General features: G+C 40.2%; 1 long non-coding RNA gene across 1 annotated transcript; it reads right to left on the minus strand.

Moving 5' to 3' along the window:
• Positions 1 to 233: 233 nt before the first annotated feature.
• On the minus strand, positions 234 to 38,247 carry LOC116659236. The gene is made up of 3 exons (XR_004314473.1): positions 38,174 to 38,247; positions 1,201 to 1,257; positions 234 to 369 (listed from the first exon to the last, which is right to left on the minus strand). It is a non-coding gene; the product is annotated as an uncharacterized LOC116659236 (long non-coding RNA).
• Between the last annotated feature and the right edge of the window lie 33,842 nt (positions 38,248 to 72,089).

The following is a 72,089-nucleotide window of genomic DNA, read 5'->3' on the forward strand; positions in this document are numbered from 1 at the left end:
TTCTATCTCTTCTGATTAAAGAGAAAAGCTCCACAGCTACAGGCATGTTTTCTCTCAGCCCCCGGAATGACACGGCAACTTCTATTTACGTATTTTTCAGGGCTAAAGACCGAAGTCACTTTAAAAAGCAGACCTTTCAAGTTTTTTTCCCCCTAAATATTTCATAATGCCACCCCCCCAAAAAGTGCAGGCTGTACAAATTTCAATGTTCAAGTCTATTTTTTTATTTGTTAGTCCTCTAAAATGTTAGATACCAGCACCTTTCAGTAATTCAAGAGATGATAACTGAGTCTGAGGATTAACAGGCTCCCATCCGTTTTCTTCCTCCTGCCTCTGCAACACATTGGCTTCTAGAGTTCAAAAGCACTTCTGCTAGAAGAAAAAAGAGAACATTTTAGAAATGACATTTAAATTAGATAACTGTACTACTTCTTAATAATTCTGAAGGATTGTGGGAGGATAAGTAAAGAAAGGGTTAAAGCTACTTGCTTAAAATAATCTGAGAGTCCTAAACATAGCTCTTCTACATAGCAGTTGAATACATGCATTGAATCTCTGCTCCCTTATGTATCTCTGTTAATGTAACAGAATGATTTTTTTTCTTTTTTAAGAAATAAACCCACTAGGAGAAATAAAATGGGGGGAAAAAAGACAAAATTATATTTTGGAATCTGGAAAGCAGATGTCCAAGTAATAACTTACAGCCGATTCAAGAAAACTACATCTTTACCCCAAAGTAAGGAAAACCACAGAAGTAACCTGATTTAAAACTCAGAACCTATGCAGATTCACGACTTGGTGGAACCAGATGCCTCTGGAGGTAGGGTTGAAGGTAGGTCTGAAAAAGGATTGGTAGAAAATCTACTGGAAAGCACAAATCTCCTCCATACGACTGCCCTTCCCCACAAAACCCAGCAGAGGCCTGAAGGCTGATTCTCTAGAGAAGACTTCTGCAAGGGGCATGTGTGAGGTTGAGGGTACAGTAGTGAAAACAGAAGGAACAGGAGATGGATCCTGGGATGAATGCTGAGACCCACCTGCGCTGCCTCCTCACCCCTCCTCCTTCCCCGCTGGGCTCCCAGAGTCCTGGCAGCAGGCAATTGGAAGACTCTTCTCTAGAGCATCTGATCAGCATAAGGGAAAGGACCTAAAGGTGCTGACACGTGGGTTTCCCCCAAAGAAATGTCCCAAGCAGCTCACCTTACAGGGAAGTCCTCCAAGCTCACAGCTTCCACGCGGGGAGCTTACAGTCCCATTCTAGAATGTGAACAGCCAGCCAAGGGTCAGCAGACCTTTGAGGAAATCATTTCAAATGAAGCCAGAGAACAGAAGAACCAGGAGAAAAGCAACCTGGAGGAGGCAGAAACCATAGCAGAGAAAACAAACTCCAAGAAAGCACTAATACCTTCACAGAGATAGGGGAGAGCCATGCAGGATGCTCTAAGAAAGGAACATTCAAAGAACAAAAGAGCGAGGGAGCGATCTTGGAAATTTTTTTAAAAATCTGATGGCAGAAAAATATCAAAGGTGTTAAAAGATGAGACTGAGGCAGAAGATGAAAAATAGCAGAAAAAATTATAAAATTAAAAGAACAGTCCATGAGCTCAACTATAAGAATAATTAGAGTTCAAAAAAAGGGGGTTGGGGGGGAGAACAGAGAAAAATTAAGAGAGAATATAATTAATAAAATAATGGAAGAAAATCTCCCGGGGAAAAAAAGGATGTGATTTTCCAGATTTATAGGAGTCACTGAGTGCTCCCAACAAGAAGTAAAAACAGATACACACCGAAGCATGACGCTGTAAAATTTCAGCACACTGAAGACAAAGAGGACGCCTACAGACTCCCAGAGAGCAAAACCAGGCTCCTTCACGGGCTCAAGCAGCCGGGTGGTATCAGACATCACAGCAATTCTGAAGCCTCGAAAACAGTGGGGCAATATCTTCCAATTTTTGAAGGAAAATTATTCCTAACTTAGAATCTATGTCCAACCAAACTAAGAATTAAGTGTCAAAGTTAAAGATATTTTCAAACAGGTAACACCTCAGTGCATTTATTTCACCTACAGCCTTGTTTAGGTAATTACTGGAGGATATGCTCTACTAGAATGAAGGAGTTAAAAAAAAAAAAAAAGATGACTGGTCTCCAAAACACAGTGTACCCAACATATGAGGCAGCTGGAGGGAAAACCTAAGATGATAAAACAGGAAGAATGCGAGGTAATGCCTGTGCATCTATTCTACAGAACCAGTCCAGACTGAGGCAGATCAGAAGACCCGGGGAAATTTTCCTTCAAGACAATGAGATGAGTACAATATCTGCTATGTTTGAAAATACTGAGTGGATAGTAGTAACATAACTGGGAGGAGAATTGGAGGATGAGTTAGTGATAAGTACATGGAGCACTAAATACATTTTTAGAAAAGACAGTAATAAGAATACGCAAGAGATTGTCCAAGAAAGAATATTAAGCCCAGGGAAATACTTGGAACAGCTGTGAGTTAATTTGCATATTCATAATCATGTAAACACTGAGTGCCGATCCAATCAAAATTATGACTAACTGCATTAGAAGTTTGAAAGGATAAGAAGTATGTGTAGAGTGGGGAGTGAGGGGTAAGGGGAAGTGGGGAAATCCTCATTTCTTATGGTGGGAAATCAATATATATTGCTTTAAACAAAAAGTCCAAAAAGTAGAAATATAAACTTGTTCTATGAATATATGCAGGAAATATCAGAAGTGTCAGTTTCAAGAGTTGAAAACGGTAGCATCCCAGAGGTAAGAAATTGAAAGGATGACTGTGGGTACGTGCAATACTATTGCACCCCTTAAGCTCTGTGCATGCACAACTTTGATCCAAAGGAAAACTAGCAGAAATATCAATAATATTTTGAGCATATCTACTTTTTAACTTCTCCTGGTAAGCTGGCAGGTAAGATTATTTATAATAGGTAACCTACTATACTTCAGGCCACTGATTTAAAAGCTGCATGTTTTTGCCAATTAATGGGTTATGAAATCAATTTAGTAGGTAGCCATCGGCAAGTTTGGAATGAAAGGAAATGGAATAGTAGCAGACACCACTACTTTTTAGCGAGTACTCCTTCACTCTTTATCCTGCTAGAAGTGCATCCTTTCAGCTAGACGTATGACTACAAGCTAGGATAAATTTGCAAGTATTGCCACATGGTCAAATTTGGACCAGTGAGATGTGGGAAGAAGCAATGTGTAGGCAGCTTCCAGGCCATCCCCTAAATATACAACTGTTTGGTCTGGACTTCTCCTTTTTCCTCCCTGTAGGCTAGAACCTTGATGTGCATGTGAACCAAACTCAACCAGTAAGGACGACCCCCTTACTGAGACCAAAGATAGAAGGAACTGTGCCCCTGAATAGCCTTGCCAGGCAAAACCATCTAGCCAGTCCTGAATTACTTATCACTGAGTTATTTCATGAGAAAGAAATAACCTTCTATCTCACCTAAGGCAAGGATTTTGGATTTCTGTGCTACAGCACCTACCATGTACCCAAGATGTGAATAGAAAACAGAAAAGTACACCACTTGTTGTAAGGGTATGTATCGTTCTGTGAAATTTTTGTTTCATTGTATATGGGCTTGATCATATATATCCATACTGAATGGCAGTCAAAAAGCTCTAAAGCCACTGCTTAGGGTATAAATCTCTCATGCTGAATAATGATGGTTAGTTGAACAAAGTAATGGTGTTTTAGAGTGAGGCCGCTGTGCAGAAGGAAATGGAAGCTGTGTGCTCTGGGTGAGTTAACAGGGCAGTTTGAGTCAATGCTGTTTATATCCCATTCAAGTCTAAAATTCTGTTATTCAGTTGACTCCTGATTCAATTCAAAGTTCTTTAACACTGGTAAGTATCCAAACAGCCAGAAAAACTGCAGTTCCTTGTGACTACAGGTCCCAAGCTGGGTTGGAGAGAGGTGTGGAGAAAGTTACATGGTCATGGCTTATCTCTCCTTGGCTCCTATTTGAATAAAGAACCTCTTACTCAGATGCGGAAGATGCAGCAAAATGAAAAGCTGCTCTAGAGGCAGGTGGAAACCTATGCTGGGCAGTCATGACCTAGACTAGACAACGTAACAGGGACAACTGGGCCCAGTTGTTTCCCCAGATTTGGGGAAGTGGGGAGGAATAAGAAAGGAGCCATGCAGATCTAATAAGAATTATGAAAAGTTTGCAAAAGAGCAACCCACAAGGAAGTGGGAATGTGGGCCATTGAATAATTACTTCCCAGGAAGAGCAGGGCCATTCTAAATAGAGAGATGGTCAGCATAGTCTTGATACAGACCAGTGATTTTCAAACTGTTTTTTTAGATTTTTTTTTTTCAGTTGAAGTATAGGTGACCTACAATGTTGTGTTAGTTTCAGGTATACAGCAAAGTGATTCATTTACATATGTTCTTTTTAAGGTTCTTTTCCATTATAGGTTATTACAAAATATTGAATATAGTTCCCTCTTCTATACAGTAGGCCCTTGTTAGTTATCTATTTTGTATGTGTTAATCCCAAACCTAATTAATAAATCCCTCCCTCACTTTCTCCTTTGGTAACCGTAAGTTTGTTTTCTATGTCTTTGAGTCTCTGTTTTGTAAATAAGTTCATTTGTATCATTTTTTTTTTTAGATTCCACATATAAGTGATATCATGTGATATTTGTCTTTGTCTGACTTACTTCATTTAATATGATAATCTCCAGGTCCATCCATGTGGCTGCAACTGGCATTATTTCATTCCTTTTTATGGCTGAGTAGTATTCCATTGTATATATGTATACTACATCTTCTTTATCCATTCATCTGTCAATGGACATTTATGTTGCCTACGTGTCTTGGTTGTTGTTAATAGTGCTGTTATGAACATTGAGGCAAACTTTTTTTTTATTTAGTAGCCAAAGCAGAATCATTTCTCCAAATGAAATTTATGCAGTACCCCCAATATATAAAACAGCAAAAAATCGTTTTTTAATGGTTGAATCATGATGGGGACCCCTTATCTTCCAACCATTTCAAGTACCTTTCCTGGAAATCTAGAATTTAAGAAACTTAATTTTAAAACAAGTCACTTAAATCAGTGCTTTTCAAATATTTTCACCATCATCCACAGGACTATACATCCTCCCAGTAAACGCACACACAGAAAGAAAGTTCCAGAAGGCAGTTTTACAGTTTGTAGTCTATTTTATCCTATTCCATTTTTTTTCTTTAAATGCCAGCCATGATTCACTTAATTGACTTCAACACCCTCTAATGAATATGTTGTGACTCACAGCTGAAAAACAGATTTAGATTGAGAAAAGATAGATGCATATTGGCCCAAAAATTATGTTAAATTTCTTTATCATAAATTTGATTAACTGCAACAGACAATCATAGGTGATTATTGATTTGTCACTTTTGAAATCTTGAGAACAGAAGCAATTCCTTGTCAGGAATAATGAGAGGGATGGTGGGAGTTGCGTGCTTGGCTGTGCCCTGCACTTCTGGAATTCTCTCTGTGGCAATGTCAGCCCGGGGCGGGGGGTGTGGATGGACAGTGGAGACATGGGTGGACAATGATTCCTACTTCTTAAATTGTGTTAATGACAGAAATATTCCATAGAAGGCCCAGTTGATTTGCTGTGTAATTATACAATGAAAGAAAACAAAACTAAAAAAGACATGGTGACTATAACTAATCAGCTTAACCTAGTGGGGAAAAAAATGGTCTTCTCAACAATCCTTTATTCATCAAAAAGCCATTTGGAAAAAATTAAAAAGTCAATAAGAAAGATAAGTCATTTGGAATCTGGGAAAGAAAAGATAACTCTTGCAGGCGATTCACAAACTATTTTGTAATTCGTATGGAAAAAATAAAGAAGTATCAAATGACAACGGAGAAGGAGTCATGAATTCTGGCAAAATCTTAGTTGATATACAAAGAAATTGAAATACTGAAAGAATTGCAATTCTTTTTTCGAACCTCTTTCCCTCTACTTACAGTAGAAGCAGTAAGTGTGCAAAAATCCGTAATAGCAGCTCACTTTTGCGCTGGTAAACCCATGTTTCTGAAATGCTTCAAAGAAAGTTATCTGTCTGCAACTGTAGTAGCTACAACTCTGGCTGCAGGCGGGCCGTGCAGCCCGAACAGCCCTCTGCTGTGGAAGCTGGGGTTGAAGAGGCTCTTGCTTTTACTGAAAAGGAATAGAAACAGCTAAAGAATTTGAAAATCGATGATGAGTGCACTGCCCATCAAACACATGTAAATAGAAGGTCTGTGCAGCCTTTGTAATTAGTTTATCAGCTACATTTCAGAAAGCAACTGTACTGTGTGGCTCAACAACACACAGAACCAAAATAATGGGTGTGTGATAGCCAGAGGAGGGGTTTTATCAGCATGTGAGGGAGGGGGCGTGGGAATCAGCAAAGCCACACTCTACTGAGTCTTTAATATTATTTGTAATTGTATGTATTCAGAGGGTTTTATTTGTCCGAGTGTTTAAGCTGCCTTTTGTAACTTTGCCCTGGTCCACCCCACTGTATTACTTCTTAAATAAGCTCTTTAATATCTTTACAATGTTTCAAACTAAGATCATCACCTCCAGAATAATTGGTGCTCAGTAAATGGTAATTCTTTTTCTTCTTCCCTTCTGAAGTGATGTTTCAGGAAAGGTAGGTAGATGAGATTCTGGGATAATGTCTTTCCCTGGCTACCTACTCTACAACAGAGGAAGAAAAGGTGAACATTTGGTGAACCTGCGGCACCTGCGAAACTCGGGCAGTTGTAGGGGATGGGAAATTGATGGGATAATGAGCTCATTTGTATTCCTGTTTGCTGCCTTCCACCGCCTCACTCTTGGACTGCTTAGCCACATCCTTCTGATAGAATCTGACACAGCCTCTGCAATCTGGAGGTTTCTGTTTTTCTATTAAGGTGATCCCAAGGCCCATTACAATTCACTGTTTCTGCCATATCTGTCCTTGGAGAGACATTAGAAGAAGATGGGGAGCAAGTTCAGAGAAATAAACTTTGGGAGAAACATTAATACTCAAAAGTGGAAAAACTTCCTTAAACTAATTAAGTATGAAGGTCAATCTGAATTACAGTCAATTTTAGGTAGAAAAATTGTTTTATAAAGACTACCTCAAATCTTTCCCGGAATGAAATGAGATATAATTAAGGTTTTAAAAAATATTAATAGTTGCAAGAAACTAATGCAACTATCATTTTCAGATAGAGAATCTGCTTTAATGAACAGCTAAGGCTACTTCATTACATATAGCAATTACGGTATTTGTATGCAGACAATTTAAGGGGCGAAGTCCTCGGGCTCTGTTCTTCGTAGCAATATAAAGCAACAGCAACAATTTTTTTGCAGTGGTTCTTAGCCAGAGCTATTCACCAAAATGACCCAAGGTGGTGTCATCATACAGACACCAAGTCTCGCTCCAAACATCCTCCTTAAAGACACTTGCAAAAGGACAGGAAAAGTATGAGCTTGTACATTTGGGAAAAACCTCCCACGTAGATATGCACGCCCTTAGCCAAACACATGAATTTCTTGAACCCTCGCCGTCTTATAAACAGTTTTGTCTAAGACAATCATACAGATGGAAAATCCTAAGAAGTTCACAGACAGAGTTTGGAATATCCGGTTCCAAACTCAGTACTTTGTCTCTCACACCATGTGTTGGATAAGATGACGTCAAGGAAGCCCAAATGTACCTTCCAGTTAATAAGGCTTAACTCGAAGTTAAGGAATGAATGCTGATCCCAAATAAAAACGTGCTAATCCCTGGATGCTCAGAGAACCATGCGCACACCAAGCTCCCTGCAGCGCGCAGAGCTGGAAGAGCAGATTGTTCCCATAGGAAGAAAAGGCAGTGGCAACGTCAACCAGCTTGCGAGTCTCCCTTCCTACACATGTGGTAGGAATTGTCACCTACCCCAGAGCTGTATTTTATACCTGAACAAGCCTTTGTCCAAACATGTAGTGTTTCCTTGCGAGGACACATCTGGCCTGCTCCTTGAACTGGAGCTCTGAGATGAGCTGGCCAGGTTCCAAGTGAGAAGGCTTTTTATCTTTCTCACGGTGACAGGCAGCATTTGGAAGCCCCGGGGATGAGGTTCAGGAAGGATGTTGATATTATTGTGGATGGTGTCACGGCTGTTATCTGAGGCAATCGTCTTCCTCCAGTGCCGCGGTGTCCATCACATTGTCAGGACCCCTACAGGAGTGTCTTACTGCCTGTCAGTCTCGTCTCAATCTCTCAGCTGTCTCCAAGAGCTCACCAATTTGCCGCCCCGTGTGGCCCCCCTCTTTGGTCATCTCTTTCACCAGACGCATCCTTTCCGGAAACAGCAGCCAGGTTCTTACCCCAGCCCCTGCTCACAATGGACTTCCTTCAGGGAGAGCGTCATCCTGGTGCCCCCCTGTCCCCCATAATCACACAGGAGCCCCGGGAGCAGTTCACGGGAATAGGCAACACACATTTGGGAGGCAGCTTACTGGATTTGCATCCCGCCTCTGGGTAAGGTATCTAACTTCGCAGCATCTCTGTTTTCTTACCTGCAAATGGACATGATCACACCTGTCCTGCCTGCCTACCTTATAGGTCAGCTGTGAAGGTCTAAAGATCTGGCTGTGAAAGTGCTTGAAGGGTTCTGATACCGGGAAAACCGAGTCAGATGAGACCGTAGACTGAGATTGCAGTTCATAGGCTGGAGGTACCATCTTGGTTTTTGTTTTGTTTTGTTTTTTCCATCTTCACTAAATAAACAGGAGGTGATGACTTAGTGCAAGTCATCAGATGGGTTCATTATCCACTCTCCACACTTAGAATCTACCAAATGATTGCACCAAACTGGGAGTCAAGACCCTGACACCCACTCTGGGTCTGCCACTAACTGGACCTTCCTCACCCAAGTCACTATCTTTGCTTTTCCTCAGTTGCACCTTCTACAATGAGAGAGGGTTGACTAGATGATCGCTAAGGTCCCTTCAAGCTAGAAGATTCTGTGATCTAGATAAAGGCTTATGAGTAACACAGCAGGTGCATTGTTGCATCTCGTTTTTACAAAATTGTTTGTATCTGTGACAACTGTTTTATACACAGCACATCTTTCGGTAATAGAACAAAAAATCAAAATTCCTCCAATCCATAGAAGAAATACTCTCAGAATATATCCACACAAAAAACTTTCTTCAGGTGTATAGAGTGACTGAATCAGGGTCTTAATTATGAGTGACTGGCCCAGTATCAAAACGTCATCCTTTTCTCATGCACATACAACAACATAGTGTCATAAAGTTACCTTGGGTCCACCCCCAAATCTCTCCTCCCCTCTCTCTCTCCATCCTTCCCCCACTTCCTCTCTCTTTCTCTCTCTCTGCCAGAGAAAAAAGAGCACTTACGGGTTTTGCTATTTGGGAGCTTGAAGAATCCCCATATATGATCCTTTCACACCACCACCCATAAATAAAGCAATATGAGCCTAGTTCTAATTTTTATTTTTTTAAAAGAACATTCTATATTCTTCAAAGTGACTTTTCTTTCAAATATATACATTCAACTGGTCATTCTCACCACCTTCTTGTGCACCTCTTAATTTTCCATAGGACAGATTTATACTCTCCAGATGCCGAGCTGGGGCTGCTATAATTCCACCTGCCACATCTGGCTCTCTGGCACGCCAGGCTAGAAGCTTCAAAGTTGCATCTCTGCACCGTACGTGGTTAGACTGCTGGCTGCTGCTTTATCTCCTTGGATGTAATTTTCCTTTGATTCACCTCTAATTCTGAAGAATGGATGCATTTGTATCCATTTTGAATAAGATTCTATACAAATGCTTCATTTGATCTCTGAGCAGACCCTTTCATTTCCTCTTATGTGGCCTCGCCTTTAATTCAGACGTCAGCCTTAGAGCAACTTGGAACCACTGTGCCTGATTCTTTGCACAAGCGGTTTTGTTTGTTCCAAGTGCCCTGCTTCTTGTTCTTGGAGGACAAAAAGAGAGTGGTGGCGAGAGAGGAGCCCTTCATGTTCCTGCGTTTGAGAAGGGAAGGGACAGACCATGGGGATTAGTGACTTCTGGTCCACCCCTTTCTCATTCAGGTGCCGCCTTCATATTTACACTTGCTGTTTTTTCAAGCAACGGGCTTTGTGTGGGGGTACAGACTATGAAATATGAAGTGTTACTATGAAGCAGCACTCCTCAAAGTGTGTTCCACAGAAAATTCATCAGTTAGACACTGAATAATCTGCTGTCCAGATCACAGTGTCCATTAACATACTAAATGTTCTGAGAAGTCCTGCCGCATAGGGAAATGTACACATTTGACTTGCTTAAGCAGTGGTTCCCCAATTTGTCTGAACATAAACCCTTCTTTCATGGAGCACCCATCACCCTCCCATCACAGCCCAGTCTGTGGATGCTGCTGTGAAAGAATGTTCTGATTCCTTTTAATGAGTGCCGACAGAGCCCAATGGCTCCTGCAGTCAGGTTGGGAATCTAGATGTTTACCTCAAGCTTGTGTCATTGTTCAGAACAATTGTGGTCGAAAGAGGGAGGGTGCTTGAAATCATAATGAGTTTTCCTGAGCTTCCCAAACACCGGTGAAAATAAAACCCCAAAATCTGGCTCCAAACACCTGAGGATTTCCCCTCAAAATTTTCCAAAAGGAACATAATTTAGATAAAGTTAAGTAAGGAATAAGGGTGTGGTATCTTAAGACAATGACATGGGGTAAATGTCTGAGTCCCTGAATTCTGGTTAATTTACCAAAAACCTGTACCCATCATTTTACTTACCCCTCCAATGGTCAGTATATAGATAGGATTACAGGGGACCCCAACTTCCCCAGATTTAAGATTAGCAAATTCAGCTATGCACAAGGGACCCCATGGGTCCATGCCAAGATCCATTTACAACTAAGTTGCACATATTAATCACTGAAATGCCCTCATTTCTAGTGAGGAAGCCCAAATGACCACCAGCATCCAAATGTGTATGAAGTTTTGTTCCCTTTTTCCCATATGCAGAAATTATGGGGAAATTATAAAACTTTTTCAGCCTGAGATGAATGTATATTTCAGCTCACTACTCTAACAATATGATGTGATGTAGAGTTGCCAGAACAGACTTTTAAAATAACTTTATAAATTTTTGTCTATTTCTAAAAATCATTGAGCATCTGAGGGGAGCTTTCATGTTTTAGATACCCATTGCTGCATTTTGTTAGAAAAATTGTGTGCTCAATTTTGTAAATTTGGGGGTTTTTTTAAGGACTACAGATCTCTATCCCTCACAATTTTTGAGCTATTCACCTGATTTATAACTGGCATTTATCTGATTTGTCACTGGCTCATCTCCTAGCATTTTTCTATTTCTTCTCAAACCAAATCGAATTTGTATACTTTGAGATTGCTTGAAGTACCAGGAATATATTAAAAGTAGTTTTTGCACTGAACTGCATGACCCACGTTACTTGTTCCAACACATAGATCGTATCTGTTTCCTTTGGGTAGTTTTTACAAAGTGGTAATGATAACCAAATTTTCCAAGACCAATTTTCTATTTACGCCATGAACTTCAGCAAGACAGTTTGGGCACTATAAATTCAGAAATTCCTAGCTCTTACATAAGGAGGTGGAAGGCAAAAATTCTACCATCAAAATAGTGATGCAGATGCCACATAAGCTTTTACAGATAGTCTAGTTAAAACCTTCACAGACTACAAATAATAATAGCAGTACCGGATACGTACTTGTGGTTCACAAAATGCAAGTCAGGCTGCCTGGGTTCAAATGACGTCTCCATCATTTACTTGCTGTGTGGTCTTGGGCAAGTTACTTAACCATTCTGTGCATCGATTCCCTCATCTTTAAATGGGGACAATAATAGTACTACTCCATAGATTGTTGTGCTTAAAGAGCTACTAAATAGCACACAATCAGCACAAAAGATATTTGCTGTTGTTGCTACCGCTTTTATCATCAAAATCATCATATCAGCTGATGTTCAAAACAACCATAAGAGACAAGTGGGTAGGATATTATCATAAACCTATGTATAAGGGAAATGAGATTCTGGGAAGTTTAGTAATTTGCTCAAGATGACACAGCTCGTAAGTGGCAAAGTGATGTCTCAAAGATGGTTCTTCTGACTGAGAGCACCTCTATTACCTGAAGGGTCTGGGAACAAGGGTACAACTGAAGGCTCACATATAAGTCTAATATTGAAAAGTTATAAATCAAGCTAACAAACTTTTTTTAAATAATTTTTTTTATTGAAGTATAGTTAGTTACAATGTGTCAGTTTCTGGTTTGGGAGTTCAAGCTAACAAACTTTTAAATGCAATATGTCCTAGCCTCTATCTTGACAAACATTTCTTCATAATGACATCAAAAAATATGTGTAAAGTTAACACATACAAACAAAACTAGATTAAACATCAGATAGCAAATTACTATTGAGCATGTCTAAATTGATGGGCCAGAAATATCTGGATTAGTAATAAAGATATATATTGCATACATTATTTATATTCATCCATAAAACTTATTTTTCTTATTTTCAGCAAACTTATTTTTCTTATTTTCAGCAAAATCACGAATGAATTGCCAAATTAAGATTTTTCACATAGTTTTTGTTCTATTTTTAGTAATACCAAATTAGACAACATTTCATGAGCCATTGTTACTTTTAAATAATTTTTAAAATTAATTTCAGTTTGGAGAAATTTTGCAGTAGAAAGTGGAATTGTCAGTAAAAAATGATTGAAGGAATATTTGGATTCAGAAATGCTCCATGAATTTTATATATTATGTATAAACATTATAATGGAGTCATATATGAAAATTAGTTTCATTGAAGAACATATTATGAAATGTTTTATCATATAAACCATTATCACTCATATTTCAATTTCACTATTTCTTAGAGTAGTATCTGAGGTGATAACAGTATTTCTTAAGTTCTTTTAAATTTTTCAATGTTTGGATATTTAAACAAAAAGCAAAAATATTTTAATATAGTTCTCAATTTGTACAAATTATTTTTTGACTGGGACTACATCTTGTTTCTTCGTTTCCATAGTCCTGTAGAGGTTTTGCTTACCTCATTTTATTTTCCCTATTTTTAAACTGAAATGTCACTTTTGCTGCAGATACCACATGTATTTTCAATAAAGAAAAATTACTTTCTCCATAATTTGAAATATATTTTCGCCATTTTAAAAAATGAATTAGCTGAACATATCTGAGTGTTGTATAACCTTTTATGACATTAATAGCACTTTATCATTTATACCAAGTAACCATACATTGCAAAAATTCAAAATTAACTTCATTTTCTACCAAAGTCTACAGTTTGCTTTTCATTTGAGGATTTTCTATTGTTTTGCTCAACTTTTCTAGTGAATCTCATATCTTGTCTAAATTAAATCTAATTACCTTAACAGCATTTGGTTAGCATTCCTTTTGTGAGCCTGAGTAGATCTAAGGCCAAATTTTATATTTTCTATCAAGATGTTTCATCTTAAGACAGATCTAGAAAGTATAATAGTACATAATCTTTGAAGTATTCCAAAGAATCTCATTGTTATCAACCAAGGTCAGGTCTCCTAGTAACAAATTCAAAGTATACAAGCAATATGACACAGAATGCACCTCGATTTTCAGAAATGCTGGCTTGCACACCTTTTTCTAGCAAACCATGTTAGTTCCATTGTAATGGGCTTCCCTTTGACGACCTTTTAAATCAGTGCCTAACATTAAAAAGTGTTTTCTTCAGCTCTTCATTTAAATCTGTATTTCAGATCTAAAATCAGCGAAGTTCTCATTTCTTTTTATTTCTTTGATTTGTTTCCTCGGTAGCTCAACAATAAATTACATGTAATAAATACAAGATTTCAACATGATTTTGGTTTCTTGCACAGTCTAGATGATTTGCATACTTTCTTTTTCTGTTTCATGTATAATTTCTTCTCATTTCATAGTCTCTTGTAATAATCAGCTTTTGCTACATCAACAAACAACCCCTCAGTCTCAGCGCCTTGAAAGAATAAACACTTACTTTTGCTCAGAGAGGCCTGAGGTAGGGCTGCAACCCGGCCAGGCCTCTCTAAGGTCCTAATCTCACTAGGAGTTCTCCATTCTAGATGGTGACTATTTGTTTCTTGCTTTTTGTATATGTGTATATAAGTGGCGTTAAGTTCCTAAGTGTTAAGAGTGGGCCGGAAAGACTAGATCCTGATGGTGACAGAGGACAAGCTCCAGAGCCTGAGGAAGTGTCCGTCAGAGGCATCCTTACTTCAGTTTCCATACTTCTTTCCTTACACACCAGCTACCAACATTGTGCAGACTGGTACCAGTCCACAGACTGCCCTTGTCTACAATAGAAACCCGAGGGGCTGTTAAATATATGGGTTAACAGCAGCTCTCTGGATTAGGGCAACAGCATTAATTCCAGACCAATCCCTGAGGGGATATAACCTCCTACTAAAAGTTTTCAGGCAGGACTGGAGTGCATGGGGAGGCCCACAGTGAAGGAGAGGGAAATGGAGACAGAGAATGAGTGGGTCAGTGTGCCCAAGAGAAACACAGAGAACACTCAGAGAGTAGAGGAGGACTTGAGTACCGTCAGGCGTCCAGAGAAGAGACAGTTTTAAGAAGGCTGATCAACACTGAGAATTTTCACCTTGAGTTAAAGGATAATGAAGAACATTAGGTCTGATCAGCAGAAGCCTACTGTCAACATTCAAATAATTTCCCTGCAAGATGGAACATATTCATGGCCATTTCCATCTCCACCAATTCCCAAATGTGTGATGGTTGACATGATAAGCCAGTGTTGCCATTTATTGGGAGAAGATGAGGCAAGATCAAAAGCCTGGAAAGAGGAACCTGCCTGGGTGTTCTCTGTGCTGAAGGCTGTGATGGGCAAAGGATGGCGGGAGAGCACTGTGAACATGCACACAGCCAAAGGGCCCGGGAGACACCACCAGCAAGGTGGAGGGCCTGGGATGTTAACACACACTTGGCCTACCTCACAGTTCCAGCCCAGGGAACATCCTAAAAGGCTTTCTCCTTTAGTTATGCTGCAGGTGATCTGAGCAAGGACTAGCTAAAACATAGGCAATCACAACATATGTTAGAGCCAAGTTCTGCTGGCCCCATTCTTCTTTGCTAGGAAAGGTTTGATATAAATAACCCAAAATACTTCACAGAGATAGAGAAGTGGTGATCATTATATTCTCTGACCGGCCCTCACAGATTCAAAGTCCTCTTCACAAATGCCATATAGCAAGCAGTTGACCCAGAAATACAAAGACTGACTTGTTAAACCATCATTGCCCTTATCTGGGGAAAAATCTTGCTAGATGTTAAACCAGGAGTGAAATCTGGGCCTCACAATTCACTCCATAGTTAAACAATCTTACTAATTGAAATTTGTATTATAGCATTTGAGATCTAAAAAGTATCTCATAATACTACTCAGCAATAAAAAAGAATAAAAGAATGCCATTTTCAACAACATGGATGGACCTGGAGATTGTCGTTCTAAGTGAAGTAAGCCAGAAAGAGAAAGAAAAATACCATATGATATCACTTACATGTGGAATCTAAAAAAAAGGACAGAACTTATCTATGAAACAGAAACAGACTCACAGACATAGAGAACAAACCTATGGCTAACAGGGGGTAACAGGGGTGGGAAGGGATAAATTGGGAATTCAAAATTTGCACCTCTTGGGGAGTGATGGAAATGTTAGCTATCTTGATTGTGATGGTGGTTTCATGGGTGTAGACATCTATCAAAATTCATCAAATTGTACATCTGAAACATGTAGTTTACTGTACAGGAATCATACCATGATAAAGATGTCTTAAAAGTTTTTAATTAAAAATAAAAAGTATCTTAACTAGTGTGACCATATAATTTATCATTCAAGCCAAAACAACTTTGAGAGCAAAGGGGAGTGCTATTAATTACTGCAGGACAATGGACATAAACCAGGGTTCCCTTGCTCCCAAGCAAACCAGGATGGTTCCCTGGATGTATGAATGTTAATCTCCAGAGATAGTCTCCCGTCCATAGTCTATGCACGGGCTGCTTCTCCTATTGAGAGATGGAAACTTTCCCCTTCCCTTGAATCCTGGACTAGCCTTGTCACTTTCTTTAAACAAACAGCATGCATTTTTTTAACAACAAAATGCAGTAGAAGTAATGCCATTTGCAGATCCAGCTTAAGTTTGGCCGCTGCTGTCTTTGCACTCTTAGAAGTCAGTAGCCACTCTGTAAAGAAGTCCAGGCCCTGAAGGATGCAAGCATATGAGCAATTCCCAGATAAAACCATGTGGAGCAGAAGAATCACCCTACTAAACTAGAGAATTATTAGATATAATAAATTATTGTCTTAATATATTACCTTGTAGAATGGTTTGTTATACAGCAGTAGATAATGTGTCTCCCTCCTTATAGGTAATATAGTTCACCATCCACATACAATACAGCTTAAAATAGGATTAGCCCATAAAGAGCCCCACATTCAATTTCAGCACAATTTGACAAACATTAGAGGTAAAGCCAAAGTGAGATCTGAAAACATAGGTGCAGTAGCCAGATATATAAGTCTTGTGACCATGAACAGGCAGCTACATTTAGAAAGTGATTCTCAATGATTTCTTTGGAGTTTAAAAGAGAGAGATGTTAATGTTTTCATTGACTTCTCTTTCTACTCATTTTTTCTTTTCCAATATCTTGATCAAATGTTTCTTGTAACTAGAACACCTTTGGATCTTCAGGTATCTGCAAACTTGGTATCTTCATTGTTAGGTAGTTTGAAAAGTCAGATAAATCTCTCTTTCCCAGAGCTCTTTGAAATTCTCAGCAGCAAATTTCTGAAAAACTTGCCCATTCAGCAACACAGCAGGGGAGTCCTGCTGGATGGTCATGACATTCAATAAGATGATTGTGACAGGGAAGAAGTGGGGAACAGAGAAGAGCCCCTGTTGAGACAGGAGATGCTGAGTATCCTACCTGTCTGATACTTCCAGAAACAGCCCATAAAACAAAGCTCTGAAAGTCCATGGTAAGCTTTAGGAGCCCAACTCTCCCCTTTAGAGGAACGGAGTTTTGTCTGAGAGGTTGTAGCACTCAAAAACAAACTATGTCATAATGCAGGTTCAAATCACTTTTGCAAGACCCTAAACATAGCAAAGTACCAGGATGCAGTCTGACAAGGGAGGAAGACCCATATAACCCAGTGAAAAGTCTTCATGTAAGAATATTTTTTAAATAAACTATATCTTGGTTGTTTGCTCTAGGGGAAATTTTTAAGTAGAAGTCACTTGAGTAATGGGTTTAATGAATAGATAAACATCATTTGAAATTAGCAGAGAGAAAGGGTGCTTCTACTTGCTCAATTAATCCTTCACAAATACAAGAAAGGTAAACTTGAACACAGACATTTTCGCTATTATCAGAATCTTCCAATTAGGGCTGCCTGCCTTATTCCAGTCAGACTATTAGACTAAAATACTATTTTAGTCAGCCAATCTTAAAAGGAGAACAACAAAAACTATAAAGAAATAACAGTAACATTTCCTAGTGCAGTCTACATATTGTCAGTGTTCATCAAAAAGGCATCATTGTCTTAAAGTCTTTGGGAAGAAGTCTTCCAGATGCATGTTTCGATCTACCAAGCAAATATCTACAGCATTATTTTTTCAACCTGCCACTTTCATAGGTCTGTGTTGCTTGTTAGTCAAGGTAAGAAGCTCTGAATTTACAATACTGAAAGGTAATCCAGTAATCCCATCCATTATGTAAGTTCCCATTCCTTTCCATTATTATGTTTTCCCTTACTGCTTGTCTGTAAACTCAATTCTCTGATCTCCTTTGGTCAGTGAGCTCTTAATAATTTGCAAGGTTACTTTAATCAGATTATAAGGCACTTTATTCATGTGGCCTCTGAGTCCTGTAGTCTACAAGACCAATGTGAATTGCCCTGTGATGTGGTTAGGAAGAAAGCATGGGCTCCTTGGCTTGAATATATGCTCTGTCATATGTTAAATATGTGATCTTGAATTTAAAAAAAAAAAAAAGATTTCTCCCTGAGGGAATTTTCTGGACTGCAGTGCAAGGAAGGGTACCAAAGGAGATCATAGCAATCACACTGAGTAGAGGAGGCAGAAGGGTTAAGGGAAAGTGAAGCAGCTGGAATGTATAGAGCAGAACACCAGAGAGGAGGGAATGATTCAAAACAAGGTTAAAGGAGATCCCTTTAATCTGCTCCTGAAGAATATGTTACTTATCCAGAGAGTGAAGATCCACAAGGCCAGGTGAAGAAAAACTTAGAAACTGTAAGCTGAACAATTTTCAGATTTCACATACTGCTGGAAGAATTTTAAGTTCTGGCCAGCCAGAATGGAGAAAACTTGTTGAAGACTTAGTTCATTCAAGACTTCGTATAGATTTTAGAAATGTCTCACCTAAGTATTAGAACTAAATTAGCCTTAGAGTAAAACCTACTCTAGACTAGCTCTTTAAAATTTTAAAAAATAAGCTCCAAAGAAAGCAAGATGGTCCTCACATAGCTTAACTAATTGTCAGCCATGCTGTTTAAAGAAAGACAAGGAAAACCAGACCTTCAACAACATAAGATTAATGATGTCTAGCACTCAATCAAAAAAATACAAGACATACCAACAAACAGGATAATGTGATTGATGACAGGAGGAAAATAGGTCAGTAGAATAGAGGCAGAAATTACAAAGATAATGTAATTAGCAAAAAAAAAAAGCTGCATTAAAACAGCTTTTTTAAGAATGCCCAGGAATTCAAAGGAATATACATAAATAAGGAGATAAGCGAAAGATTTTTTTTAAAAAAGGACTAAATAAAACTTCTCTCACTGAAATATATATCTGAAATGAAAATTCACTGGTTGGAGTTATCAACAGATTGGATACTGAATAATAAAGTCAGTGAACTTGAGGACAGAGCAATATAAACTAACCAAAATTAAACAGAAAAACAATTACAAAAAAAAAAGCAGAATTTCAGTAACTGTGACACTACATCAAGTAGTAATATATGTGCAACTAAAGTGCCACAGAAGAGCAGAAAAATATCTGAAGAAATAATGACCAGAGTTTTCAAAACTTGATGAAAGCAATAAATCCAGTGATCTAAGAATTTCAACAGACCCTACGTGGGGTTTTTAAAAAATCGTATCAAGGCATAATATAATCAAATGATTTTTTAAACACAGTGAAAAAAGAAAAATCTTAAAAAAGAGTCAGTGCAAAAAGACACATCACAAACTGAGAAACAAAAATAAAAATGACTACATACCTCATAATAAAATACAAGCTAGAAGACAACATGACATTTTTATGTGCAGAAGGAAAAATACTTGTTAACCTAGAATTCTATATCCAGTGAAACTAACCATTGGAAATTAAGATAAAATAAAGACTTTACAAAAGGAAGTATATCAGAATGGAGGAACAGAGTGTTGAAAATAAGTACTTAGGTACATATAAAATGCATTTTTCATATTTTAATTTCACTAGGATAAAACTGACTGCTTATAACAAAAATAAAAATGTATTGTGGGGTTTGTAACATATGTATAAAATGAATGTCAAAATTGTACAAAGAAAGAAAGAATGAAATGGAAGCATATTTTTGTAATTTTCTTACATTATGCATGAAATGGTAAAAAACTACTTAAAGGTAGACTGTGACAAGTTAAATTACATAAGGCCACCCCTAATCACTAAAAACAATAAAATGAAGAGATGTAGTTAATAAGCCAATAATGTAGACAAAAATAGTCAATGTTTTGAAAGGAAGGCAAGAAAAGAGAAAAGGAGAGAGAACTAAATTGACAAACAGGAAACAAATAGTAAGATGTTATATTAAAACACAACTATATCAATAATTTCATTAAGTAATTGACATATTTTAAATAAAATGCTGAGATTATCAGTCTGAATAAAAAATCAGGACCCAAGTGTATTCTGCTCGCGATTAACCTATGTTAGATATAAAGACACAAATAGGTAAAAAGTTAGGACTGAAAAAAATACATCCTAAGAATATACTAATCAAAATAACTTGGAGTAGCTACATTAATATCACAAAATATACCTCTGGACAAAAAAAAATTTCTTGTCCAAAAAGATAAAGATTATCATTTTATAGTAATGACCATCTTATGTATTTTTACATACTCATTAATACATAAATACCTTAAATATATGTGCACTCAACCAAGATTCAAGTTGCATAAAGCAAAAACTGATAGAACTGAAAGGAGGTAAAAGACAAATCCTCATCTATACTTGATTTCAACACTCCTCTCAGTGATTGACAGAATAAGTGACAGAAAATCAATAAAGACATAGATTACTTAAACAACACTGTTAACTAAATTAACATAACTTAAATGTATAGAATGCTTTACTAATATCAGCAGAATACAAATTCTTGTCAACTGTATATTGATCATTGACTCAGTTCAACCATATGCTGAGTCATAAAACACATCTTTATAATTTTCAAAGGACTTATCTCTTACCACAGTAGAATCAGCTGTAAATCAATAACAAAGAGACGTTTGGAAAATATTCAAATATATGGAAATTAGACAACACATATGTAAATGCCCATGCATCAAAAAAGAAATCACATAGGAAGTTAGAAAATATTTTGGAATAAATGAAAATGATAATGTAACATATCCAAGTTTGCAAGATGTAACTTAGGCAGTATTTAGAGATAAACATATACATACATATATTGAAAAAGAAGAACAGCCTAAAATTAATTCTATAACCTTGTACTATAAGAAGTTAGCAGAAGGGAACACACTAAACCCAAAATTAGCAGAAAGAGGAAATAATAAAAATAAGAATGAAAATCAACAAAGTAGCACAGGCAAACAATACAGGAAATCAATAAACCCAAAAGTTGGTTCTGTGAAAAGATTAATAAAATATATTAAACTCTAGGCTTATTTAAAAAAAGAGAAAAGATACAAGTGGAGGAAACATTATTCAAAGTCATATACACATTAAATGGAAATAAGAGACTATTATAAACAACTTTATGCCAATAAATTATACACTTAGATGAAATGTACAAATGCACAAATCTTGAAAGATAAGAACTATCAAAACTGACACTAGAAGAATAGAAGAAATAGAATCCTAAATAGCTCTATATCAATTAAATACATTGAATTAATAATTAAAACCCTTTGCAAAAAGAAAATTCTGGCCCCAGTTTCTTTCTCTAGTGAATTCTACCAAACATTTAAGAAATAAGTCATCAATCCTACATAAACTCTTAAAGTGAAAAAGGAAGAAAAACTTCTCAACTCCTTTTGTGAAACCTTGATACAACACCAAAGCCAAAAAAAAAAAAAGACAAAAAAAAAAAAAAAAAAACTACAAACCAATATCACTCATTTACAGAAATACAAAAACCCTTAACAAAATATTAGCAAAGAGAACCAAACAATCTATGTAATATATTGCACATATGACCAAGTTGCAGTTATGCCAGGACTGCTAGGTTGATGCAAGAATCAAATATGACTCAATGATATTCACATAAATAGACTAAAAAAGAAAAAGGCATGTAATCTTATAAGGAGATGCAATAAAAATATTTGACAAAATTCAACACTCATTCATGATTAAAAATAAACCTCGGGAAATAAGAAATAGAAACTTCCTAACTTGAAATACTGGATTTCTTCAGAAAACCTGAAGTTAATATCCTACTTCATAATAAAAGACTGAGAGCTTCTTGTATTAGACTGAGAACAAGGCAAGTCTGCCCACTCTCACATCTACTCAAGTTTGTACTGAAATTCGTAGCCAGAGCAAAGGAGCCAGGCAGTAGGAAGTTGTGAGCACTGCAGAAGCCTGGTGCTGGAGAAACTGCCCACACTGCAGATGTGGGGCACTTGGGAGTTCATATGATATAGTTGTACAGTGCCAGACAAGCTTAAAGACCTCTAAGAACCTGCCTGGAGAGCAAGCACAGGGGAACCAGGAAGCAAAATCCTTTCTGCTTGCAAAGTCTTTCCTGTGTCCTCCACTAATAAAATGTAACATTGTGCCAAGTGGCAAAGGAAAACTATTTTAAGGGCCTATCATCCCTTTTTTGCAGGGCATGCAATGAAGGGTGAAGTTAGAGCCAAGAGTCAACTGACACACAATGTTTAAAGATGACAGAGAAAGTCATTGTGGCTATATAGCATAGTAAGAAAGCCAAAAGACATTAAATGATATTAGAGAAGTTGAGTGGGGGACCAGATCACGTAGATTCTTGTTAATATTATTAATTTTTATTATAAGTACATTAAATTATTAAAGAATTTTAAGCAAGAGTAACAACTTAATTTATATCTTAAGGAAATTCCTATGACTGAGTGGAGACAGGATTCAAGGAGAAGTAAGTAAATGCAGGGAGTCTAGTTAGAAGCTATTGAGGAAGTCTGGATGATACATAAGGGTGTTACGGATGAGAGTGGTGGCAGAAAAAGATAAGTGAAGAGGACAGATTCAACACTATTTTAAAAGTTTCAAAGGTATAACATTTTGATTGATAGGATATGGGGTTCAGGGAGATGTAAAAACATGACCCTTAGGGTTCTAGTATGAATAGCTGAGTGAGAATTGAGCCATTTTCTGAAGTGGGTGAAGACTAGCAGATGAGTAGCTTAAATCTGAGATATCCAAAGGGAAATGGCAAGTAGGAAAATAAATATATAGAGAAAACAAAACAAAACAATTATAAAACAGTTTAAAATGTCAATAGTAAATCCCCATCTATCTATAATTACTATAAATGAAAATGGACTAAAAATTCTCCAGTCAAAAAACATAGAAAGGCTGAATGGATAAAAAGAAACAAGAATCACCTCTATGCTTCCTACAAGAGACTCACTTCAGTTTTAAGGATGTACATAGACTGAAAGTGAGGGAATGGAAAAAGATATTCCATGCAAATGGAAACCCAAAGAAAGCAAAGACAGCTATACTTATATCAGACAAAATAGACTTTAAGCCAAAAACTGAAACAAGCTACAAAAGAGGTTATTATATAATGATAAGGGGTCAATTTATTAAGAAGTCATAACAATTGTATGGGGAAGGGTATAGTTCAGTGGTACACTGTGTACTTAGCATGCACAAGGTCCTGGGTTCAATCCCCAGTACCTCCATTTAAATAAATAAATAAATAAATAAATAAATAAATAAATAAATGAATGAATGAATGAATGAATGAATGAATAATAGATAGATAAATAAATAAATAACCTAATTACACCCCCCAAAAAAAGAAGATATAGCAATTGTAAATATTTATGCACCCAACAAGAAGCACCTAAATACATGAAAGTATTAGCAGATTTGGAGGGAGAAATAGACTGCAGTACAGTAACAGTAGGGGATGTCAATACCTCACTTTCAACAAAGGATAGATCATCCAGATAGAAAATCAATAAGGAAGGATTGGACTTAAACAACATGTTAGATCAGATATACCTAATAAACACATATAGAACATTCCATCCAACAGCAGCAGAATACACATTTAACTCAAGTGTATGTAAAATATTCTCCAGGATAGATCATAAGTTAGGTCACAAAACAAATCTTAGCAAATTTAAGAAGGCTGAAATCATATCAAGCATCTTTTCCAACCACAACGATATGAAACTAAAAATCAATAAGAAGAGGAAAACTGGAAAATTTAAATTATGTGGAAATTAAACAACATGCTAGTAAACAAACAATAGGTCAAAGAGGCAATCAGAAGGGAAATCAAAAAATGTTTTAAGAAAAATGAAAATAGAAACACAGCATACCAAAACTTATGGAATGCAGCAAAAAGCAGTTCTAAGAGGGAAGTTATGGGGAGAAACTATATTATATAAAAAAAGAAATATCTCTAATAAACAACCTAACTTTACACTTCAAGGAGCTAGGAAAGAAGAATAAACTAAGCCTAAACTTAGTAAAAAGAAGGAAATAACAATAATCAGAGTGGAAATAAATGAAATAGAAACTGGAAAGACAATAGAAAAGATCAACAAAACCAAGAACCAGTTTTTTAAAAGATAAAATTGATAAATATTTAGCTACACTAAGAAAAAAGAGAGACGATTCAAATAAATAAAATCAGAAGTGAGAGAAGAAATATCACAGACAATAATGTAAGACAATAAGACAAATACTAATGATCATAAGAAACTACTGTGAACAATTATATGCCAACAGATTGGATGACCTAGAAGAAACTGATACATTTCTAAAAACGTATAATCTACCAAAACTGAATCATGAAGAAATAGAAAGTCTGAATAGACCAATTATGAGTAAGTAGATTGAATCATTGATCAAAACTTCTCAACAAAGTGTAGGACCAGATGGCTTCATTGAAGTCTACCAAGCATTCAAAGAAGAATTAATACCAATTCTTTTCAAACTCTCCCAAAAAAATAAAGAAGAGAGAACATTTCCAAACTCATTTTATGAGACCAGTGTTACCCTGATACCAAAGCCAGATAAGGACACTACAATAAAAATACAGGCTAATAGCCCTAATGAATAAAGACATAAAAATCCTCAACAAAATACTATCAAATTGAATTCAACAGTACATTAAAAGCATCATACATCACAGCAAATTAGGATTTATTCTTGCGATGCAAGAGTGGTTCAACATATGCAAATCAACTCATGTGATGCATCACATTAACAAAATGAAGCATAAAATCATATGATCATCTCAATAGATACCTAAAAAAGCACCTGACAAAATTAAACATCCTTTCATGATAAAAAAAAAAAAACCCTCAATAAATTTGGTATAGATGGAATGCACCTCAATATAATAAAAACCATGTATGTCAAGCCCACAGCTAGCATCATGTTCAATGGTGAAAAGCTGAAAGAGTTTCCTGATTGGAATAAGGATTCTCATTTTCATCACTTTTATTCAACATAGAACTGGAAGTTGTAGCTAGAGAAATTAGACAAGAAAAGGAAATTAAAGGTATCTAAGTCATAAAGGAACAAGTAAAATTGTCTTTGTTTGCAGATGACCTGATCTTACATAGAGGAAAACCCAAAGACTCCATCAAAAAACTGTTAGAAATAATAAACTGAGTAAAGGTGCAAGATACAGAAATCAGTTGCATTCTATATACTAACAGTAAACTATCAGAAAGCAAAATTAAGAAAACAATCTCATTTACAATAGCATCTAAAAGAATAAAATATTTATATATAAATTTAATCAAGGAGGTGAAAGATCTATATACTGAAATTATTAATGTTGCCAAAGCAATCAATCTACAGGTTCAATGCAATCTCTATCAAAATTCAAGTGGCATTTTTCATAGAGAGACTAAAAACAATCGAAAAAGTTCATATGGAACCACAAAGGAACCCAAATAGCTAAAGCCATCTTGAGCAAGAATAGCAAAGCTGAAGGCATCACATTTCCTGGTTTTAAGTTATATTACAAAGCTATAGCAATCAAAACAGTATGGTACTTCCCCCACCCCAGTGATCACAATCACAAATTGTCTTATTTACTTACTTATTTCCTTATTTGAAATGTTATGTTGTGTTTATTTTCCTCCCCCAAAATGTAAGCCCCAGTAGAACATAGATCTCTCTTGTTCATCATTGTATCCCCAGAACAGTACCTAGCACATAGTAGATGTTCAGTAAATATTCGATAAATAAAAGAGGACTGCCACTGAAATGCACAGAGCATGAGTTGAGAGAGCCTAGAAGGGTCTACACTACAGTTTGGGGGAGTTAGCTAAGTCTTTCAGAAGGATCTGAAAGGGTGATTCTTTTGATGAATTTGTTGGAACTAAAAAGCCTTGTTTGGCAGGGGGTGGGGGGGAGTGGGGAGTAAGACCTATATAAATAGTCCAATATAGCTGGAAATCAGGAAGTCAGATCGATGAGTAAAAAGAGGGCAAACGTTGAGGCTGGAAACATAAACAAAAGGAAAGGTCATGAAAGGGTTGTGTGCCAAATTAAGGGATTTAGATTTTATCTTAAAGATTTTAGGAAACTATTGAAAGAATTGAGCTTTGAAAGTAAGTGATCAGATTTATGTTTTGAAAAGATCTTGTGTTTCTAAATCCTAATACAGTCTGTGAGGAGGCTAATTCCTCAAAAAACCAATAAATGAAGGCTTGTGAAGAACGGGTTTGAGAGGAGCAATACCAGAGGCAGGAGGACCAGCAGGGGAGCTGCTGCAGGTCCCCCAGGTGAGAGATGGTGGTGGCCGGGCAGCGGAGGGAAGCACTTGAATATATTACTGCATCTGTCTGCAAAGGCTGCTTTCCCACCCCTCACCCCTATGGTCCTGACAGCGCAGGTGGGGACCCTGCAGGTATTTTATCAGCTTTAGCAGAAAGGCAGAAGACGACATCCTAATTCTCCACGCCCCAAATTCCCACCTGATTATCTCCTCACTTTGGGGGAAATCACAGAACAAAAGAAGTCTCTTAGGAAAAAAAAGAAGAGTGTTGGGGGCGGGATGCAGGAAGTGGGGAAGAGGAGACACCTCACCAGGTGATGCTGTTGGAGCCAGGCATCTGTCCTTACTTAGCAACTGCCCAGGCTTCTTAAGGACAGGGGGAAGGAAGGGGAACAGGTTTCTCACTGGTGTCCTTTTCTCTTTCCCTCAACTCAGAATCATCGGGGTCTCTTTTTCAGATTTCTGCAAACTTATCCACCAGCCCTAGACATCCTATGAGCACGTCCCTGTCTTTCAAACAAAGGCCTGAAAAAGAAATAGCAAGAACCACTCAACTGAATCCTTTGGCAAGTGTATAAGTCTCATTTCCCTCATGGAAGAGGGCTCATTAAGTCAGACCCTATATTCAGCCAGGGCCCTTGTTTACTAAAAACTAAAGAGGGAAAACTGTACAAAGCCAGCTCCAAAAAGAAGTGAGTCCATCCCATGTCAAACCACAATCCTGGAAATTGAATGTTTAATTCATAAAGTAAATTATAAGAGATTACTTGTACAAGTAACTGCAATGTCCTTAAAATAATTCTTTAACTGAGGAAAAGTTTTTTGACCTTTGGAGAAAATGCTTGCTTCTAGCTATGACTAAAAAGAGATTTCCTTCTTTCTCTGTTGTGTTAAGAATCTTTTCTTCTTATAAAGAAGGCACCACAGTGATTTATAACTGTCATAAAAGCCTGGAATTCTTTTGAGGTTAAGCTACTCAGCTATTCAACTTTTACTACAGAAACTTTGAAATTCAAAAAGAAAAAATAATGTAAGTTTTTGAAGGACATGTGTTGCTGTAGGTGATCCTGTTAATTAAAAGTGATTGCCTGCTAGGAAATCATACTTTAAAAAGTTTCATGAATTTATTAGAACCCTGAAGGTATCTTTGTATGCACAGAGCTTTACATGCCATTTATGCAATTTTGTTTCAGATCTGCTTAAAGTCTTGCTGACACTCCCAGAGCAGGGAACAGCACTGCTAGCATGCGTATGTGTTTTGGCTAATTGAATTATGTGAAAATACATACTAATGAAGCGTTAGCAGAGGTGTTTGCTGAGTAGTCTCTGCCTCTAATTTCTTCTAAATTAGGAGCGTCTTTTTGCAGCAGATTAATGTTTTAGGAAAGGCGGCCTCCTTATAGAAAAATAGCACATTGTTTAATACTGTGATTCCTTTTTGCATGTTAAAAGGCTCCCTGCACACCTGATGTGCATATCGCACGGGAGAAATCTAAAAAGCATTTTTAATTTAAAAAAAAATGCACGACTCTGGAAAGACCAATGATGAGTCATTATCCAATAAAATTAATGAGCAAATTATTAATCTTCTCTTAAAACATTTTGGTTTCCCACTCCCCCTCGAATATACTTTTAAGAACGACTGAGTTGGGTTGGGCTTTAATGAGGATTATTATTTAATGGTCCTATTTGGATTCTTTTTCCGCCTGTCTATTTGGAAATAGCACCTCGTAACATTTGTTGCTGTAATTCTGCGATCCCCTGACGCCGGCATTTGAGAAATCCGCTCTGGAAAGGCTGTGGTTGTTTTGCACAGGAACCCGGGGAGCTATCAAAGTCGCAGATCGTGCCTGCATTTGCAGCGGAGGTGGGCAGGCAGCGCAAACCCCGCGCACCGCTCGGGCTGCGAACAATCAGCTCCCTGCCCGACAGGAACGTGGAGCGGGCGCCCGCTCGCCACCGTCACCGACCAGGTCACAGGCATCCGAAAGCAGCGTGTCTGCTGTCGGTCGCATCGTCGCCGGGCCCGATGTGGTCTGCTGCAGGAGAGGGGCCGAGCTGGGCGGGCGGGCGGCGCAGGGCACCCCCCGGGGGAGCACTGCCTGCTTGCCCGTGATTTACGGCTCAGGGCCAGAAAAAGAAAGGCAGCTTCGGGAGGAGAGGAAACCGTGAGAAACTTGGACTGGCCGCGCTGTGCTCTAATGTGCACGTTTGGAACACACAGAAATCCGTTGGAAATAACTGTAATCTGAGACTAAACCGGAAATCGCCCATGCGGCTTCAACACTGGGTGCTTGGGGAAGAGTTTGCAGGACTATAGCCATAAAAACTGATCATTGGGGGGGGGGGGGGGATGACATATATATGGCATGCAGTTATATACATAAAATATAAATATGTGTGCGTGTAACTTGAGTGACCAAAGAAAGAATTATTCTTTATTATCAAAATACTGATATCTTGACAGAAATGGCGTGATTCACACAGGACCATAAAATCCTGCACAGAAAATTTGTGTTTCAGTTTAGGGTGGGATCTATCAATCTCTGAAGTTGTCACAAGATCGCTCTGGCTTTTCACTTTCCACTTTAGAGAGAGAGAAGCATCTTCAACAATCCCTTTCCCCTCATCGCCACCATCCCTGAGAGCCCCACCCTTCCCACCCCAACCCCAACCCGGGGCTGATATTGCCACGGGGGCAATTTTCCATGGTTCCACATCTGTGCCCTGTTGTTTGTACTTCAGCGGATCCTTAAAGCAATTCTCCTGCCTCCCTGCTTGTGGTGATCCCATAAATCCTCATTTTTTTTTTAGGACAGTCCCATTTTCATATATTTTATAAGGGTGGTAAACCAGGGATCAAAAGAGTGCTTTTCAAAGTCCCTTTTCTGCCACCTACTAGTCATGGGTTCTTATTCATGTCTCTAACCCTCAGCATTGGTTTCCAAAGCTGTAAAATGGGAGGGAGAAAAAAAAAAGCGCATCCTGCCTACCACACAAGGTGTTCTTGAGATGATCAAAGCCTTGTAGAAAAGATTTTGCAAACTTAAAATGAGCTGATAAATAAAATAAAATGAGCTGATAATACTATCATAAAGTGACCTTCATACCACACTGTCAGACTGTGGTAACCCCAGCCTCCTGGAAGACAGGCTGATTGTCAAGCCAGGGAAGCCTGGCAGATCTTGGGACGCTGACTCTGAGATGGAGATTAGTTTGCACAGAGGGGACACCTGCGAAAAGAAAAGGGAGGGAAGGAGAAATGAGCTGGGATGTTCTCATGCAGCCCTCAACTAGTCCTCCATGGGCCTCTGACACTGGGGTGACTCCTCAGATTTGGCAGAGGGGCCTGTACCCTAACTCTTCTTATTTGAGTCATTGGATTCAGGCTGTCTGGGGAAGGGTTTCTTCAACAGAGACAACTGCCTGGAAGCAACTGACAGCCTGGGGTCTTCCAGCCAGGGAATCAGTCCTGTACTCCTGGACGGGGGTCAGGGTGGCACCTGTCACGTCCACCACACTGAGGTTGGCTTTGGGTGTACTGCTGGCCCACGCTCGGAACAGAGCCGTGCTGGCAGAATGTGTTGTTGTTTTGTGCTGGCCCTTTGGAAATTATCCAGGAGTTAGGACACACACGCTCCAGGCATGATTCTGCACTTGTCAGAACTAGCTGACCATCTTAATGGACTGGATAGCAGATCCCCAGTAAAAAGTTCTCACTCTCTCCCTCTCTCTCTTCAATCTCTCTGCAAGGTTGGGGAATCCAAGATCTGCCTCTTAAGCCACCCTATCCTAGCTTCCCTCACACTCTTAAACATCACCCTTTGGACCACCGTTGCTGAGACAGACCTTACCCTCATCGTCTGCAACCACATGCCACTTCTGTCTACTCCCCGACTCCGTCCAGGCTCCTGGTCTCCAGCCCCAGTCAGAGCTCCAGACCCCCCAGGAAACCATTAAGGGAAGTCAGACATTGTTAATCTGCTGTGTTGCCTTAAGCCACCATTCAATATCTCTCTGTAGAACAAGAAGGTCTGTTCCTTTGAAATTTACCTCAAAATTACTGGTTTTTATAATCAAACCCAGTAGTAGGAATATATGTTGTATGTGTATGTATGTGTGTCTGTGTGTGTCTGGGTGTGTTTAGTGTATGTTTTTGTGTGTTCATTTCATAGCCAGATAGTTGCTGGGTGCATAGGTGGACCAGTGTGTGTCCCATTGCTTGGATGAATTCTACAAAATGGGCTGTGGTCTGCACCCTCCCCCCACCATGTTTCATTTACGTCTTTGGGAACACAGTTATTCTCATGTTATAGCTAATAGGATATTCTGCAAAGGATTTTTGATAAATATTATTGTATGGAGGTAAGGTCCTAGTACGCTAACTGGTACAGAGTGATTTTTCTAATAGATGTCAGTAACCTGCTACCTTACCTCCTAAACACCTAAAACCCATGTCTAGCACTGCTCTTCATTCATTTATTCGTTATGCATTGACTGCCGACTGTGTGCCAGACCCTGACCTAGGCACAGGGATGGGGCTATGACCCACGCACAATCCTTGCCCCAAACAGCAACCAGATGCCATAATATAGACTCAAACATGATCATGAAATTAGGCTCTGTATAGAATAACTCTCCTCTTTTCAATAATGTCTGGCTTTAGTGGTATGTCTTTTCAAAGATGCTCAATTTTTTTAAATGAGAAATTCATGTAAACGTATGTCAACAAAGAAAGTTTTTTTCCACATACTTCCAAACGTAATAGCCAGTCACCTACTTCAGATTATATGGAAAACCAGTTTTGAATTAGTGATTCTTAATTCATTTTCTAATCCGTTTTATGCTGTTATTGTATAATAAAAGCATGTACCTAATAATATCTTTGTGCTGCATTTTTCCTGTTCAAAGTCTTCTGTATCTGTTAACCAGTTGGAGCCTAACAAGCACCTACCTAGTAGGTAAACTGGAAAGAATTAATAACCCATTACACAGAAATGGAACCAAGGCACAGAGAAAGTTCAGTGATTAGGTAAGATCACCCAGCCTATCAGTTAGACAAACTACAAAAACAAAAAAAATCTAAATCTAGTACCCAGATCTCTTCCCGCTGAGAAATGTGTATATTTAGAGTTTGTCACGGTAAGTGAAATTTATGACCTCAGTCACACATGTTACTTCCAGCCTCACCCCCAACAACCTGATAGCAAATCTCATCGCTTGTCTGCAGCCTGTGTGATTACTAGATACAATGATTAGTGATATGTATCAATTTATATGATTTAGTAATTAAAGAGGACCACTATGAACCCAGTGTCTCAATTTGTCAAACCCCAGGATACAATTCAAATTCTATAATCTGGCCAACTTTCTACTTGTTACCAACTGCTTGACATCTTTGAAATTGTTTCATATTTTAAGGAGTATTTTTAAATTCCTTTGTGTATCTCGAAACATAATTTTATAGGCAGCAAATCAGTATTTGCCTTTCAGTATCATTTCCTCTTGCCTTCAGTGCTCAACAAGAGCATCATTACCATAAAACCTGAAAAGAAGACATTTTTAGCCAGCAAACAAGAAGCAGAAAGCCTAATTTTTAACAGCTGGGCCAGCCCACTTCACCAGAACCCAGGGAAATTTCCTAGTCTTGCACCTCTGGTAGACACTGAACACAGCCTGCTCCCCCATTAATGCCTCTGAGGCTGGGGCAGTGGAGAGATAGCCAACAGGCTGGCAGGAAAGGAAGTGACTGTGGAGCCAGCCCCCTCTTCTCCTCCAGCCTTCATGCTCACCTCCTCCAGAAAGCCCTCCTTGGTAAGTCACATTCCTTCCTTTACCTGAAATTACTCCAGCCTTTTCATGGGAAGTAACCACAAATACCCAGACTGTGGTGTTAAATGAAAAAATAAATCAGGCAACGAAATTGTATGCACAGTTTTGATCCCTTGGAAAATGCATCTGATACCTTTGATATAATTTTGTCTGTGTAAATTCAAATACCTAGGCAGTAATAGTCTCACATGGAAAAAGGCTGGAAGAATAATCAGTAAAATTGAAGTAATTATTTCTTAGTGTTAGAATGATGGGTATTTTCTAAGTTTTCTATATTGAACATGGATTATTCTGATAGTAGGAAAAAACATTACTTATAAAAATAAATAAAATCAAAAAGTTATTATACCCGTGTATATATGTATTTTTTGAAAGATCAGAATTGTTTGCACAGTGATATGAATGTACTTAACACTCCTGCACACTGTTTTTTTAAAGAAGTAAATAGAGAATGAGTGAAATACTCTTCTATGAACAAAGTCTGTAAGCTTAAAAAAAAAAAAGTCTATAAGCTTAAAAAAAAACCCAAAAAGGACAAAAATAATTGCATTAAAATGTTAAAGTGACCACATTTTTTTTTTCCTGAATAGTGGAATTGCAGTTAATAGTTATTTTTATCTTTATTGTTTGATGTATTTCTTAAATGTATATAGTATAATTAATGTCACTCTTAAAAATAATTTCATGATTTCAAAAATATGAAATAAAAATAGATAGTGACTGTGTATATCCATTTTCCATTCTGGCATGTTGTTTTGTATTTATTTTCACATTGATTCACATGCCGATTTTATTTCCTCAAGGGGACTGCAGATTCCTAGTGGGTTTTCAAATTGTTTTGCTGCCTTCAGAGCATTCTGTAGAGACTAAAATTTGCATGTCCATCCATGACACTCTCATCCACCCAAAGAAAGGGGAGAGAGGCCTGCTTGGATCCAAATCTTGACTGACTAGCATTGTATTTCTTCCACTAGTGTAAATATCTGATCATAAGACTGTGAAACCTACTAAAATGGTCAAAAGCAACACAGACTTGTGAGCCCCTCTTACTGTTGTCCTTGCACTCATTATGGGTCTGAAAGCTCATTTATGTTAATTTTGACCGGGCTTCCCATCCCCTGTCTCCAGGCACAGGCCACACACTGAGCTGGCATCCTTGCTGCAGGAAGAACAAAGCAATTTATCGTTATTGGCAAGTTGGCCAATTTCATCACTAATCGATCACTCACTTTTCCCAGTGTGGTCCTGAGGTGTTCCCCTAGGGAGCAGGGGGAGAGAGCAGGATTTGCTCGGTTGGGCGGGCGTGACAGCAACAGACTGTGAAAGAAATGTTCAAGGTATTTCATCAATAAAGGAAGATCATTTGCCTTTGCAACAGCGTGCAATTCAAACCAAGGGAAAGTCAGGCCTAGGCTCTCCATCCACTTTGAGTTTTCATTGAGAGTTTTTGTTATTAACATTCTTGGAAAGTCTGCAAGTGCTTCCCCCAGAGGGATGCAGCATTAAGTTTCGCAATAGAGGAGAAGGGACTGGGGACACGGAGTGTCCTGTCCCCTCAGCTGCCTTGCCCTCGCTGCCACTCAGCCCTCCGTTGTCACTTCATCTGGAGGCAGCAGGCTGGAGGAGAAGACAGCCCAGCACCCTGGGTCTAGAAGGCCAAGGACCTCGTTGAGATACAGACACTCTCTCCCTGCTCCTTTTTACTGTCGCTAGCCCCAGACTCTGGATGGTATTGATAAGGGACCAAAACAGACAAAAGGTCAAGGCCTGAGGAGTCACGGGGCTTTGAGCCTTAGTCGTTGTCAAATTTACAAATAATTCAGTCAAACTTTTAATGAAAGGTGGAGAGAAGAAACAGGATATTGATCCATTTTGGACACAACATGCCTCTCAGGAGAAAAGCTCTTCTGAAGAGTCATGTTCGCCAGCCAGTCATCACCCCAGGCAAAGGCCCCTGGGAGGAAGGCACTGCCCGGCTCGTGGCCTGGTCATCAAACACTGTCTCCGCAAAGCAGGTGGCTAGTCTCTTTGCAGGCATGGCCAGATCACTACCTTACTTTGCATCTCCTATTCTAATAAATCACAATAGCACATTAAGTATAATTAGGTTTTCTGGCCACTCATATAAGCCACTCAGCTTAAGACTGAGGGGAAAATGCATTAATGCTCCTTTCAATTTCTTCTCCTAAAAACCACAAAATTACAATGACAAAAGCCACAGTATCACTCCCTGTTTTACTGTTAATTCCTTACATCATCAACCTGCACTGATCATCAGGCTCTTGAGGGTAGGAACCAAGCCTTTCGTGTAATTTATCTCCACCGTAGTGCCTAACCCAATACTATGTGCTCTGAGCAGAATGTGCGCTTACGACATCAGTGGAATCCAGCATGTGCATAGCATGTTTTAATCCTCACAGACCTCTTCCATCTGGGCACATCTCATTGTGTCCTGTTGAGGAAGGGGCAGGAAATTGAAGCTCCAGAAGGTTGACCTGTCCCATATCGCAGAGAAAGTGTGATGGGGTTGGAACCAGAACTCAGGCTCTACTTTTGCTCCTATTTTTATGGTCCCCTGAGATTATGAGTTTCCTCACTTTGAAAATACAAAAGTGGGAAGGAAGTAGTGCTGAGAGGCTGATTGAGCTAGAGAGTGACTTCAAGACTTGGTTCTGAAAGTGTCCAAAGCATCTTGTCAGAATCAAAATAGGAAAAGAAAGATGGAGTCACATATTTGAAGTGACCTATCCCAACCGTTGATTTGGGAGAGTCCAGACTTTCTGCACCCAATATACACAGCTAGTCAGGGTTCGCCAAACGCGAAGGGAGGTTGCTCAGACATCTGGGTAGACTTTAAGACTTTTTGAGGACAGTGAAACAAACACGGCAAAACAAGATGCCCTTGGAGGCGGAGTGTACAGCTCAAGTGGCAGAGTGCATGCTGAGCATGCATGAAGTCCTGGGTTCAATTCCCAGTACCTCCTCTAAAAAGAACTAAATAAACCTATCCCCCCTCCCAAAAGAAACAAAAATAAAAACAAAAAAACAAGGTGGCCTCCATTTACACATTACACCTGAGTCAGAGTGGTTCTTGCATGAATTTCCCAAGTTAATTAACTTCATGGAAAATTGACAAGTTACCTCATTACTCATTTCCTGCTAGAATGAAGGGACGGGAAGTAACAAAGATTCTCTCCTTGAGCAAACTGTGGTCAGGCTCCCCTAAGTCTCCTTCTTGACTAAGCCTCAACCTTGGCCTGTAAAGACTTAAAGAAATACTAATATAGTTTCTAACAACTTAAGGCCACATCCCTAAGGTGACCCCAACATCCTTAAAATGCCTGCCTGAGAAGACTCAAGGCTGCCAAAAGAATTTACTATCTGTTCCAGCCAACACTGGTCTCTGTGGGAGAGTAGGACTCCAACTGTGATGAACACCAGTTAGCAGACCCTGATGGACTAACCTGTCTTCCCATTCTTTGTATGTTCTCATTTCTCTGATTCTAAGGAGCCCCGACTCACTCCCCTCCCTGCTCCCTCCTTCTCCCTGTAAAACATCTTGTCACTTCTGTTCAGATCAATCCTGAGTTCAGTTCATGCTGGACTCTTCCCTGTTGCAATAGTTATTACTAATTAAATTCTGCCCTTTCCACTTCAACTAGCATCCAGCTTTGTTTATCTTTGATGAAGGGACACTTCTGCCTCGCTACTGCTGTATTTCCAATGTTTGTGCAATGTTTGTTCACAACGCGGGCTTCATGGCTGTTTGTTAAAAGACTAAATAAACACATATAGTGAGCATTCACTGAGGAATGTCCATTGAAAGCTCTGCCCACGACACCCAAAGACCTTATCCCCAACCTCTGGCGTTGTACGATTTTCCCATGTTGGCACGTGGGTCCACTGCTTCAGAATTTCACCTCTCAGCTTTCCCAGAATGCTACTCATGGGCCGAATTCTGCCCATATCTGGACCCACCGGACATCTCTTGACTGGTCTAGCAGTTCTTTCCCTCCCAGAACACGTACTTCTCTCAGATGACCATCCTATTCCAGGCTTGGCCTCTGAGTGAGTTTGCAGGGAAAATGGATTTTACCGGCATTACAACTCACTCAAGGTTGTGGCTTCCAAATTTGTACCTGAACTTGAGCTCCTCTCGGTTCAAGTTGCAATGAGCACTGGCAAAAATGTGACCTTCTAGCTCAAGAATAAAGGCTCCCGGGGTTTCTTCACTATCAAGTTGCTCTTACAAAGGAAGATTCTGATGAGTCAAGGGTAAAAGAATCAGAGTCTAAAGGATTTAATTTCTCTTAAAATATTTGATGGTTTCAGAGTGAAGGAGGCATTTATTTAACAATACATATGTGGAATCTCATCATCTCAAAATGTTTGAAAAAGAGACAAAGAGATGTTTCCCGTACCACAAGCTTGCTAGCCCTCTCTTCCTTTTCCTCTTTGAATAGTCTGAAAAGGTGCCCTAAATATTCCCAGGCTGATTTCTGCACCACCAAGAAACCAACATTATCCTAGATAAGACAAATTCAGGAAATAGCAATGAACCAGAACTTAAGTTCAAATCTGACTGCTAAAAAAAGAAAACAGCAAGAGCAAAGAAAAAATGTAAATTGCCTAATTCATCTACCGTGCTGGAATTCAGCAGTCCTGAAACACAGACCTGTTTAACACTTGGAATATGTATAGTTTCTTTTTAACGCTGTTTGTTGAAAAAGATTTTGCCTATAGCTATAAATATTTCTTATTACCATCTCAGAAAGTTCCAGAGGCCCTGGCCTTTCCAACCAAATATGGGATTCTCCTGGGTTCAGAACTATCATTTACCTTTACACTTTTACTGCCTGGAATGTTTCAGGGAAACGTTGTGAAACACCATGAGCTCTCTGGGCTCCAGTATCACCCTAATTCCAGCCATTAAGAAATATATAATTATTAAAAGTTTACCCTCTCCTTAAGATTAAGCTAGGAAATACAGAATAGACAGAAACAATCTCTACCCACAGAAGTTTATAATCTGGGACCAGAGACAAGATTCACACAATGCAGATGAAAGAATTTGTAAGCACGGCCATAATAATCATGATAATATCCGTAGCTAACATTTATCGTGTCTTCCCTAGTGAAGGGGATTGTTCTAAGTGCTTTACATGTGCATCGTTTTATTTTGACAGCTGCCTTACAAAACAGATACTAGTAGCATCCCCAGTTACACAAGAGAATACCTAAACAGGCTGGGGTGAAGACCTTGCCCAAGGTCACTCAGCTAGATAGTGATAAACCTAAAATTCAGAGCCCAAGCAGGCAGCTCCAGAGCCTGAATGCCAAACCTATACCCACCACGACCGTCAAATACGTGTGCACATGTAAAAGTTAACGCACGTGTGTGTGCATTTAGAAACATCTACGTGATCGTCACAAACTGAGAGCAGTGCTTCCCAGTGCAGCCCAGTTGGACTCAGTACTTTAATGTCTTCTGTGCGTTTTCACCTATATTTGATCTGAAAATGTGTTTTAGGCACTTGTTATATGCAAGTGAAAAGGAGCTAAGGCATAGTCTCTGCCCACCAAGGGGATAAGACAAGGCAGAAAATGCTTTCACAGTGGAAGGCAGGAGAGCGTCACACACGGCTGGAGGGACACAGGAAAGCTGGGGATAATTGAGCTGGGCCCGGAGTCCACAGGGATGGGAATCTGGGAGCCTGGGGTGGCATTGCTTGTGTATGTTCTTCTGTAACCTGAGGGAAACAATCCCCACATCACAGTTCCGTTACACTATTTCCCTTCATCTTACTCTTCTGTACACCCTCTTGATTGTTTAATCCCCCTGGCCTAGACATCGTTCACCAAAATGGAAAAAGCAGTCGGTCAGGACCAAAGAGGAAGGTACACTTTCACCCAGAACTGATGTTGGACCAGTTTAAGAAACATCAAGAGTGCCAGATATGGACCAGTTCAGGGCAGCAGCTTCCACAAAATAAGCATCCTCTTCATAATTACTTACCAACGTTCGTAGCTTCTCCGTTCGATCCGTCCACTCCTGCCTCCCAGCCTCCTCCCTCTCTGCACACTCTGCCGGTTTGGAGGCCCCTTTTATTTGAGCAGTTTCTGAAATCTCACTCTTTGCAAATCATCTTGCTTAACATGAGAACATCGGCCAGTTCCCCTTTGCCTCTCCCTAACCATGAAACTTTAAACACACCCTCCTATTAGGACATCCAAGTTTTAAAAATATTGCCCCCCCATCCAAACAAATTCTAATATAATATCAAAACAGCAGAGGGCTTCTAAAGAGGAAAAAGCAATTAACAGCAAGCATAATCAATTTTAATAAAAATCAAATCTAAACAAGCCTGGTGAACTCATTTGAGACTTGGAAGGCCAGCATTCCTACTCCTCTCAAACCCAGTTCCCTAAAATAAACCACTGTATTTATGTTCTAGCTCCTAGGTCATCTCTCTGCCCTAACCTTGCTTTCAAAACCACGTATTCCTCCTGAAACACAGCCTCACCAGGCCCACAGCCCACTCCTTATCTCCCCTACTAGCCATGATTTCTCCACCTTTCTGCCTTGACCCTCAGCGTTAAATTTTACTTCCACCCCTATGCAGCATTTAGATGAGAATGTTATTGGAAAGGACTTTTCTTAACCCAGAAGGTAGTGTTTATAATACTTAATCATTTACTTGTAGTGAATTGTTTAAAGTTGTTAACACTTGTTTTAATTTTTTTACACTATAGCATTTATGCAATGGTTTCTAGAATTCATGGAGTTATTTTTATCAGTATGGACAATAATTAAAACTCTGAATCTTTAAAAAAAAAAAAAAAAGATGCACAGTAACACTCTGTGTTACCTGGATCCTACACACTGAAGGCTCCTTGCTTCTTTGATGGGACCCAGGTCAACTTGTGTAATAAAAGGAGAAGGCTGATAGAAGCATCATAAAAGCAGAGGAAGTTTTTGAAAATGCTATTTCACTAAGTAGATACATCCCCAAAACATACACAGGGAAGATAAATAAGTGTGTGGCTCTGGAAAAGGAAATGAAACAAATATGGAGATTTGGGGACATCAAAGGAAAGCTCAGTATCCTGTCGGCTGAGCAGAAGTGACTTACACATCAGAAGAAGAGGGGATTCATTATCCATTCCTCTCAAATCAGAATCTTGTACCTCCAGACACCTGACGCATAACAAAGACATTTGCATGTCAACGATGGATGTTGAAATGTACCTGGCTTATCCCACAACGGTTTAACACGTGAAGACCACGTTGGAGTCAACACCCGTTGTGCTGGGCCAGGTGCTCTGCTAGACCTGGATCACTGGGCCAAGTAAATGTACAATAACCGGCAGAGGCAAACCCATGTTTTGAATGTATTCTAATTTTCTGATGTCTCCGATAAGAAATCACTTTATAAAAACGGAGGAGCGATCTCTGAGCAAGTAAATTATCCGGCAACAAGTTTTGAAGAAGCAATTTCATCCATCCTGTCCTCATTCTAAGAAGGAAAAAATAGTTTCAGTAAGCATGGACATTCATGTGCCTTAAACAATGAAAAGCAGAAAGTAAGAACTTAAGGAAATAATTAGCAACTTTTATCTGACAACCGCTGACAACTGTCATCAAAAGATATTGAAGCAAGCTAGAAATGAAAGGAAGATAACGATCTTCCTTGGAATTATATAAGGAAAGCAAAGGTCATATAAACTCCATTCAGGGTCGTAGCAAGGAGACTTCATTTACACTTAGGAGCTTAGTTTTCTGTCTTTGCTCGGTGACATTATATTCTACTAGTGCAAAAAATGCTGAAATTATGAAAACTGACTACTATAAATAAATTAGGAGCCATAGTAAAGAATTATATTTTTGTAGAGCAAATACAAATAAATATTTTAAGTTAAGTTCTGGTTCCCTAAATTATGCCAAAAGAATGCGTAAGATCTAAGCGGTTGTAACAATTAAATGGATGATGGTGACTACCCGGACAAATTGGTAGGATTCAAGATCAGAAGTTTCTGTGCCTTGTTTCTCAGCAGAGTTCTCAGAGGGGGGAGGTAAAGCTCAGAGAGGAGGATGTGGTGTGATTAACCAAAGCAGGCTTCAGTCAGCCTCATAAAGCGGGGATCTGGAGGCTAAGTCCTGGCACCGTGGGAGCAGCAGAGCAACCTTCTGCAAATGATCAAGGCAGCCATAGAGAACCAATGACCGAGGGTCAGGCCAGATAATGGCCACCTCCTTGGACACCAGCTTGGAGAGGTGACAACTGAGGTCCTGATACTTCCACCCTCCACTCCCACCAATGTCTACATGAGGCCCCCGGCACTTAGGAAAACCAAGGAAATGGAAAGAAGATTCCAAATTGATGAAGACTAAGTTTCCTTCACATGGCAGGATGATGGCTTAGAAAATAATCTGATTAAAAGAAGAATAAATAAAATTACCCATCCCTTACACCTGAGCATGTGGACTGAGATTTTCACCCTCCTCGCTACTTTTAGTGTCACACACCTCGTCCACCTGCACTTCACGCCCCAGCTGCACTAAAAAGACTTTCGCTCCCTCCAGTCCTCTCTCATTCACGCCTCAGTTCCTCTGTGCAAAGTGCCTCCTCTGCTGAGAATGCTTTCCGCACAATCCATGGACAAAGCCCCCCAGGTTTCCTCCCCAGTGCCTTCTCTGACATCCATCGGAAAAACTCATCACTCCTCCTCCATCCTCCCCTCGCACGACTCCTTTGATCACCTAGCAAACTGTAAATTAAGTTCACCTGAATGGCTGGGAAGGGGAACACGAATGTACGTATATATACATATACATAGGTTTGTAGATATGGCCACCAAAACTGTCACCTCATGTGGTAGCTAGATGTCTGTCTGTCTCCTCCACTAAACTGTGAGCCCTTTGAAGGCTGGGTCACGTCACACTCAACTGCACAGTCCAGCATCCTGCACACAAGAAGTGTTCAATAGTTTGCTAAATGAATAAACGGAATTAATTAATTGATATAATAAATAGTTATCATATGCGAGCCACGGTGCTACTTTGTCAAAATAATAGGAATTTTTTTCCAGAGTGTTGCCTTTGGGAAATATTTCTGATATCCTTGGAAGTCTATAAGATCACCCTCCACATTGGCATCAGTCCTTGTAATCACATCCACCAGTGTAAACTCCATCTACTTTAACCAGAATAGATGGACTAGCTAGATAATCAAACTCCCAGAAAATCACTTCCATCTCACCTCTTTAGGCCAATAAAAGTGATTTCTCTACCTGCATGTAACGCTCCTGCCTTCCATCAATCAGTAGAATATGAATGGAGTAATTGACTCTAACCGTGGCATCTGAGGATGGTAACTGCCTAATTTGCACTCAGTAGCAAATGAATGAACAAAAAAATTTACCACGGGAAATAGCCATACGGTGGCCATGTACCCTCAAAATTCAGTTGGATTGTTAAAACATGTGTAGTGTCTTTTTTATATTTTGATTTCAAGGAATTAGTCAAAGTGATAAATATGACCACCATGCATACAAAAGCAAACTACACCCTAAATAAAGTAAATAAAATGAAAACAAAACATTAAACCAGCTTCAGACCGAAAATGTCTGTTTATCTGAGATATCAAGAGTGGGCAGATAGTGTGTGCAAAAGAGCTGAAGGCTTCATTCTTTTTAACCGACTACTATAAAATGACTTGATTGGATCATACAACTTTTAAACCAAGGTATCGTTGAGATAATCCACATAACTGTGGGTTCCTTATAATGGAGACACAATCATAACTCCAAGTCCCAATTGCCAGTAGTAAACTTCTTTCATCCCCAGTTGGCCCCAAACTGTACCCTGTTCTTCAGGATGAAGATCTCACCTCCCTCATTCACCCTGGTTATCCCCCTGGCCTGGGAAGTGTCAGTTCTAATGAGCAGGAGGAGAAGGTCTGGGATTCTTCAATGAGTGTGGAAGGAGGGGCGCCTGTTAAATGCCATTCACAGCTCTAAATAGCCATTCAGATTAGTGGCCGTGGTTCCTAAAGGACGAGTCCCACACTGATGTGTGTGCAGACCCCTTTCAAGGGCAGTGATCCATGCAACTCAAGTGGTAATGGGATCCGACCCTTAGTGTCAAAACCTGCACCTGTTAGGCTCAGAACAATGGGTCATTCTGAAGTCAGCCACTGCAACTTGCTCCTTTCCAGACCTGTGAAAAGAATATCTCATTTATCTTGGAACTTGGCCACCACCATGCAAAATACTTTGGTGTTACTTGCAAAATAATATATAAGCTGTGATAACAATGCTATTACAGATGTAACACCACAGACCTGCTAGCCTCACATTCTGAGAATAAAGCACATTAATCATGTCTTCCTTCCATTTCAGTGGACTGTAAATTAAATTCACATGAATGACTTGGAAGAGGAGCATGAATGTATGCATGTACACACGGCGGGGGGAGGAGGGGGAGAGTGTTAATTAAATATATGTGAAGAGCACATTGACTTGTCATTTGAAGGGCTGAGTCTCAGGCTCACTTCTCTCAGTAGCTGTGCAATGTGTGTAGGTCACATCATTGAGCGTCTCCAGAGAATGAAGAGAGCTTGACCTCAGTGTGTTGCCAGAGCTCAGGAAATGTATCTTCCCTCTGCTTTGCTTTCAGATTCATCATCTATTAAAGCTTTGAATTAAATCATTTCAAAGGTTTCTTCTAATTCTAAAATTCTATTTAGTTCTTCACTTTAAATTTTCCTATGATTCAATATAGTCAGGGCACATACTTCTCACCACTCAGCAGAATTTTACCAATATAGTACACCATTAATGAAAATGTGTATCAAGTAGTCACCTGAATCCATATTTTCTTTTTTTTTTTCTCTATTTCAAAATTTTTATTTTATTTATTTATTTTGGGGGCTCGTGGGTAATTAGATTTTTTTTTTTAATGGAACTACTGGGGATTGAACCCAGGACCTTATGCATGCTAAGCATACACTCTACCACTGAGCTATACCCTTCCCCCACTTTTTTCTTTTTCTTTTTCTTTTATTGAAGTATAGTTGATTTACAATATTGAGTTAGTTTCTGGTATACATTAAAGTGCTGAATCAGCATTTTCTAATTTTTCTAAAATGAGTGTTGACAATTTGTGTCATTATTAATTGGCTTAAGAAGCCATCAGCTTCAACCTCCATGCCCTGAAGTAAATAAACAGAATAATCTTGCAACTCTAGTTTGGAGGAGTGGAGAGTCCATAACTTCACTTCATAGTTGGTATTACTTTGTAGTCACACTTCAGCACGGACTGGCTGATCCTTCACAATCCTGTTTCCCTTTTCCTCCTGGTCACAGGCTGAACTACATTTCCCAGCCTCCTTTGCACTTGGGCACAGTCATGTGACTTACTTTTGGCCAACAGAACGTCGGTGAGTGTACTGTGTGCCTCTTCTAGTTCTGGCCCATAAAATCCTCCCACACGTAATCCTCCCTCTATCTGCCTGTTTAATGGAAAGGATTACAAGGACTTCAAGAAGATGCAACCACAAGATGGAAGGGTCCTGTGTCCCCACGTCAGAGCTTTGAGGAGAGCTCCCCAAGGAAGCTGCCTGACAAGGAGCAGCCCTGTTGGACTGTTGTTGAGGAAAAAAAAAAAAAGAGCTTGTTAAACCTCTTAAATTTGGGAGTTATTATTCAGAGGTCATAGAATAGAGAGGCTCACAGAGCAAGCTAACATGCTTCAATGATGTGGTTTACTGAATTAATTTAAAACACTCAGGGAGGAGCAAGGAGAAAAGAGAGTGGGTAAAGACTGGGACCATACTAACTAAATCCTGGGGTACACGACACTCCTGTATCCTGTCTCTCTGTCTCTCTGCTTCAGCAAACTTTCCTGTTGTCACACGATTATGAGGACCAGAGCTGGGGTTCAGGCAACACAGAGCCCCAGGGATCTCCCTGAACCCTCTCCTGAGCCCACGGACTGCCCTAAGGACCCTCTTTTCTTCCTGCTCTTCTGGAACCACATGATTCACCAGAGCCAGCCATAGGAAACATCTAGGCCCGAGGCTTGCCACCTCAAACATTGGAAGATGAAAGGAACAATGGAAGTATGAGGCCCCTAAGTCACCAAACACCCCTGTCCCTTCTCCCAGTCCGGAGGAAAGGGTCCAGAGGCTGTGCCTTGCAGCCCTGCTGCCGACAGCTAATGTCCCGCCGAGTAACGAAGGTAGCCCCTTCCCGTCATGAAATGTGAGCCACTATTTTCTTCCCTGTTAGTCAGCATCGTGAAGCCCTCTGGAAACCCTTCTGTCATCTGCAAGTCCTTTCCTCAGACAAATCAAAGTACAATAAATGGTGATCTGCATATTGAGAGGACAAGGGCAACTGCCCCAAATTCCCCTTTAAGTTATTCTAAGTTAACCTCATCTATATGCCTTTATTAAGATGAAGATGGAGAGCTAATACGAAATTATTCACCCCCCTGTAAGAGTTTGCTCGGGGGTCTAAGCTTCTACCATGGGGGTGGCCTTCTTTAAGAAAAACTCGATTTTTAAAAGATCTTATTTTAACAAATTTAACAAAAATATGCAACCCTGTGAACACACTGGTAGGCCCCTTCTCAGGACCTTGAAAGCTGCCTGTAAAAGAGAGATGCCCTGAAGCTTAAGCTTAATTCATTCGTGGTAACTCCACCTCTGACTGAGGGGATTCTTGAGCTGCAAATTTATTCTACTAGTATTTGGGTTCTGTTCGGTCCTGCAAAGGAAGCCTGAAGAGAAAGTTCCAGAGAGAGAGAGTTGGAAATTTAAAAATTGAACTTCCACACTTCCAAGCAATTAAAATCACAGCTGAAATGAGATGCTTCAGTAATATTCAGTTTCCAGCTATTCTTTATTCCTCAGAAATAACCAAATAACCAGATGATATTTAAAATGCCTTAAGCAAAAATGTTGTAGCGGGTGGAGGGTTGACCCCTCATCTCCAACTACTAGGAAACAGACTCTGTGTTCTGCTTCATGACATTGAGGTATGACACACATGTCTATTACGCTTCAGAAATTCACCTGAGAAGAAAATGTGGGGGCTGCAAAGGTACCCACTTCCTCAGCATAACTTCTTTCCAAGCACGCCTTCCCCGGCCCCGGGGCTGGACTACTCACAGGAGTGGGGGTGTGGGAAGGAGGTCTGGTACAAGTGGGCCAGGTCATTTTCCTGATGCTTTGTCCCTGGCTTTAATTTTCTGGGAATCCCACAGAGTCATCACAATCAGAGTAGGCTGAGCTCATGTGTGGACCAAGAGGAGACTTAGTCCCCTCCGTGCAGGGCTCTCCCATTTCCTTGACTGGCCGTGATGGGGCTGGCAGGGAACCCGGGAGATAGACATCAGAAAGAAAAACATGGGTGCCTGTATCCTTTGGACCATCACAATTCTTCACATTTAAAAGCAAATGTGATGAAGGAACCGACTACTGTTTCCAGAACCATCAGACGGTGAGTGGGACATCCAGTCAAGAGATGGCTTTGCCTTCCCATTGGCAAACTTCTCTGTGTGTGGAAATGTTAGGCAGTTAGACAGAAATGAGCACTGGGCAAGGGGGAGGAAGGGAAAAGGAATAACCCAGAAAATAACAGTACATCTGCACCCAGGATAAGGGACTCCAGAAACTTTTACTTTCTCTAAATGGGAGCCAGCAAAAGAAGCCGGCTAAAATCAAAACACTGCAGCTGCGCAAAAGAGAAGGACCTGGTATAACGTGACCAAATGAACCTGCCCAAAAGGAGATGGGCATGCCAGAGCACAGGGCGCCTGAGCTGTCAATCAATCAATCACAAAACCAGGATATAAAAACAGGAAAAACAAAGAAACAGCACCATTTTTCCTCTCTTGGATTGGCCCGCTCCCAATTCTCGAGAGTGCACTATCTTTCTTTTTTTTACCTCACTAATAAAAATCTTGCAAATATCACACCTGTCGTGTCTCGTCAAAAATTCTTTTTTTGGGGGTGACTAAGAACTGAGGTAATTCTAATTTCCGTTTCCCAGTAATAGAAATATCTGGAGAACTGACTGAACTCAGTTTTGAACCAGATGTGAGACATCACCTAGACATGGCCTCCACCACCATCCTTCACTTCCATCTCCAGTTGTTTGCCTGGATTTTTGCAAGGGAACGGGTACCAGAGCCCTGCAGGGGCCCAGGCCTTGCTTGCTGTGCAGAGGGTGAGGATGGGGACGCGCCCAGCAGAGGCTCTGTCAGAGGTGCGCCTGGCACCGGGGCTACACCGCACGACTGTCCCCTTTCTTCTAAAGGCGATGGTGTCTCTGTCTCCTGGCGGAGCATCAGCCATTCGTGGGAGGGATCTACTGTCTGGACAACTCAGCACCTCAAAGGCCAGAGAGTTCCTGCAGCTGAGCCAGCCCCGTGCGCGTGAACTCCAGGTCACTGCGGTGACAAGCACACTTGCTCAGCTCCTCGCCGGCTGCCCGGCCCTGACGGAGGCAAGCGAGCCCCCGCTTTAGAGCAGGAGGAACACAATCACCCCCTTATCCACTGTTAAACAGCCTCTTCCCTTGCAAATCTCTGCTAATAAGCATAGCTTATCTTTATTTACCAGGTAGCTTCTTTCTCTCCTGTGATACCACGAGGGAAACAGAGAGAAAAGCATTTCCTACAAAATGACAAGGACACAGCACTTTTCTATCTAAAAATACACAGCTGTCCTTCTTAGTGGATGCCGACTTGTTACAGAGAGCAGGGGACAGCTGTGGGGAAAGTCTTGCGAGAACTCCGTGCGGCCTGTAATTGATGGGAGTCCCCATTTAACTGCTCCTGGTCCTGCTCATCCTTGCCACGATGAGCTAAACACCATAAGGCAAAGGGAACTTTAAAGCCAACTGGTCTAGCCCCTGCCTCTGAGCAGGGTTACACGTCATCATTCAAAATTCTTAGATTAAAGGAACTTAATAAAGACTCATGGGTTTTTTTCCCTTTTCTTCCTCATGAAAAGCCCTTATCCTGAAATCAGACATGAAGGATTCCTTTTACTGAAGCCCATTTCATGACTTTTATGCCACTTTAATGCTAAGAATGCTACTTCCCTAATTAGGTGATTTCTATGCAGTATAATGGCAGCAGTATCATATTTTATTTTATGGATTTTTAGAAGACCCGGGAATATATAAATAACAGTTATGCATGAAACACATATTAAAGAACACACAACTTCAATCAATCAATCAATAAAAGAACACATGGAAACAAACTTACAGTTACTAGGTGGGGAATGGGAGGGCGGGATAAATTAGGAGTCTGGAATTTGCAGATGCCAACTATATACAAAATAGAAAAACAAGGTCTTACTATTTATCACAGGGAACTATATTCAGTATTTTATAATAACCTATAATGATAAAGAATATATATATACATATATATGTGTAACTGAATCACCATGCTGTACAGCAGAAACTAACACATTATAAATCAACTATACTTCAATTTAAAAAAGATTTTTTAAAGAATACAGCAAATTGGGACCCCTAATCTCTAAGTCTGCCCACTTGCATTATTATAAAGGCTGAACAAGGTAAGTTTCAGTCCTCTAAAACCAGTAGACCTAGTGAAGACTCAAACCTCTGTCCCAATTTCATGGGGAGCACTAGGGAAGCATGTTCCCAAAGCGGGTGTCACTAGGGGAAAGTAAATACCTTCCTGGAGGTCAAAGTATTGCAAATTTCCCAAGCAAAATTTTATTCCCATTCTGGGAAAATAGGTATTCTGCCTAGATCAGTCACGAAAGGTTTCAAAAATCAGAAATGGTCCAGGATGGACTAAACTGTGAGGTGCTTAGGGGCAGGAAATGTATCTTATTCATTTTTATAAATTCCTGACACTAGTAGGGACTGGTGGTGGTGGTGGTGGTGATGATGATGGTGATGACCGCAACTAGACATCGCTCAGCTCTTACAATGTAAGGGGCTTCGCTATATCCTTTAGATGCATTAATTAATTTATTCCTCACAGCAACCTGAGAGGCAGGTACTATTAACAACCTTATTTTATAACTGAGAGAACTAAGAAACAAACTCAGAGTGTTTGTTAAGTAACTGCCCAAAGTCACATTTCTAGTAAGTGACAGAAACGGGATTGAAAACCAGATCTTTCTGGCTCCAGAACCTGTGAAATGAATGACTCAAGATAGCCTGGTGTATGGTAGGTGCTTAATAAATGCACCTTGAAGAAAACTGAGCAAATGTAATGGAATTTTCTAGAACACTTCTCTCCCTGCTTCAGACTCCTTTCTGACTTGAAAAGGCATTACTACAGATTACACTATTGTGATTATGACGATAGTCTTAGCACTTCAAGCTAGGCGACAATTTTCCTGAGGTCAAGGCAACATATTCTTCATAATAACAACAGATACTAGTCTAAGCTCCATGCTTTACAGACACTTTTTAATCCTTATAATAATTCTGAAAGGAATATATTATTATCCTCATCTTTTTTCAGATAAGCAGACAAATGCAGGGAGATGAATGAAGAAGGTTCCAAAGCTGGTAGTGGGAGATTCAAACACCTTCTATCTGCTTCCAAAGCCAGTGCCATTTCCACTCTGACCCGTGGCCACCTTTTTGACCTTTGTGTCTTAAGGTGGTGTGGAAGACAATACTTGTAGCAAGAAGGAATTATATAGTCGCCATCAGATATATGTCAAATAAGAAACACTTTTATTTTTCACCCTTGCTCTCCAGAGAGTAGATGTCTTACATTATTCCAAGTCTTGAAATTCATTATGATCCAGAACATTTGAGTATCGTCACCTTCATTCATAGCTCTGTCTCCTTATTCGCCTTGTCAGAATCATGGAACTCTTGCTGATGAGGGGAGGAGAGGATCAGGGATGCCATGCCCTTGGTCTGGTTTGGTCTGATTCTCTAATCTCATTTGCTTGGATGGGCTACAGAAAATCGACAATAGGGGTCAGGGGATCAGAAGTTAGAGTGTTTACGTGGGAGGGCTAGACACAAGAGGAAATCCTTCACTCTCTCTGTCCCGTCTACTCCACATCCCAGGGCTGGCACCCCCTCACTGCTAACATTTACAGCATCTGTTGGCTGGACCGACTGTGTCCCCTGTACCTTCCATGGCTTTGATGCCCTTGGGGGAGCCAGGCCAATTTCTGCAACAGCCCCAGCTCCCAGAGGGACAGTAGTGGCTTCCCAGGTCCTAAGACTGTCATGTGGGTTAGGGTGTTCTACCAGAATCCAAGACATCTGGCTATTCCAGTCCCACCTCCCTAGAAGCTGAGGTTGGATATCTGGCACAAGGCAAGGGTGTTCTTAGAACTTAGCTGTAAGGATGTACTGTTTCTATTCTCAGCTGATACTGCCAGATACTGTGTGCTTTACATTTGAGAACTCATGTCATCTGAGCCAAAATCCTTTATGGCCAGGTCTGGTATTATCCTCGCACTATAAATGATGAAATTGAGACACCAGGAAGTTGAGTTTCTTTCCCACAGTCACACAGACAATAAATCATAGAGCCGAGATTTAAATTCAGGTGGTCAGAATTCAAATACTGCCTCCCAGACAAAGAGACAAAAATAATAATGTGATTGTGCAGATAATTCAGTCCCATCAGAACTGTGATTTGGGGAGAAATACATTTTGTACCCTGGTGAATGCCATCACAAGCTATCTGGGAAATTACTTTTCAGACTGGGGAGGTGCAGGAATAAAACACCTGCCCCGTAGACATAATAATCTCAAGGAACTCCGGAGTAATTTGCGGAGTAATTTGCACTGTGGCCGGTAGATGGCAGAAAGTGACAAGAAAAGGCTTGGAAACCTCAGCGGGATACCCAGCTAGCACCACAAATTGTATTTTGCCTACAATATGGTTTGTTTACAGTAACAAATTCTTCCCCAGAGCGAGCTAGGTCCCAGGTAGATACTGTAATTGATTGAAATTCTGCGGTCACCGAGTCCCAGTACCGTGAGGAAGGACCGCCCAGCCGAGTCTGCAAGGCGTTTCCTCTGCAGAGCTGTCGTCCAGCTCGGCCGGTGCTGACCATGCCATCCCCCACCCCCCAACATCCCCCCTCCCCCGCCTCGTCCCCAACCTCTCGTTCTACTGCAGGAAAAATCTTGGGGCTGTGCAAGTGATAACGTCTGGAAAGTACTTGGCAACGTAGAAAGAGCTCTACTCCTGTTAAGACAAAACCCAGCAGTGTGTTCCTTGGACAGGGTGGGTTAAGCACCTACTGTGTGCTAGACTCTGGGTTCAACCAAAAGCCTGTGGGCATTGTTTATCTCGTCCTGGTTCCCTAGCAGCTGGCTGTTGGGAAACGAGCTAGAAAGTGAATTGTGTGGATTCATTTCCTGAGTAGCTCTGCCCCTCAAATAGGAGAAACCAAGAATGTCCTTTAAAAGAATTGCCAAAAAACCTAAGAGAATCTGATTGTCATCTTAGATTATAAAAGAACTCTCTAAATATTTTTTTAAGTCAGAAGCTACAAAGGAAAGTATATTATTGGACTTGATTATATAAAAATTGTAATCATCTGAACTGCAAAAAGCATTTTAAAAATCAAAAGGAAAAGTAAAAAACTGCCAAATATATGACAAAGGATTAATATTCTTAAATACAAATATGCTAAGAACCCAGAAATTAATAAAATTTGCATATTGGTAACCCTTCTAAAATCAGTAAGATAGGCAAAGGCATGCGATTTGCAGGGTTTGTTTTTGTTTTTTTTTTTTTAAGAGAAAACGGCCAATAAAACATTGGAAATTGGCTCAGTTTCATTTATAACTAATACATGCACATTGAAATAGCTTACTTTTCACTCCCGGGAATGGGAGTATAACCCTCTTTTGAGGTAGTGATAAGTGTAAATTGGCAAAACTTTTTCAAAGACAATTTGACAACATTTAAAAACATGGCCATGACTCAGAAATTGGTTTTCTCTGCTTCCCTTACTCCCTGGATGCACTCACCCAGTCCCATGTCTTTAAACATGTCCTGTAGGCGGATGACACCCAAAGGAGGCGCCCAAAGGTGGTATCTGGCCCTGACCACTTCCCTGTGCCCCAGGCTCCCTTCTGAAGCCCTCCCCCGGCTGTGTGGTCAACACAGGAGACCTCAGTCCACACTGGGACCCTTCTTCCCCAAACTTGCCCCTCCTGCCCCTCCTCCCTCCCACCCCTTCTCAGTAAATGGCCCCACCACTTAGCATTTTAGCAAAGTCCCCAAGCCTAGGAGTCCCCTCTGATACTCCTTTCTCTTAACCGTGCCAGAAACATTTCCATCTCGGGGCCTTTGTGCTTGCCATTCCAGAATGTTCTCTCCCTCACTGTGCTGTGGGAGCTCAGGTGTTCAGCCCAATGTCCAGGTATCCCCTTAGAGAAGCCTTCCCTGACCAGTCGCTCTGAAATAGGAAACTTATCGCTCTCCACCTCCTCGCTTTGCTTTGTGGTTCTCAGCACACATCATTATCTGACATCATGACTGTATTTGCCTGTTTATTGTCTTTCTATCCACTAGCACATACATACTATTAAAACAGGATCCTTATCTGCCTTCAACACTGTGTTCCTAGTACCTAGAACATTTCCTGCACATAGCACATTCCTGCACATAGAACATTTCTTGCACATAGCAAGCTCTCAAAAATAGCTGTGGAATAGGTGAATCTAGTAATTTACCCTACAGATGTTCATGGCAGATTTTATAATATTTATAAATAATATACAATAATATCTAAAATAGTCAATTAAATGCACCTTAATAGGAACTGATTAACAATTGAATGAATTATGATAATTTTTTTAAAACGTCAATTTCCTCATATAGACTATAGAGTGGATAAAAGTACCTGGCTCATGTGGTTTTTGTGAGAATAAAACAAAATGACACCCAGCAGTTGGTACTTAGACACACTCTATAAAGGCTAGCTGCTGGTGGCCAGTCACTGCTTAGCAGACATTTATAAAAAATGAGTGAAACCAAATGTCCTGACCTGGAAGATATCCACAACATATTGTTTAAAAAAAAAACACACACTGAGATTGTAAAGCAATATGAATACAAATATGACGCTAAAGCAAAGCCCAGAAAATATCTGGGAAAACATCCCAAACTGATGATGATTGTGGCAACCTCCTATGGTGAGTACAGTTCCCAGAGAAAGGGAACTTCTCTTTGTCCTCAGAAGAATGCCCTCCTTTAGCCCTCCTACAGCTGCAGGGCTCCCAGGGTTAGCCAGGACTCAGGGAAGCCTGGTTATTCACAGAGCATGTGTTTTTTTCCTTCTACAATTAAGTGTGTAAAGTGATGGGAACTCAATGACAGTTTTTAAGTTTGGAAACTTAACCAGTGTCACAAGTGCTTTCTTGAACAACGCAATGGCATGAGAGTTGCCCCAGAACAGCAGTATTGCAGAAAGGTAATGAGGATGAAATAACACACTTCACAATGTCAGCAGCTTTATTGCACCGCTCATGTGACAGGAATGGCAACTACAAGGGCTCTAAGGAGAAAAGTCCACATTTTTTGGTGCCAAGTAACCCGTTACCAAAGGAGAGGATACTCCACAAGCAAAATTAAAACTCACATCGCTACAGTCCTGTACAAGAGTCAAGGTTCCATGGACCGACCCTTCTGGAGCATCACTTACCTGAAGAAGTCCACACACCCCGAGCAGCAGCCAAAGGAGGAGACAAAATGAGCGGAGGGGGAGGAGGAGGGAGGGAAATAGCTCAGCGGCAGAGTGTGTGCTTAGCATGCACGAAGCCCTGGGTTCAATCCTCAGTACCTCCATTAAATTTTTTTTTAAATGGCGGGGGAGGGTGGAGCATTTTGGGATATAATTTCAACATAACCTCCCCAAGCAGCTTCCCTGTTCCAAGCTTGGAGGACTCTCCCTGCAAGAGCTCAGTCTGTACAGAAATCCTACACATTTGCAACTGTCTGCTTACATAGGTTTGTTGCATTGGCCCTCTGTCCATTCATTTCGCAAGAGTTTCCTTTGAATCACTGCCATTCACCTTTTTGAGTCCTCTCATGGGGAACAATCCAGCACCTGCTCAGAGGGGATGATTCCCAAAGCCATCTGTAGTTGTTGGGAATAAAATAAATGAGCTTGGAAAAAATTTATATAGCTTCCTTGAACTACAGAAAACATTCTAGACCTTTGCTCTGTGTTTCCTCCACATTACCTTGTGCTCAAGGAAGGCACTGAACAGAGGACACAGCAACTGGCCAGGTCATTAGTATTTGTGGAAGGGAGCAGAGAAAAATCAAATTAATTGAGACCCACAATTCTGGGAGTGGCTTCTAGGAAGCAGGAGACAGACAGGAAGAAGCTGGTTCTCAGCTGTCCATTTTCGATGACCCCTCAGGACTAACCTAATCCCATCAACTGTTGCTCCTTATGGGGTGTCCTTTCTACCTTTGGTTTAAACTAAACCAGATCTCACCAAAAGTTGGTTTTGTTTTAAATCGTCTCTTTCCTTTTTAGGATCTGAGTCTAAGTAATGAGCTAAGTCCATATAGACTCCATGTAGGAAGTTGCCCCCAAAGACACCGGGTAAAACTCAACAATAAGAAAATTAAAAAGCCGATTAAAAGATGTACACCCATTTGGTGTATACCTTCACCAAAGAAGACGTACAGATGGTAAATAAGCATACGAAAAAATACTCCACATCATATGTCGTCAGGGAAATGCAAATTAAAACGAGATACCACTGCACACCTATTAGAATGGCTAAAATCCAAAACACTGACAACACCAACTGCTAGTGAAGATGTGGAGCAACAGGCACTCTCATTCCTTGCTGGTGGGAACACAAATTAGTACAGCCACTTTGGGGGTCAGTTTGACAAGTTTCTTGCAAAACCAGACATACCCTTACCATATGATCAAGCAATCACACTGTGTGGTATTTACCCAATGGAGTTGAAAACTTACATTCACACAAAACCCTGCACATGCATGTTTATAGCAGCTTTATTCGTAACTGCCAAAACTTGGAAGCAACCAAGATGTCCTTTAGTAGGTAAAGAGATAAACTGTGATACATTCAGACAATGGAATATTATTCAGCACTAAAAAGAAAAGAGCTATCAAGCCACAAATAGACATGAAGGAAACTTAAATGTGTATCAATAAGTAAAAAGTCAATCTAAAAAAGCTACATACTGCATGATTCCAACTATATGACATCCTGGAAAAGGCAAAAACTGTGGTGCAATATTGTGATTTACAAGAAAAATATATATTTGGTTGTTCAGATGACCAAAATATATTTCTCATATATATTTGATCTTTGTCCATGGTTCCTGTCTCATAGCTCCCCAAACTCTTAGAAAAGTATGCCCAGCTCCCCAGATTCTTTAGAAACACTTCAGTTCCTTCCAGATGTCTTGCTTATTACTAATTCTAAAATTAAATGCAGAGTTTTGGGGGTGAGGATGATATTTCTGTTCATTTTTTTAAAGAAGATATTTGAATATTCCTCTCCTCTATAACCACATATGTTTCAAACTTAAATCTTGAGTTAAAAGATAAGCTACCCACCATGAGCATTTCAAAGAACTTCCAGGATTTCCATTTAAATTCAGCAATTCCTGCACTTAACCTTTCTTTATTCCTTTGGATTTTCCCGACAGGTTTGCACATCTTTTCCGGCCCTACCCTAGCTCCAGTCTCTCCCGGACATCAGTATGTGCCTTAGCAGGCAATTCTTTCTAAGGGCAGGTCAGACAGGAAAAAGCTTCCATCAACTCAGCAGGAAACTGGTGGACTCATGTTCTGCCTCCTTCCTTGAACTTCACTTTCCTCCACCCTCACCCTAACCCACCCCTGGATGGAAAATCCAGCATAGTTGGAGACAGAGAAGGACGAGTGAGCTGTAGAGGGGTACTTCAGGGGAAAGCTACAGGGGGTCGGGGGCACTTATATTAACAAGCAGTCAGTCTACAATCGGGCTTGACTGAACCCTCGGATGGAATAAGGAGTCACCAGCAGAGCCAGTCACTCAATACTGTGATCCTCTCGTGCCTTTGCTGAGGAATGTGGGAAGCAGCAGCATAAATGTACATCCTAAGACTTAAACTTTGCAAGGAGCTTATTTTAGTCAGATTCATTTTACTAACAATTGCTAAGTATCATTTTAGCAAATGCCCAGTGCTATTACTAAAGTGCTGGCTGTGTAAAGATGAATTTAAACAAAAAGTTTTTTTTTTGTACCCTAGGAAACTAAGAAACTCCAGACTACTGTTCTGAGAGACATTCTCTCCCAGAGGAAATCATCATAGAGACAATTTAGAAAGTTTGGGAAAGTAGAAGAAAACAACCAACACAAGGCACATCCTAGTAACATTTCATGATACTGGGAACCAAGAGAAGATCCTTAAAGAGATGGGGAAGAAAAGAGCATGTACTTATTAAAAAGGATGAGGCATTATTGTGGGACAGCCATGTAATGTTTCAAAGCTCTGAGGGCCAAATATTTCCAACGTAGAATTCTCTACCCAGTTTGAAACTATCAAACAGATAGGAGGGTAGATAAGAGACTTACTTAGATATTCAAGATCGCAGCATTTTCCTTCCATGCCCACTTTCTCAGGAGGCTTCTAGATCAAGGAAAAGGAGGACAATGGATCCATGAGGACGGGCATCTAACTCAGGAGGGACACAAAAGGAATCCCCAAAATGTTGGTGAAAGAAAACTCCAGGATGACAGCTCTGCCCCAGCTCAGAGTGGAGCAGGTCAGAAAGCCCGCAGAGAGCTGTGTCCTAGAAGAAGTGGACAGAATTCCTGGTGTGTTGGAAGGAAAACAGTCATACAAGAAAAGAAATATAATTATGATGCACTACATGGCTCATGCGTGAATACCATTCCTATACTCAAAATAATGCAACTAGGTGTGGATCTAACCCAAAGTGTGACTTAACCACACTGGGAAAGTGAGTGGGAATACTGTCCACAGAATTCTCACCATAGGCGGCATTCCATGGTAAGAATTCACTGGACAATGCCTAACCAGAAAATTAAGAAGTAGATGAAAATGAGAAAGGAAAAGCCAAACTAGTTGGAAGTGTTTGATGCCAGAGAATGGTAACTAGAAAGTAGTGGGGAAGGCATTGGTGTTTTTTGTAATAAGCTTTGTAGAACCATTTGACTTTTACATTGTGTGTGTATATCTTTGGTTAAAAAACATATATGTTGGGATCTACTCTCTTCTAGAGAAATTTCCATCTTCAATGGCCTGGAACCACTGCTGTGATTTTAGAAAGACTATATAAAGTAGCACTTAAAGCATGAGCTTTGAGTCTGACATACCTGGACCCAAATCCTGGAGCAGAGAAATGACATCAGGTAAGACGCAGCTAAGCGTGGTACCCAACCTCATTCCAACACTGGCATTCCACACACATCCACCACTCTCTTTGGTCCAGACACTTCCTCATCGGGGAGGCAAGTGAAAGGAGAAAGGGATGATGGCCTGGCCTGAGCAGAATATATGGTGCTTCACCTCTTCAGCTCTCTCAGTCTCCCAGGTTGATGAGGAGTAAATAAAGTCTGGAGAAAATTCAACTCTCGGGTTCTCCTCTTGGAAGGAGACCCACACACGCACACCTGCCGCCCCACCCCTGCTCTCCTCCTCCTTACCCCTCGGTTCACCCGCCGCCTCCCCCTCCTCCTCCTCCTAAGTTGGGGCAGGAGGCCCAGCTCCAGGGAGGTGCTGAAGCTGTGTGCCTTTCAGCCCTTTAATTCTGCCGTTTTATCCTCTGTTCCTACGACCAGGGTCTTGGGCTGCTGCTCTCAGTGTGTTGTCAGGTTCCCCTCTGATGCCTGAATTAATACTAATGGGAAGCCCTCTCGCCTGTTTGCTCACTTTCCTTTCTGCTCAGTTTCCCCCCGTTGAATACCCCTCAGTCTGTGCTGTGCACTCATTGTCAGCCCTTTCTTGGATCCATTTTAAAAGGAGCCTGAATATCTTACACATGGTTTGTCACTCTAAGGCCTATAATTCAGAAGTGGGGTAGGAAAGGAAATTGTACTGAAATCTGCCTGATTAGCCATCTGGACGCCACCCGCTTGGAACCGCAGACCATTGGCTCAGCCTTTTGTTGTGGGTTGAATGAGTCTGCCCTCCAAACTTGCTAATGTTTCTTATTAAATGGCTCGTCTAGGTGTCAATCCTTGTCATTTGAGGAGCTCACCAAAGGCTCTTCTGACCCCAAATACTTTCTTTCGTGGACTGATAATACTCAAAATTTCACCTCTGTAGAAGTCGTTTTGTTTTGTTTTGGTTTGTTTTGTTTTGTTTTCTCAGATTTGAACCAAAGGAGTGAGCGCAAGCAGCTTTGGGAGGGTTTGCATGTGAAAGCAATGATTAGCATCTGGATTGGAGGACTCTTCACAGTGAGAGCAAGATGGAGAAAGGAGTTGTAAAGTCCTAATGCGAGGATGGGAGGATGGGTGAATGGGCGGACGGGTAGGTGGGGGACCACGGGCTACTTCTCAACTTTGCCTGGAAGCAGCTGTGATTTTAAGGCAAAAAAATGTTAGGCACTCCCACTCACCGAGGTCATTTCTCATGGTTTCTTTCCCTTCCTAAGAAGCCAATACGCAACAAATGCTTATTAAAGTCTTAAAGTTCTGGCCAGAGTCCAAAGAGAAAGTACAGAGTGCAACAGGAAGGTGAAAGTGAGGGTGAATCAGTCACCAATCTTCAATACCTTCTGGGTTCAGAGATACGAGCCACCACTGAACACAAAGGTACAGAGCCTGCCTTTAAATTTACACTTTAGAGTAGAAGGAGACACAGACACGGGATGGGGAGGGAAAGGCAAATGATATATATGTACACACATACACTCTTATAGTAATACGTATTATATATACACTTCTCCCCATTTGTCTCTTCATATCTTAGACTGCAAGTTTACACACATACATGCACGTAGTGTTCAACACATACAAACAAGTCAACATAATAACCTCTCCATCATCACTGATCAGACAAAGTCTGAATCCCACGGACCGGAGGAATGGCCCTTCACCCACCGTCTCCTCTTAGGCTCCTTTAGCAGCCTCAACTCAGCAAAACTGTCTCCTGTTCTTTGTTTTGTTATCAATTCTCCTCCATCTCTTCTATTTTCTCCTTCTACTCCTTAATCACATGTTAACCATCCAGGATCTGTTCTCCAAGTCTCTTATCTTTTCCCTCATGAGTGTCTTCTCTTTGTGTTTTTGTTTGTTTGTTTTGGTTGGTTGGCTTTTATTTCTTGCTTTAAGATTTTTTTCTTCCACCTGGTCTTCCAAATTATTCATTTGAATCTCAACAGTGTCCGTCCTCTCCTTCCAGTTGTGTACTGAACACTTTAGTTCGCAAATAACAATTTTTAGTTGGAAATTCTTTTTTGAGCTATCCTTGAATTCCCTTAGGTGGTCTTATTTTCTTGATTTAAAGTCAGTAAATATCTTTCAGGCTGCTCCACTTTGCTCCCATTGTTTTATTTTATCTTCACCTATTTGACGGAGGGCTGCCCTTGTATGTGTTATTTCTCTTTGTCTGCTCTGTGAGACCTCTCCCAGTTGTTGGAATTCCCTTGGAGACTAAGGTCTTAATTGCTCTGAGCTGCCTGTCAGTCCTGCAGCTGTTTGAATCCGTTCTGATAATTAGGTTTAGAGGAGTTGGGAATGATGGGGAAGTGGGAGGAAGTCAAGTTGCCATCCACCCTAAGTCCCCTAGATAGCTCTGGGAACTGAGTATTTAGACCACACTCCACTGTATTTTCAAGAATCCTAAACTCAGAGTCAATGACCTGGATTTGATTGCAGTGTTTTCTTCACCATCTGAGTGATCTTGAGCATGTCCTTTAAAACACAACGTTCCCCTTCTTCGTGCATAAATTCAAGATTAGCCATATTGCCTTACTTGCCTCGAAGGGTTTGTTATGAGATCAGGTAAAACAGTGACTCTCAATTTTAAACACTGATATTTCTTTGTAATTGCTATTATTCCCAATCCTGGCTCGTTGGCTCTCTTTGACTAAAGTAATAGGGATGGAAAAGGAAAGCACTTGAAAAAAATTATGAAATACCTACAGCTCCTGGAACTCTATAGAGAATTGCCTACAAACAGAATGATCATCACATGTTTTTCAGAAAACTACTAATTTATCTGTTTAGCACAAACTGCAGACAAGGAGAAGGCAGAAGAAAGGCAACTGCAGAAACACACCAACACTCTCCCTCCCTCCCTCCCTATTAAGCAGGGAGCAGGAGACATAAGAGGAAATGCAGGAGAAGGGAGGACAGAGATTAAGTACAGCGGTTTGGGGGTCAGAGAGATGGTCTTGTTCACCAGGTACCATTTATGGGACGTAGGGCAAGCTGTTTTATCTCTCAGAACCTATATTCTCATCTGTTAAAAAAAAAAAAAAAGGCAAATAATATGCTAGCATTGTCACGAGGGTTTTGTGAAGATAAAGCCAAATTCCTGACATCATCAATTCTCCATAAATGGGATTAAATGGCATATGTATTTCCTTTTTCAGACTACTCACACGACATGTGTTTGACTTTACAGATTGACATTTTTCCCTTTTTCTGGCTTAAACCCTTAACTCATTACTTGCTGTTTAAGGTTGGGGGTGGGGAATCCCTTTCTTGAGTTATAAAATGACAGCTCTTCTGTGAGGGGCTTGGATGATGAGTTTTTTCCTCCGTCAAGAAGGAAAATAAAGTGAAGTTAACATTCCCATTAGCTGAGCTCAGGCCGCAGAGAGACTGGCAACTGTCACTTCGTCATCACGGGGCCACACTGACAAGCAGGGACACAGAGTGCCTGGTGCACCGCAGTATGTCTAATTATAGCGTCTTTAATTCCCTGGCCTATTTTGGCAGGGACGGCCCCCAGCACAGATTTGTGCAGACAAATAAAGCCTCTGCATCTTAACACTCGGCTTGACAGCCAACAGGGCTTACTGAACACCTGCTTAGTGCTAAGTACTGAGCATTAGGGGGAATCAAAAGAAATTAAAGAGGTGGTCCCTGCCCTTGAAGAGTTTACGGTCTGCACAGTCAAGTTGCTTCCATATTCTTGCTTTAAAAAAAATTATATATATTCTTCCATACAATTTGGATTTCTCAGACCCTTTTAGTAAAAGCCTTATACTTTGCATCATTCAACCCTCTTCATTTTATAGTTTGCAGAATTTGCGTGGCTTGTTTATGCAAAAATTATACTGTTTCAGGGAATAGAATAAGTTAATGACGGTTTCCGAGTACAGATCTAATGGAGTTTTTAATGACCATATTCCCTTCCTTTGACTGCTTCAGGCATCCTGAATGGGGCATGTGACCCAGTTTTTGATCACATCTTTGTTTTCCTTTGCACCAATACACAGATACAGAAGACTGGCCTAAAGGGGAAAAGGGACGCCTCAGACGAAGTGGACAGTGTGTGAGCTGGCAGCCAGCCCCACTGGTGGGGCGGTGGGGGATGTACGGAGCCCTGGGGTCTCAGTCAGCAGCAGCCTGGCATCCCCATCCTTCTGCCCTTGTGCAGGAGCTTCCTGGAGTTGCTCCATCTTAGACCCTCTGAAGAATCGTCCCTGAAAGAGCCGGTAGACAGCAAGCTCCTGGAAGTGGGGTCTCTCTTAGGAACTTCTCTGGCTGAGACATTAGAAGAAGATAGTGTCAATTTTCTTGCCAAAACTCATCCAAAGCCTTCAATGGGTTTTATTTCATTTAATCCAAATGTCCATACCAACGCTAACTCCCAGTCCTCAGAACTCTCCTCTCCGCCTCTCACTCAGGCTATAATTAAGCACTCCAAGCGAGGAGTGAAGCCTGCAGGAGGGCAGACACCGGTTCCCATCCCTGTGTACACAGCGATTGGTTCTGTGACCAATTGCTTTAGTCTTGTTACTGAACCACTTACAGGCAATGTTTCCTTGTCTGTAAAGTCAGACTCTTGATACTTCCTTGAGAGTCACTGCCTGAAAAGAGGAGACATTCAGGGAATGACAGCTTTTCTTATCTGTTCACCTCTGGAACTGGTTTTTGGAGGTGACCTTCCCTGTGGTGACCTCCTTCGAGAGGGATGTAGGTTTCATTCGTGGCTCCTTAGTAGAAGCCTGCAGAGAAACTCCAGGAAACCTCTGGAGACAAGGGCTGCCGAGTGCTACCTTCTGCTCAGAATGACAGCCCTAGAGGGGACTTGGCGATCACCTGGACTTTTCCAGTTGTGGAACCTCAAGCAAGTGCTGTAGACTGAGTGTGTGCACCCCCCCCACCCCCCCGCAAATTCATACATGGAAACTTAACCTCCAACGTGATGCTTTTTGGAGGTGGGGCCTTTGGGAGGTGCTTAGGTCATGAGGGTTCTGCCTTGTCATGTCACATCCCATGTCATGACGGGATTACTGGACTCATAAAAGAGCCCCGTTCCCCCTGCCCCAGAGCTCCCCCACCCCTTCTTCCTTGTGAGGAGACAGTGAGAAGAAGGCTGTCAGTGAACCAGGAGTGAGCCCTCACTACACATTGGATCTCCTGGTGCCTTGATCTCATACCTCCACCTTCCAGAACTGTGAAAATGAAATATTTGTTGTTTAAACCACTCAGTCTATGGTACTTTTGTTATAGCAGCCCAAACAGACTAATTAGCTTTCAAGTGGAGATAACACTAGTGAGACCACCATCAGGAGGTGATCCCAAGGGTTTAAAGGTGTTCATATGCACAGTGTTTAGAACAGCACCTGGAGCAGGGCACTTTCTAGGCAAGCATTTGCTCCGAGGGCCATGACTCCAGGCTCACAAAGTGAGCTGGTGGTGGATCTGGTGGTGGAGCTACGGCAGACACAGATCTCCGGATCCCTTGCCCAATGTGCTTCCCCAGATCCTGGGACTTGACTTTCCTAAACTGCATCTTCCTAGCTCTTTCTTTTGGCTTAGATCTATATTTACTGTTTCATGTAGCAGGATAAATCTCCAGGTGTAAATTTCCCATTGTTCACAAACCTAGGGTGAAATATTAGCCTAGACTAATCTGAATGATGATTTAATCCAATTATATGCAATCTTTTTCAAAACATAGTTTTGAAAATATTTAGATAGTAACAAGAATTTAAGCCATATAGTGTGGAAGGGAAAAACTGATGTTGCTCATGTTTGATGCAGGCAGCCAGAAAGGAATGACAACATCTAAAAACTATAATCCAATCAGTGCCCTGAAGCCTTAAGAGATGGGTTAATCACCATTCACATTAAACTCCCCAAGTCTTATGGAAGAGATGATCAGGTTCAGCCCAACCTCTCACACCCCAGCTGATGGGCAGCACTACTTTTGCCTTGGCCTTGGTTTGAAGGGACAAGCCAATTTAAAAACAAACAGAGGGTCTGAATAGACATTTTTTCAAAGAAGATATACATATGGCCAACAGGTGCATGAAAAGAGGCTCACCATCCCTAACCACCAGGAGAATGCAAATCAAAACCACAAGAGATACCATTTCACACCTGTCAGAATGGCTATCATCAAAAAGATAAGAGAAATGCTGATGAGGGTGTGAAGGAAAGGGAACGCTCATGCCGCGATAGTTGAAATGTAGAGTGGTATAGCCACTATGGAAAACAGTGTGGTCGTTCCTTAAAAAATTAAAAATAGGACTACTATATGACCCAACAATTCCACTTCTGGTCATTTATCCAAAGAAAACAAAAATACTAACTTGAAAAGCTACATGTACCCTCATGTTCACTGCAGCATTATTTGTAACAGCCAAGGTATGGAAACAACCTAAGTGTTCATCAGTGAATAAATAGATAAAGAAAATATGGTGTGTGAAATACATATATATATACACACATATATAGCGGAATATTATTCAGCCACCAAAAAGAATAAAATTTTGCCATTTGTGACAACCTGGATAGATCTGAGGGCATTATGCTAAGTAAAACAAGTCAGATAGAGAAAGACAAATACTATATGATCTCATGTATATGTGAAATCTAAAAAAACAAACAAAAATGAAAAAACAAGCTTATAGATACAGAGAACAAATAGGTGATTACCAGAGGCAGGTGTTGGTAGGTGAAATGGGTGAAGGGAGTAAAGATACAAAAGTGCAGTTATAAAATAAATAAGTCCTGGGGATGTAATGTACAGCATGGTGACTATAGTTCAATAATACTGCATTGTATGTTTGAAAGTTGCCAAGAGAGTTGATCTAAAAAGTTTTCATTACAAGAAAAAAAAGAAAATTCTGTGACTATATATGGTGATGGATGCTAACCAGACTTACTGTAGCAAACATTCTGCAACATGTACAAATACTGAAACAATTACATTGTACACCTGAAACTAAAATCATGTTCTATGTCAATTTTACCTCAATAAAAAAAGACAAAAAGAAATTGTAACCGTGTGATGCAGTGAATGTCATCTAAACTTACAGTGATCTTTATTTTGCAACATATATATAATCAAATCATTATATTGTACACCTTAAAGTTGTACAATGTTATATATCAAATACACCTCAATAAAACTGGAAAGGGAAAAGTTCCCTATTATGGACTAAATTGTGTACCCCTTACCTGCTCAATTCATATGTTGAAGCCCTAACCCCCAATGTGACTATGTTTGGAAGTAGATCCTTTAATGAGGTGATTAAAGTTAAGTGAGGTCCTAAGTGTGCGGCCCTAATCCAATAGGACTGCTGTCCTTATAAGAGGAGGAGACACCAGGAGCACATGTACACAGAGGAAAGCACACGAGGACACAGCAAGAAGGTGACCGTCTGCAAGGACAGAGGCCTCGGGAGAGAGTACGCCACCACTTTGATCTTGGACTTCCCGCCTCCAGGACTGTGAGTAAATAAATACTGTTGTTTTAGCTCCCCATCTATGGTACTTGGTTAAGGCACCTCTAGCTGACTAATGCTAACCCCAGCCATGCCCTGAACTCTTTCCCTGCCCTGATGTTGAGAGTAAAAACACTAACACACATCCATGTAGCATGAAGTGAGAAAGCCGTGAAAATATTCACTATTTCCAGCGACACAAAGACTGTTTAAAGTCACTTACATTAGCAAAAAGAAGGGGAAAAGTACTGCGTGGTCTTGCAATTTTTGCGTAAAGAAGGAAGAAGTACAACTGAGTTATCATCTATTTTTAAAATTCGTTTAAGTGGCAAACGAGAAAGTTCACTTGAACATTCGGGGGTGAACGATAAACTGTTTTTTCGGACTATATTTCCTGTTATATTTCCAGTTAGGATGTAAAATCTTGGGAATAACATTTTGGTTTTCCCAAGTGTTCATTTCATTCAAAGCAAATTAGTCAGAGAATCGCAATCTGTATAAATCCATCATCATCGGGGCCCTTGGTCTCCGAACACTACTCTGTTGAATCCTGAGATAAATCTTCATGCCAGAAATCCTATTATTTAGAAGTACAACAAAAATAACAATCGGAGATGACATCAGGGCGGTGAGAACATCACACTCTTCTTCTTTGCGTATCAGAAGAAGCTAACATCCGCTCATCACTGGCCGAAGCGACACACAGGAGCCTGGGAAATATCTGGTTGGCTCCAACATAAATAATCTTCTGTCCTCTGGGAAAAAAATTTCTTTTTCTCACTCCGTGGCTTCAGAAAGGCCACTGACAGGGGCACACATCTTCTGGCGATGGCGTGGAAATACCGTTCAGTGAGTTGAGGACAGATAAGGATATGTGTTTACACTCGTGAAGTGGATACTGCTTGGAGTATACTGAACACTTTTGTCAACACGTCCCTTCTCCATCCTTAGCCTCCGGCTTATTAAAAGGCTTTATGGAGAGTATTGGTTGGGGGTGAGGGAAGTGTGCAGTTAGGTAGAAGAAATTGGCCAGGGTTCAATACAGATAAAACTGAAGAGATGAGACAAGGCGAGAGGAAACATCTGGAGCACCTGGCAGGGGTGGTTTTAGGCTCCTCGCCTGAAGTAGCTCATTATTGACTCTTCTTCATTGTTGGCCTATAATCTAGTTTTTCCTGCTATTGCAGATTTGTCTAAAAACAATAGGATAAGAGCAAACATTACCATTTGTTTTTGAGATTCACAAGATGTCCTCTTGATTCTCACATGGAGAACCTACTTCAGTCATTCACAGCTCGATGGGGTTTTTACTTAAACTGCTCCTCAAAACACCACTTAACTTGGAGAACATGTAACAGGGATACTAGTCAAGATCTCCCTGGGTCACTCATACCTGACCACAGATTGCAGAGAAATCCCTACAGCTGTGTTCCTTGGGTCCGACTAGGCTGAGACAGGAGACAGCACGTTTATCTGGAATGTTCAAGAAAAAAGTAGTTTTTAAATGTAATATTTTATTTTATTGTGGTAAGAATAGTTTACCTTTGAACAAATGTTAAGTGTACAATACACACTTGTCGCCTTTAGATACCATGTTGTTGTACAGCAGAGCTCTAGACCTTACCTACCTTGCTTGCTTGAAATTTTATGCCCATTGATTAGCAACTCTCCAATTTCCCCCTCACTCCAGCCCCTGGCAGCCACCATTCCTCACTCTGAGTCTATGAATTTGACTGTGTTAGATACTTCATGTAAGTAGAATCACGTAGCATTTATCTATCTGTGACTGGCTTATTCCACTTAACATAATGTCCTCTAGGTTCACCCATGAGACTTGAAATATGGACGCTTAAATCAGTAGAATCGGGTCGATCCACTGGATGCTGAAGTCCTGTGAGCCTAGGTGGACCTCTCCAGGCTCATGCGACAGAGGTTGCTAAGTCTTGCAGGGAGTCAGGCTCTAACGCTGACCCTCGGTTACTTACGTAGGAGTAAGTTTAGTTGACGCACCACAGAAGTTGCTTCGGGAAAAACAAGTTTCCCATGTCTTTTGACCTCTCTCTCTTTTTTTTTAAACTTTCTCAAAAATGAAAAATCTAGATACTTTTGTGACCCTTATCCCTTCCCTCCAATTCAGTTATCAATTTCTGTGGACATTTCAATCCCAATATGTCAATCCTAATATATATATAAACATGGCTCTTTGGTGACTAAATTAATTAAGTAGACACCTTATCAAAAGCAAGAATAAGAAAGAAAGAGTTCATGGGGATTTCAGTTTCAACCACACACACACATCACACATAGAGCCAAGATGAAATTTATACCTATACATCTTTTCCCATGTATTTTCAAGGCTTTTCTTACAAAATATTCTCAATACCACAAATAATTGCTATTTATAAATTATGGAATCAAATCAGGTCTCAGCAAATCCCCAACTCTCTATGTCACTGACATGTTAGTGTACAAAAAATGTTCTGAAATAAGTGGGCCATTAGCTTACACGTGAAGATCTGTCTTGGATATATCACAGACGCTAACTTTAGTTGTATTTGTCATAAGGGATCTTGAGTTGAATTTTTCTTCTTTACAAATACCATTTTTATGCAATAGATCATTCTGGAAAAATAGATTTTGTTTTTAAATGAAAATTAAATGATGTTAATAAATATGTCAATCTTCCTCTTTAATCAATCGAAATGCTATAAACTAGAAAAGTTATTAAATAACTTATATTATCTTCTTTCTCTGTCAGTCACATTCAATTTAGAAGACTGACATTTTTATTAAAACAACATTACTTTACTCAGAAATGTGTGGAGGTTGTGAAGCTAGAATAGGGCTGGATAGGACCCTATTAAGACTGATGATCTAACACCATCTGGGTACAAATAATCCGTGCTCTACCTCATAATTATGCTAGTGGGCTAGGACTTCTCAGGCAGGTGCACGAGCCATGTTAATAATAGCTACCAGTAGTAAGTGCTCCCGGAAAGCATGCAATGGTATCGATGTACATTATTCATTGACTACTAACACCAAACCTATAAGAAGACACTATTATACACATCTTAAGATGAGGAAACTGAATCCTAGCGAGATTAAGCAACTCGGCCAATTAGTAAGTGACGGAGCCAGAATCTGAACCACAGTAACAATGGTTCTCATTATAGCAACGAGCAAATGCACGACCAAAACTAATTTCATAATACTAACATTATTTTTTTTTTTTACTTTGTCTCATGAGCATACAGTCGAGTTTTCCAGAAGCTACGTGATACGCGTTGACAGCAGCACTCTGACAGCTAATAGAACGTGGGCTTGTATATTCTTTCATTTAAAAAATTAATCAGTTTCAATTTGCAACATTCATTCCTAGAAATAACCCACACAAACAAAAGCTCTCTGGAGTCCTCAATAATTTTTAAGAGCGTGTAAAGCAGTTCTGAGACCAGAAGGTTTGAGAAACAAAGCATTGTGCTATACCACCTTCCACAGATCAAAGATACTCCAACTTTAGATTTCCAGTAGCCCAGTTAAAAAACAGGACAGGGTGTAGCTCAGCGGTAGAATTCATGCCTAGTGTGCATGAGGTCCTGGGTTCAATCCCTAGTACTTCCATTAAAACAAACAAATAATCCTAAGTACTTCCCCTTAAAAGGGGGAGGGGGGATCAATCTAAGAAAACCTAATCAATAAGGTATCACCAAAATAAGCAAACAAACAAAAAGCCCCACAGGGTTTGCACTGTGTTTTGTAGGATAGGAATTTTTCATTCCAAGGGTGAAGAGAAATGGTGGGTTGGTTTCTAGGCATAGTTTTACGACAGATTTTCATTGAATCCTAGAGATGCCAAATGAGCTGTCCTCATGAGCCTTGGTACCTGGGCCTCCTCCTTGATGTCTAATAGTGAATTTTCCTCCTCTGTGGGATGTAAGTATAAAGCTTAAAAGCCTGATTAAGAACCCAGACTCAGACTGCCTGGTTTCAAATTCTGGGAAACCACAGGCACATTATACTTGCCGTGTCAGCCAATTTCCTCATCTACAACATACAATAACACATATTATTAGAGCCATGATAATTACACCATGAGGTTATTGGGAGGGTTAAATGAGATAATGCTTCTCAAAAGTGAACAAAATAAAGATCATTTTAAATGCTTAGCACATAGTAAATAGTCAACACGTTTTAGTTATCATTACTGTTATTTTGAGTCAGTTGGTAGCTACACAGACCCCTTGATGTGGTCTTTTTTTTTTTTTTTTCCTAAACTCCACTCAGGCTTCAGAGAACAGTTGGTTCTTTCCACAGCAAGGAATTAATTCTTCCTCTTCTATCACATTTTTAGCAACAAAGTGACTTAAAATAATCAGGAAAGTTTTCAAGAGGCAACTTAGCTGGTTGCTTTTCCCTTTTGGAGAACCATCTGTCAAAGATGGTAATTGTGGAGACGACATGAATTATAGACCTCGCATTTAGACCATCTCTGCTGAAAACTACGGGTGTGATTTAGAGTAGATCTTGTCCCCCTCTGAGCCTCATTTCTCCTTATGAAAAGGGAAGGGGTTTCTCTACAAAGTTTATAAAGATCTTTGTGATCATGTAATTCTATGACTATAAATTTTCAGAGGTAAGCATTACACCCCCCCCGAAAAATCAACAGACTATCCAGTGTGCTCATGGCATTATTCTACGGCACTATATTTAATAAAATTGAGTAAATTTTGCAAACAAGAATTACAAGTACTACAAAATATCAACATAAATGTATTGTTCTTTACATTCTCCAGGTAATACACAGATTTTAATATGTGCATGCTGTTTTATCCATTTTCTTGAGAATTTCTGATTTATCATAGGAACATAACCTAATCCTAGACTGATTTCCCTAAGGGATTAGTCAATATTCATTTTAATACCTTTTAAATCTTTGGGTTCATAAAATCTTACATCTCTCAATTTGAATCAAATCTTGATTTCCTGGAAATCCTGGTTAATGTCAACAATCCCTCGAGTCCTTAAAGAGTAGCTGATAACTTGTGGAAATATTTGAAACAGATTAGTTTTTAGTGATCATGGCTTTCCCACATGGACAGCAATATATCTTTAGCTTTGTTTATTCACTCATTTTAATGAGGAAAACAAAAACAAACTTTCCAGTGAGTCATCAAATATTTATTGAGCACTTTCTATTTTATGATGCTGCAATATTAATAGGCTAATTTATTCAATTCAGCTAATCCCGTGAATCTAAATGGCGTAAATCTTCCTTTTCGTTTTCTTCCTCCAGACCGTTGTTATTTACAGAGATTGCATTTAGACTCATTTATTCATAAGCGTTCTTCAGGGCATTTCTATTCCAGCTTTTTGTCAAGCTGTCTCATGTTTACTGTACCACTTCCTCCCTCCAGTCTCTAATGGGATAATAATGTTCTGCACACTGGAAGAGGAGTCACCATCACTGACTTATTGCTGCCATTTTGGATAGTAGGCTACCATTGCCAAAGAGCTGAATCTAATCTATCACATTTAAAGGGAAGCTCTGGTGACATCAGCCAGACTTCATGGGGTAATAAATATTTACCATCATTACCATCATCATCATCAACATTATCCTCAATCAAGAATAATGATCTGGCAACTCTCTGGGTAGGCCATTCTAAGATTTGGGTCTGTTTTGTTCATTTGTTTTCCTCTACTCAGGAAAAAGGTAGGGGCAGAAGATCATGAAGAGAAGACAGTCTCACAGTCAGACCTCTTCTCCATGGCTTCTAGAAATAGCCTCTAAAGCTTCTTCAAGAATTGGTAAAAGCCTGGAAGATGTGGAAGATGAGGGGAAAGTGAGCAAACACATAAAGATGTAGAAAAGAAAGCATTTGCAAATCAGAAAGCCGATCATTTGAACACAAGAATTCTAAGAGAGGACACTGAGAAGGGGGAAAAGAGAAGAGAAGAGGAAGGCATGGAAGCAGACGGATGGAGGCACCAGTCACAAAAGGTAAGCTTCCAGGCCTTCTTCTAGTGTTTCAACGCCAGTGTTGACTGGATTATTCAAAACAAGAATTTTGCAGAGTAGATATAATATCATAACATCAGAAATCTTCCTTTAGACTGTAACGCTGTCTCATATAGACTTTTAAATGATTTTAAATAGAAACTGAGTCTAGAAGTGTACAAGAAAATGTTCGGAGACTTGGACTTGATGTTTGTAAATGAGAAAAGCCCCTGTTTAGTTAAGAATTGCTTATTGTGGCCAACAGAGCCAATTAGGCAATGACCCTCCCAGTCTAGTTCAGATAGCTCCATAGAGCAGGACAGACCATCAAAGCAGACTTTCCACAGGGTAACAGGAGTCTGAGTCCTTATTTACCCCACAAACATGTAGGATCCCTTTGACCTTGACAAAGTGCTAAGCTCCCCCCACACCACCCTACAGACCAACTTAACTGTGGTTCCCCAATGAACAGCAGCTTTGATGTCAAGCACCAACCTTAAAGGCAGCATGGAAAGATGCAATGGTTCTTGGCTGATGATAAACTATGATTGGTCCTACCTTTTAATTGGAAATAGGTATCCAAGCATTCTTGTTTCATGCCCTAAAGCAATAGATCATAAAATGGAGTGTGCACCAGAATTTCCCAGGCTGCTTATTAAAACTGAAGATTGCTTAGAACTCCCTGCCCTCCCCACACCACCCCCCCACCGCCCCCTGGCTACTGAGTCTTCAGATCTGCAGTGGGTCTAGGAATTTGTACTTTCATCAAGCCTTCCAGGTGATTTTGATGCAGATGATCTAAACACTTGAAGAGGTATTGCAGACATAGCCCCAGCATGTATTTTTTAATGTCATGCTATATGTTAATATTTACCACATTTTAGGTTTTCCAGATCTATAAAAATTAAACCCTAAGAAATCAAAATCTTTACCATAGACACTAAAGCCTCATGTCAATTCCAAAGAAAATGTGTGTGTGTGTGTGTGTGTGTGTGTGTGTGTGTGTTGCGTGCGCGTGTACGTGTGTGTGGAGAGAGAGATTAATACAGAAGATAAACTATACAGAGTCCCTTCGACTTGGGTTCCACGTGAATTTGTATTTGGACTGTTCTCTGTCTGCCCCTGGTGTTACGGAAGGAGAAATGCACTTCCCAAAGTGATAATTCTGTATGAAGGAGATTAAAACATTATTGCCCGGGCACAGAACCACATTAGTAATTCAAAGTGAGGTCAAAGGGGAAGGATTATGACTATTTCTATTTCCTGAAGGTAAATAAGCTAATTTACATTAGAAAGGATGACTTTTTCCAAGGACATCCTGAAAAAAAAATGTTATCTATAAAAACAATTTGTTGGCATCCCTTCGTCCACTCAGATGCGCTCAGAGGAAGTGTGTGTGCAGGAAGCAGGCTGCAGACATTTCTTCGGTCCCTGGTTCTGCGGTGGCAGCATGTGTCTCCAGGCTCCCTGAAGTCAAGGCTGAGGACTTACCTGGGAGAAGCTGGGGTTTCTGCCTAGAGGAGAGAGAACAGGGAGCTTGTCCGCTGCTGCCTGCCCAGGGGCACATGATAGGTTCTCAATCTATACTTGTGGAATGAATTAACTCTCTGATACTTTGGTTGTTAATGTTCTTTTTTAAAGAATTTAAATTTTTAAATCTTTGCATGCACACACATATGCACACATACACACAAAGGAAATAATGAGCTGAAGTCATAGACAACACATTAAATAAATGCAAGGAATTACAACAATAGTCAGCTTCCTCTGAAAATGCATGAAACAGTACTGTAAATCAAGCATGGTTTGTTTGTTTGTTTTTTTGTTTGTTTTTGCTTTACATGATCATTTCAAAGACGCATTCATTATCTGCACTTCTAATAGGTGAAGTCTTGAAAACCCCTCTGTCCTTACTTAGCTATTTGTCAGAGAGCTAATGATCAATAAACCCTTAAAAATACTAAAGGAGCTTTTGATTTCAGAAAATCTTAAATATGAGAGAGTCTTCAGAGCTCATC

Source organism: Camelus ferus, chromosome 23 (assembly GCF_009834535.1).
Source record: "Camelus ferus isolate YT-003-E chromosome 23, BCGSAC_Cfer_1.0, whole genome shotgun sequence".
NCBI lineage: Eukaryota > Metazoa > Chordata > Mammalia > Artiodactyla > Camelidae > Camelus > Camelus ferus.